The following is a 72,089-nucleotide window of genomic DNA, read 5'->3' as shown; positions in this document are numbered from 1 at the left end:
GCCAGGGGACACCTTCGGTTCACTTATGTTTGTCGTGGCCACGAGATATTAATTCGTGGGAACGTAATATTATGTCGTGGCCACAAGATATTAATTCGTGGGAACGTCATATTAACTCGTGGGAACGTCATATTATGTCGTGGCCACGAGATCATTTTGTGGAGGTAACGACATCCTTATGTCGTGGCCACAAGATGCGATGATGAGGGAACGAGATCCATTTCTCCTGGCCACGACTTCTTATGTTGAGGAAACAACATGCATTTCTCGCCACGAGTTTAACACATAAACAAACCTGCGTGACCATAGTAACCCAGGATTATCAGAGTTTATTCATATTTTATTTTTAATTAAGAAATTATTATATTAATTGTTACAGAAATTAATACAATATTAAATTATTATATTAACAATGGGCGAAGCTGTATATGCCAGTGCTGTCTGTGTGCGATGTAGATATAGACCTATTTTAAAAAGTTTATCATGAATAAATATTACATAAAGTACATCAAATAAAATAGTCCTACAGGAAACATTTTATCCCACAGTCTTGTCCATTAACTGATCCTCCTCTTTCCGTAATATTTTTATTATTCGTTTATATTCGTTATTTTCCCCTTCATTTCGATCTCCTTAACGTTATGAATGTAGGTTCTATGACTGGGATTTTTACAGTTCAAAGGCTGAATTTAACATTATATACTGTATTTTATTTAGTCTAATTAATAGACAAATATAGTGTTTCAGTGAAGAGTGAATTATTCACGTAGTTTCATTTGGAAATCATATATCGTCACACCATAAAATAGGCCTACATGACATTCCTTCTATTAACTGATCGTCTTTTTTCCGTATTTGTATTATTATTATCGTCATCATTATTATAATTATTATTAATTATTATAATTAGCCTATTATTGTAGGCCTATATATTTTTTTATTTTCGTTTATATTCGTTTTCCCCCTTCATTTTCATCTCTTTACTTAACGTATATGGAAATAATACTGTAAATGCTTGACATGCTATGACTGATTTTGACTGGAATGTAGTTTAAAGGTTGGATTAAACATATTTTTATTTTGTTTCATCTAATAGACTAGACTATATAATACTGTTCACTGACGAATGAATCATTCACGTAGTGAAACGAATATAAATGAAAATAAAAATATAATAATAATAATAATAATAATAATAATAATGACGATAATAATAATAATACTAATACGGAAAAAAGACGATCAGTTAATAGAAGGAATGTCATGTAGGCCTATTTTACGGTGTGACGATAAATGATTTCCAAATGAAACTATGTGAATAATTCACTCTCACTGAAACACTATATTTGTCTATTAATTAGACTAAATAAAATACAATATATGTTCAATTCAGCCTTTGAACTGCATTCCAGTAAAAATCCCAGGTATATATACAGCAAACACAGCAAACACAGAACGTTCCCCTAACGTTAGTTTTTGGTTCCCGTTTGGTTATTTTATTTGGGAACCAAATAGTAACGTTAGGGGAACGTTCTTTTTAGGTTATTTTTAAAATAACCTTAAAATAACGTTCCCAGAACGTTGCATGGTGGTTGTTTTTAAATAACCTAAAAGTAACCTACAGAGAACGTTTCCTAATGGTTATTTTTGGGTTACTTTGTTGCAACCTTAAAATAACGTTCCCAGAACGTTGCAGGGTGGTTGTTTTTTAAATAACCTAAAAGTAACCTACAGAGAACGTTCCCCAATGGTTATTATTGGGTTACTTTGTTGCAACCTTAAAATAACGTTCCCAGAACGTTGCAGGGTGGTTGTTTTTTAAATAACCTAAAAGTAACCTACAGAGAACGTTGCCCAATGGTTATTTTTGGGTTACTTTGTTGCAAACTTAAAATAACGTTCCCAGAACGTTGCAGGGTGGTTGTTTTTTAAATAACCTAAAAGTAACCTACAGAGAACGTTCCCCAATGGTTATTTTTGGGTTACTTTGTTGCAACCTTAAAATAATGTTCCCAGAACGTTGCAGGGTGGTTGTTTTTTAAATAACCTAAAAGTAACCTACAGAGAACGTTCCCCAATGGTTATTATTGTGTTACTTTGTTGCAACCTTAAAATAACGTTCCCAGAACGTTGCAGGGTGGTTGTTTTTTAAATAACCTAAAAGTAACCTACAGAGAACGTTGCCCAATGGTTATTTTTGGGTTACTTTGTTGCAACCTTAAAATAACGTTCCCAGAACGTTGCAGGGTGGTTGTTTTTTAAATAACCTAAAAGTAACCTACAGAGAACGTTGCCCAATGGTTATTTTTGGGTTACTTTGTTGCAACCTTAAAATAACATTCCCAGAACGTTGTAGGGTGGTTGTTTTTTAAATAACCTAAAAGTAACCTACAGAGAACGTTCCCCAATGGTTATTTTTGGGTTACTTTGTTGCAACCTTAAAATAACGTTCCCAGAACGTTGCAGGGTGGTTGTTTTTTTAAATAACCTAAAAGTAACCTACAGAGAACGTTCCCCAATGGTTATTATTGGGTTTCTTTGTTGAAACCTTAAAATAACTTTGCAGGGTGTTTGTTTTAAAAGTAAATGGGGACCTAATACTGTATTAGAGTACAGGCAGTTTCAAGATACTATGATAACATAAAAATCAAAAAGCATTGCCACATGAATTAAGTGTCGCAAGTTTCACAATGAGCATTTATACCTCAGAGAGTAGATCTGCATTTTAGCCTGAATGTGATAATAATAATGATAATAAAGTATTAAGGACACATTTTAATGTCTTAACTTCTGAAAGCATAGTCAATATAGTCATAAATCAAGAAACGTTCAAAAGACCGGTAGGAGGGGGGAGGTTGACTTTATTTAAAATATAACAGTTTCTACATAATACCAGTCTCAAATAAAGAATATAAAGAGCTTTAATAAACAATCCATGACATTTGCAATGGACAAGGTGCAGACAGTGCATGGCAGACACTGGTTATGGACTGCACTTAACGAAACTTTGTTGCGAGATGGGTGTGGGAATGATGATGGGCTACAGGTAGATCTGTGCATCTTGGGATGAACCATCTACCAGGGAATCTGGTGGAGAAAAGAAGTGGAATGTTAGAGCAGTTTATAAGGAACAGCACAGAGCAACCAACCAAAGCTGCCCTGTGTATGTATGGGACTAAGAACGTTGTTCAGATTTATTCATTACTATTAGGCTTTCACAGCAATACTGCTAAATGGCAATTATTTCTACCAAATTACCAAACATGGACCTTTAAGGTATAGTTCTCCCAAAAACTTTATTCAAAAATATATTGTGACAATCATTAATCGGATTTTAGTGACATAGCTGTGTATTATCTAGTACAAACGTTGTTGACAGTATTGTGTGCATGTAGCTACATTGTACATGGTGTTCACTGCCCAACATTATATTATTGCTTATGTCTACAGTTACCAGTATATTTCTATATTACTATTATAGTTATTTCCTTATAAACTCTCCTAACATTCCACTTCTTTTCTCCAGTTGCAGTTGCCAGAAGTAAAAAGCTAGAGATATGCTATAAAATCAACCACTCCACATCCCTTGACTTCATTGTCAGTTTTCATCTAAAATTATGTTCCCTGAATGTTTGAGTTAGAATAGAACTTGTAAGAGTGCAATTATAGGTATGGCTGCATGCTTTTGAAGAAAAATGTAACATGCGATAACTCAACTAATTAAATAATGCAATAGTCAAAACACAGTACAGTACTATGCTTAAAGGGGTTAAGAACTGCCTTTGTATTTTATTTTGTACTGTTCTCTGAGGTCCACTTAAAATGTTATTAAGATTTTTACATCAAAAACATCATAATTTATAAAATAGTTTAATTAAAGGAAAATTATTTTCCGTATCAGTTAGAGGAAAAAATTATGGAATCATTCAATGTTGAAGAAAAAAATTATGGAATCAGCTTGTAATTTGTATTTCTGAAACAAATATCTAAACATATCTAAACTGATAATTAGTCAACAGTTAAAAGAGAGTACTTACAGACCTTAACGAGCTGTTGAACTCGTTACTAATTATAAGGAAACGTCCCCAACAAGAAAGCTGTCAGTTAAAATGATGGAAAGGATTATAAATCTTCAAGATGGAAATTCATTATAAAATGTGGCAAAAGAAGTTGGATCTAAGTTTTCTAAAATTTGGTGTAAATATAAACAAAATGGAAAGATTATAAAATAAATAAAAATACATGTAGGCAGATCAAGGGAAACATCAAAGCATCAAGCAAGAAAACTCAAAGCAATTTGCCTTTAAAATAGAAACTGCACAACGAAACAAATGAAGAAAAAATGGGCAGAAAAGGGAGTTGATGTGCGTGACATATCTGTTAGAAACTGGCTAAATGAAATGAGGTTTACACAGAGAAATGGCAAATGAAAACCAGCATTAACACATAAAAGAAAACAAAATTAAATTGGGCTAAAGAGAAAAAGTCATGGAGTGTGGATGATTGGATGAAAGTGATATTCAGTGATTCTCTATATTGCACAAGGCTTAGGGAATAACTTTCTAAATAATTTGTGCATGCTTTGATGTCTTTAGATCGGTTTGTTACAGCTGTATTCCATACATTTAAATTTCTAAATTATAAAACATAAAAAATGAATATTCTGCATATATTTTTTATTAAGAATTGGTGGTCTAGGATTAAATGTTATCTCTATTGCTAATTTAACATGATATGCGCCGCGGTTGATTGCAAAACGCGGAGCTACAACATACAACTATTCAAAATTAGTTCACTTTTAAACATGTTACAATTTATGCGTTTCCACAGTAAAGAGACTGGAGTTCAGCCTCTTTGGTTCAGTCAGTGCGACTGTCTCTTCTTCATCTATTGTCTTGTCTTATATTGGCGACTCGGTTGCGTACATCGCCACCTATAGGATTGATTAAGTACATTTCATAAAGAGGGACTCAAACTGGGAGGAAAAGAAATAAGTAAAACAAATATCACCGTTATATTTTTGGTAACACTCGAATGATCATTGCTTTGAATATAATATAGTAAAACACAAAGACCGCACTACATTAGAAAACTCAATTTTTTTAACGCTAAGTTAACGCAATGTATCATTATGTAAATGTACATACTTAAAAAATAAAAATAAAATAAAAAATAAAATTTTCTCTCATTAAGTAAATCCTTACTTGCTTGCCAAGCCCGCGAAGCCGGGCAGCGGGCATATATAAACAGGGGTCTGTGCCCACCGCGCGCACAGCCTGACTCCCCTTTGAGTGGACTTCACCAGCAGTGCGTGTTTTTAGGTAAATTACTTTTTTTACTTAACTAATTTAGTTTAATTACTTTTTACAAGTATAGGACGACTATAAAAGTAAATGACATTTAAAACTATGAAGAAAGAAAGTTATAAATGTAATTATAATAAGTTAATTACAAATTGTTCGAGGTTTGTTTTTCTGAGGGAACTTTTGTTTTTCTGAGGGAAATAACCACTAAAATAAATAGCGGCCGTTTTCATCCGTAAAACCCATTAAAGTAGACTGTCTTTTCTGGTAAATGTGTGGTACATTTACCGGAAAAGACACACAGAAAACGACTTTCCGTCATCAGGGCCGTTAAACCATAGATATATATATCTATGCGTTGGTTAGACCGTTAAATGCCGTTACAGCTGTGTGTGACGTCATTGCTAATAGAGCCAATCCGCTCCGTTTGAGAGACGCTCTTTCTTGTCACAGATATCTGTCATGTTAACGTTACTTAAAAAGTGACAAATTATACAATTATTCATAGTAATATCTTAATTATTCATATTTGTATGGAAAATGGTAGTGCGTTGTCGGTTTGGATGCGAGTGCATGTGTCTCTCCCTCTCTCTCTCTCAGGTGCGCGCCTTTACATCTGTTTAGATTAAAACTCTATAATGAAATCGGTCATCCCTCTTTTTGTAACAACAATAATTATAATAGAACATAATAATAACTACTACTATTGTTGTTGTGATTGTTATTCTCAATAATTAAAATGCATCTGGCTTATTTGTGAGGTAATGTCTCAAATACTTTTTTTCTGCATTCTTCTTCTCATCTTGCATTATCAATGATATTACACATATTTATCAGAGCCTTTAAAAACTTTGGGAATTTATAGCCTACCATAAAAATAATTATTCTCTTCTCTCTTTTTTTCAGTGTCGATTGCCGTCTGATTGTTGTAAGTGAAAATAGTAGCAGTGAACCTACACCTCTGATTTGCCAGATTCATTACAACATACCATTTCATCAATAATCACTGATAGAACTGAAAACATTTTAATTTGTACAGACACATCTCACCCATATTTGTTTTTCTTTTTTTATCTTATGCATGTGTCTACAGCAGTTACATTTACCACAAAGGCTCTTTTAAGAGCCATATCTCGAGAGCGTCTTTGGCTTTGTAAGTATATATTTTGACTGACCACTCAGGGTTTAGATCAAAGCAACATCATGCACTATGATAGTAACGTCTTAATGAAGACATTAAAGGGATAATTCAAATAAATACATAAATAATTATAAAATCTAGAAACAAACACATACACACACACACACTTCCAAAAGGACATACATCACTTTCCATCACAATGCTGCAAACTCCAAAACACTGACTGTCCAGTATAAAATAAGACAGCCTTGGTGAGCAGCTGTAGCACTATTGAAGGGAGATAATATTGGAAACACTGTAATATTAAATTTACTTTGCTGCTAAAAATTAAATAAATCAACTGATAAATTAAAACTTCTATAATTACTTTGGTACTAAGTTTTTTTTCTTCACACAGCTGGCAGTGAAACCATTAAATAACTTTAAAAAAAAATGTTAAGTGAAAACAGAGGCACATGTTTGGAATGACATTGGGGAAAGTTAACAAAAAATACCTGGTGCACAGTCTCCATCATCTAGTAGTGCATGTACCAGCAAAAGCAATTAATTTTGGAAGTCTTAATGCTTGTAGTGCGTCAAGCAACCTTTAAGGTCAGGAAAGGTTTTGAGGCTAGTAAAAAAGATGAATCAATGAGTCTTGCTTCCCAATGGACATTAGAAAAGAAGATGGGGAAACATGTTTACAATCTCACACATTAAAGTAATGAAACTTTTTGTGAGAAATGTTTATCTTCAGGTAATATAATATATGTTTCTTCATTTGCACTCTATCTCTCTTGTGTCTCAACAGCAGCTCTATTCACCCCAAAGGCTCTTTTCAGAGCCCAGACACACTGTGTGTTTGGCTTTGTAAGTATAGTTTATACTAATCTAACACCTCACCAGTATCTGGGTTTACATTATTTGAAACCATGCCATCCACTAAAGCACTGAAAGGGTACTCTTCTAAACTAAATAAAAGAATAAATCTTCCTTCATCTCCGATTTGCCATGTTCATATCATACAGATTAGTCAATCACAAGCATCACATTTATATAAATGCATTAAAGGATTAGTTGACTTCCAGAACAAAAATGTACAGGTTTACTCACCCCCTTGTCATCAAAGATGTCAATGTCTTTTTTTCTTTAGTCGTAAAGAAATTATGTTTTTGAGGAAAACATTTCAGGAATTTGTATGCATGCGCATCACAGATCTAGAAAGATGAGCATGTGTGGTTAGAACAAATATAAATATAAATTTAAGAAAATGACTGATTGTTAGGATTGTGAACTAATCCTTTAAAATCGAGCCCATATTAGAATAGCATACAATATTTACTAAGGACTGTACTGTAATGGTCTGTAATGTCAGCATTTGTGAGTAATACATTGTCATTTCTTTTGTTTTATTTTGTTTATTAGACTTTGCGACATCCACAGCTTGTGCAACATCCACAACTTTTGCATTTTGGACTGCCTCCAACAAACTGTCCCTGTCATCTTTTATTTGAAAGTGAGTAGTATTCTTTAGCTACATTCAAAGGTTTTCTCAAAAAAATATATATATAGTTTTTAATTTTCTGACAAGCAATTTCTGATCTCATCACACTCACAAAGACAATCACTGACCACCCCCAGCCAACTGCCAAAAACTTCAAAAGTCACTTCTGACATTAAAATCGACATAATCCAGACCACAAACTAAAATAAACAAAAGCAGCACTTGAAATTGTGAAATATATATATATATATTGTTGAAAGTTTGCTGTTAACATTTCAATAAAACATTTCAAATAGTCAGTTTTTTTACTATAACATCAATAATAATAGTAATAACAATAATCAATTTATACTGTGGATCTGTCTATAATCTTGAATCTGTTTGGCTGGATTGCCAATAAAACTTGCTTGTCTATGAAATAAAAGAAAAAAAAAAGAAAACCTGGGAGAGATAGAATGATAGCCTTTACAGATAGATAATTACATGGATACAGTACAAAATAGTTTTTTTATATAATATCTGATTATATTGATTAGATGTCATTTTCAAGATGTTCTTCGCTTATTACAAGAGCTTTTCACCTAGCGATAAGCACTGTTATTCAACAAAATTGACGTTGGGTTGTGGGATAGTCTTACAGATCCTAAACTAGGATGATTTTTTTATGGGCGAAGCCTATCTGGTGGCAGAAAACTCATTACTTTTGAGTTAAATCAAGTTATAAAGTCCGCATTAGGAGATATGAACTTGCATTTGTGAGAAAAAAGAGATAAAATACATGTTATGTAAAAATTTTAATAGTAATAGGTTTAAATAATAAGTCATGCTGTAACTATAGGGTTAATACAATACATCTCCTATGAACAGCATATGTGAATATTATTAAAGGCACATTTTTTTTTCTCTTATTCCATGGATTTTACATGTTTACCTCAACTTGTGACCAGTGTTTTTCTGCAACCACTATGCACGCACAGCTGCAAGTGACGTAACTGTGACGTCTACTTTAAATCAGTCTACAGTAGTCAACATTTGAAGTGGATCAAAACCTTTCATGAAAGTTGTCCTCAAACCAAAACAATACCCGTTCTTGTCTTAGGACAACTTTGATGAACTTTTTTTGATCCACTTCAAATTTTGACTACTGTATGTCTATGCATGTATGTACAGTTGCATCTCAATAAATTAGAATGTCATGGGAAAGTTCATTTATTTCAGTAATTGAACTCAAATTGTGAAACTCCTGTATTAAATAAATTCAGTGCACACAGACTGAAGTAGTTTAAGGGCACTTTCACACTAGCACGTTTGGTACGCACCCGGGTTCGTTTGACGTCATACTAGCCATACTATTTAAATTCCTGATTGGATGGCTGCCGAATTCAAATATTACACAGATTACTTTAAAAGTGCCTTTCCTACCATTCTGGGCCCTGAATGTGGAAGTTACGTTGCTCCCAATGGGGACAGAAAGCTCTCAGATTTCATAAAAAAAATATCCTTTGTTATAAAAAAAATATTCTATCCTAAAAAATATTCCTTTGTTCTCCAAAGAGAAACAAAGGTCTTACAAGTGTGGAACAACATGAGGGTCAGTAATTAATTTTATACTACAGGGCCATTGAATGCTTGAATCTGATTGGCTGACAAACATTCTAGAGGTGTGCATTATTTTCAGGGAAACGCACGGCGAACGTAGTTCCAGCCCCCTTGTCATTCAAGATGTTCATGTCTTTCTTTCTTCAGTCATTAAGAAATTATGTTTCTTGATGAAAACATTCCAAGATTTCTTTCCATATAATGGAAAAGTATGGTACCCCCAAGTTTGAACTTCCAAACTGCAGTTTAAATGCAGCTAAAATTGACAAATTGACAATTTATATACTTTTTAACCTGAAATGTTCGTCTTGTCTCATCTCTGCGATGCGCATGTGTAGTCTGTCTGATCTGGGACAATAGAGTTAGGATATGTTGAAAAACTCCCATCTCGCTTTCGTCTTCAACTTCAAAATCGTCCTACAACGGGAGGGAGAGAGATATTAAGTGCATGAATTACCTCTCTCAAGTCTGTGTGTCTCTCAAAGGTGACTGGCAGCATCGTCTCTACTAACAGTTAAACTTTAAGTCCATTTTCTTCAAGACCATGCTGTTGCCGCGCTTGTGAGAAATTTCATATCGTTTTTAAGTTCTTAATCATCAGAACAGCGCTAACAACATTAGCGCATACTAACTGTATGTGTGTGCATCTGTAAGAGAGAGAGAATGGGAGGAATAGAGTATGTGCTTTCCGTACATAATAAAACGTGATATTGTGGCAAAAACATGTAAATAATCTGTTGTTTTTATCCTATTGTTTACTGTATTTATTTGTTTGGCCAGTGTCATTGTGGGTTTTGATAATTTTGCAGTTTTGGGCTGTAAGAACCTTTGAAATAACTGAAATTATGTGGCGAAGAAAAATGGACATGTACTGCGGTCAAGAGCTGCTTGAAACCATGTTCGCTGTGTACGTTACTTTGAAAATAATTGCACACCTTAGGCATAGACCCAATTTTGAAGGCATAAAATGTAAACCCCTGTGCAACACTTTAATATCAGTGTACTTACATGATAACTCCTCAGGAACTGTCTACTTAATATAAAGTGTAAAATGGTCCAGCCTGGTCTCATTGTTTATATGTTGGTATTTCAACGTTTAAAACGTACAAATAAATAAAACATGTAAGTACACTGATATTAAAGTGTTGCACAGAGGTTTACATTTTATATATTATTTAGTAAGTTGTGACCATTTTACACTTTATATTAAATTTTAGTGCAAATTTGAAATTAAAATAAAACAAATTTTAAAAAAGCTAAACTATAAAAACCTTGCTGTCATCTCCATTTTTTTAATTCACGAGAAAGTGCACTATCCAAACTTAAATTATTATAATTCATGAACACTTTTGAATACAGACCTAAGGTTGGTCTGTTTTTAAAGAAGGTCTTAAATTTACTGTAAAGAAAATGTATTTTACTTTTATTTTATGAATAATACTATGCATTTTTCTTTTATTTTATATAAAATAAATATTTGTAAAAAATTGTTACAAATACAAAAATTGCTATAAAATTAAAGCTACAGTATATGTCTACATAAATTTTGTTCCAAATTTGAAGTTGATATAAAAGAATTGAGGTTCACATGCTATTTTGTTTAGGCGTTATACCAAAACAAGCCACCAGGAGCCACCCAAATTGCATTAAACTTTTTTTTATGCATTTCGGTAACAAATCTAATAACCACCAAATATGGAATCATGAGATCAGGACCTTTCTAACAATATGTATTTTGTCAAGATTATAAAAAGTTTTGACACCACCACTAAAGGGGAGGAGACAACTAAACGGTTTGAAGCACCATTTCTATGGTAACGCAATGTCCAATTTTAAAATGGTTACGATTTTAAGCGATTTAAAACATGTGATAGGAAAAATAAATAAAGCATGGTATCTATAGAAATACAGATGTTAACCCTTAAGAACAGTTATAGATTAATTTATGACAAGAGTCTTTGACGGGACGTTCTAAAACGCTTAACGTGAAAAACGCTTAACGTGGCTTAACATACGTAAAAAAAAAACGACCAGGAAACCCTAAATTTGTGTCAAACCTTACTTGGAACAAACACTAACTACTATCAAAACTACGAATCCTTATTCCACAGATAAAGTAAAGAATATCAAGTTAAGCATTTTTCTCCCCCATAGAAGCCCATTAAAAGGAAACAGCTTAACGTGGTTTAATTTTCCCTTAACAACGACCAGGGAAGACCAAACTTATATAAAAAATTACTTACTTAAATACTTTCTGCTGTTAAAAGAACGAGCTCTTATTCAGCATATAAAGTAAGCGTTTTTTTATGGACTTCTATGGGGGCCGATTACTTTATATGCTGAATAAGAGCTCGTTCTTTTGACAGCAGAAAGTATTTAAGTAAGTAATTTTTAATATAAGTTTGGTCTTCCATGGTCGCTGTTGAGGTAAGTTAAACCACGTAAGCTGTTTCCTTATAATGGGCTTCTATGGGGGAGAAAAAGCTTAACGTGATATTCTTCACTTTATCTGTGGAATAAGGGCTCGTTCATTTGATAGTAGTTAGTGTTTGTTCCAAGTAAGGTTTGACACAAATTTAGGGTTTCCTGGTCGTTTTTTACGTACGTTAAGCGTTTTTCACGTTAAGCGTTTCAGAACGTCCCTCTTTGACAAATGTACATCATAACAGGAGTTCTGACCTTTGTTAAAAAAAAAAGTCTTTATTGCTTAAAGACTTTTTGTGACAAAGGTCAGAACTCCTGTTATGATGTAGATTTGTCAGAGACTCTTGGTGCACTCTTGTCATAAATTAATCTATTGCTGTTCTTACACAATTTGTAACCAAAAAGACTTAGACCTTTCCAATGATATATAGTTTGTCATGATTACATAAGGATTTAATTGTAATATAGCCTAAAGTAGTGTAGCCTAAGTAAACTAAGGCGTCCCGTATTCGGGACGGCGACAGTTAAGGGTTAAACATCTATATTTCTATAGATACCATTATGGAGTTAGAATTGTTGCTTAATTCCAAATAAATACATTATGATCCACAAATAAATATAAAGCGGTTGACAAAAACCAAGCATTAGGCATGGGCCGGTATAAGATTCTGACGGTATGATAACCTTGGATAAAAATATCACGGTTTCACGGTATTACGGTATTGTAATCACTGCTCTACAATGTTACATTTAAATGTCTGGGTAAAAAAAAAAAAACCTTTTTTTCCCCAAACGGATTACAGTATATTTTATTTTAGGAAACATATAGAACATTTTGTAACATGGAACAGAAGGCAAAATAATTAAAATAAATAATTGAATCTTCTTAATTAAATTAAATTGCAGTCACTTGTGTTAAAGGTGCCCCGTGTAATATTTAAGATGATCTCTAGACAGTGGTGCAATAACTATGTTTTCAGGGGTGCATAAAGACCTTAATTAACCATTATGTTTTTATTAACATAGAATCAGCTTGCGAAAAAAACACTGACACAATGATGAACAAGTAATATTCACAATAACATAGTTTTATTGAATGATAAAGTTAATTGAATAAATATTGAATAATTCCTTAAATTACATTTTAAAAGAAATCTCACTATTCGTTGCTGTCAAAAAAAGGTGAGATTTAAATCCTGTATCGGCTTCCGTAGTTCTGTAAAGGGAGGGGTGAGCGGTACTCTGTTGCAATTCACAATCTCGCCGCTAGATGCCACAAAACCTACACACTGCACCTTTAACGTGACAGAAGGCTTAAAAGCAAAGACGTGATTTCACTTTAACTTAATTGTTGTGCTAAAGTTCACAGAAACGTAAAATTAGTACATATAGTCTGCTATTCCCCACTCTGTGTTGTGGGGATTCACCTCCTTTGGCCGTCCTGAACTTATATTACTGCTGAATCTCACTGACTGTGGATCACGTGCACAAACACAGACACCCGCCTGAGCACTAACCGGTGGAGGAGGGGCTGCATTGTTTTCTCTGCAGGGACGCAGACACACAACCTAGTAGGGAGTCCTGCGCTTTCACTTTGACACAGAAAATGCGCATATCGTAGGAACGGTATAACTTTTTTTGTTTCCGGTTTTGAAACCGTGACTTTTTCAAACCGCGGTAAACCTTGAAACCGGTTATCATCCCATGCCTACCAAGCATAATCACAAAATAAATAAAATGAGATCCACAAATAAATCTTAGAATTCCACAAACATGAATTATATTCACAAGTAAAAAAAATTGAATTGCAAATAAAAAACATATTCACAAATATTTTTTTTATTATACAAACACAACTTTGCCCTGCATTTATATTTGAATCGCATACTGTGCATTTGCAGATCGCTGCCTGTATTTGTGGATTGCTCTCTGTGCATTTGTAGATCGCTGCGTGTATTTGTGAATTTTGAAACACTTCAAGCGTCAAGACGCAAACTAATCCTCAAATGGATGGACTCCACCCACTTTCTAACGTGGGGCTGAGCAATGAACGTTCTCGCTCCAACCAATCACGTTTTTATGGTGACCGTAAGGTCACTTATGTTTGTAGTGGCCACGACATTTAAACTCGTGAGAACATGATATTATGTCTTGGCCAAAAAGATATTAATTCGTGGGAACCTCATATGTAACATGTTATATATTATATGTATTATACGTATTATATTTTATTAGTCATATTCGTTATTTTCCCCTTCATTTCGATCTCTTTACCTAATGTTTTAAATGTAGGTTCTATGACTGGGATATTTACTGGAATGCAGTTCAAAGGTTGAATTTAATATATATTGTATTTTATTTAGTCTAATTAATAGATAAATATAGTGTTTCAGTGAAGAGTGAATTATTCACGTAGTTTCATTTGGATCGTTTATCGTCACAGTAAAATAGGCCTACATTCCTTCTATTAACTGATCCTCTTTTTTCCGTATTTGTATTATTATTATCGTCATCCTTATTATAATTATTACTATTATTATTAGCCTATTATTATGTATATATTTTTATATTTTTGTTTATATTCGTTTCCCCCTTAATTTTGATCTATTAACGTTCTATATGGAAATGATACTGTAAATGAGTTTTACTGGAATGTAGTTTAAAGGTTGAATTGAACATATATTTTATTTAGTTTTTTTTCTTCTAATAAATAGACTAGATTATATAATACTATACTGTTTCACTGAGGAATTAATCATTCACGTATAGTTTCATTTGTAAATGAAAACATGCTCATTTATGGTAACACACGGGCATAAACAATCATAAGTCATATAGCATATTTCATGCATTTTACAGTATAATTTCCATATAGAACGTTAAGAGATCAAAATTAAGGGGGGAAACGAATATAAACGAAAATAAAAATATATACAATAATAATAGGCTAATAATAAGTAATAATTATAATAATGATGACGATAATAATAATACAAATACGGAAAAAAGACGCAATTAATAGAAGGAATGTAGACCTATTTTACTGTGTGACTGTGTAAATGATTTCCAAATGAAACTACATGAATAATTCACTCTTCACTGAAACACTATATTTGTCTGTTAATATGACTAAATAAAATACAATATATGTTAAATCCAACCTTTGAACTGCATTCCAGTAAATATCCCAGTCATAGAACCTACATTCAGAACGTTAAGTAAAGAGATCGAAATGAAGGGGAAAATAACGACGTATAACATATAACATAATATCACGTTCCCACGAATTAAATGTAATGGCCAAGACAAACATAAGTGAACCGAAGGTGTCCCCTTACGGTCACCGTAAAAACGTGATTGGTTGGAGCGAGAACGTGCAACGATTGGTCAGCCCCACGTGGCCGGTATCTGATTGGCTTAAATTGAAAGTGGGTGGAGTCCATCCATTTGTAGATTAGTTTGCGTCTTGACATTGAAGCTTGAAATGTTTCAAAATTCACAAACACGCGCAGCGATCTACAAATGCACAGAGAGCAATCCACAAATACGCGCAGCGATCTACAAATGCACAGAGAGCAATCCACAAATATGCGCAGCGATCTACAAATACACAGTACGCGATTCACATATAAATGCCGGGCAAAGTTGTGTTTGTATAATAAAAAAAAATATTTTTGAGTATGTTTTTTATTTGCAATTCAATTTTTTTTACTTGTGAATAATTCGTTTTTGTGGACCTCATTTTATTTATTTTGTGATTATGCTTGGTTTTAGTCAACCGCTTTACATTTATTTGTAGATCATAATGTATTTGTTTGGAATTAAGCAACAATTCTAACTCCATACACCATGCCTTATTTGTAATGCGTGTACAGAATTTGGTATTTTAACACCTGGCTTAGTATTAAGCCATGTTAGGAGTTTTTCAAGTTAAGCGTTAAATGTCCCAGCCCAGGAAACAGCGCTGTTTCTGTAAAAAGTAGTTGGATTCACACACACTGACAACTAACGATAAATTTGAGCCCCACAAACAGTACAACGTTATGAATAAAATAAGAACGTAGTAAAATTACTTACCTGTCTCAGTCTTTCAGCGCTTCAAAAAGCAACCACGAGCTGTCCCATGTCAAAAACTAACGTTCGTCTGTTGACGAGATCTTCTTCTTTAGATATTGGTGAAAGTACATAGTTTATACCGCCACCTAATGGAATATTTTTTATAAACAGCAAAATCAAATTATAAACCTTACTGTAAAATATATGTAATTAAGAAAGCTCTATTTATTTTTATGAAAGAAACTGGGTTATTTAAAACATGTCATTTATTTATTTGTTTGTTTGTTTGTTTGGTTGGTTGATTGGTTGTTTTTTATTTGTTTAAATAAAAATCTCCGGCCCACACTCTAGATATGCGGATATGCACCTTAATGGTTAGTCCCTTAATCTTCGCCATTAAAAATAGAAGAAGAAGAAGCAGCAACTATGCACAAATCTTTCCAATTCACAGCCCAATATAAATATATTCAGATGAACTGTACCTGCTGCAGGAAATGCCAACAAGTGGCAAAAACGGTTCCTTTTTAATCACTTTAAACATGTAATGAAGCTACCTGAATCTGTCAACAACAACAAAAAGAAAAAAAACTGTACAAAAAAAAGAAAGAGGAAAAAAGAAAAGACAAAACAAAACAAAAAACACTTTGCCAAACTTTGCCCTTAATCCTTTCATTCACAATTTTTTTTAAACAATTCCATATTGAGATGACTGCAGCTTTTGTGTTTATTCACAAAACTTTTCTAAAATAATCCTTGCTTGAAAAGAAAAGAAAAACGAATAAATACTTGTTCTGTTACTATTTTAGATACATAAATTACAATTTAACCCTCTGGGGTCTGAGGGTGTTTTGGGGCCCTGATGAAGTTTTGACATAGCCTGACATTTGTGCTTTTTTCAGTATCTTGAAAACATATTAATGGCTAAAGTCTGATTACATTGTAATGAGCACAAATTGGTCTACAATATTTAAGCAACATGAATGTACATTTTTGTATTTTTGAGAAAACAATGTGTATGCGTGTTTAGTGAAAAAAAATCACTGAAATACGGCTATGAAAACACATACAGAACATTTGTTCACAAGACTTTTGAGAACTGGATGTTGAATTTAAATTACACGTGACACAAACAATGAAGACCTCTTTTCAAATTAACATTATTTTAACAGTTATTTTCTTCTTGCAATCAATATTGCTAAATATTTCCAAAAACACATTTTACATTAAATTAAATATTTTGGATTTAGAATGGACTCAAAATCCAGGAGACAAAAGTACACAAGGCAGTGGAAATGTGCCCGGAGGTCACTGACTGAAAGGATTGTTGAAGAAACACCTCAAAATTGTCAAAATCAGGTCAATGTGGATGAAGGAAATGACAATGAAAGGGACATATGGAGTGCAGAGACTGAAGAAAACTGCAGTTTAGGAAATGAGAGTGAGGATGATGGGGTCAGTGAGGAAAGCTGCAGTTTAGGACATGAGAGTGAGGATGATGGGGTCAGTGAGGAAAACTGCAGTTTAGGACATGAGAGTGAGGATGATGGGGTCAGTGAGGAAAACTGCAGCTCAGGGCTTGAGGATGTGGAACAAAAGCATTCAGCCTCACTTACAACATTTTTGCAAGATTGGGCTACAAAACACCTTGTTAAACACAATGCTATTGATGACCTTTTGAAGGGACTTAGACAAAATGGACATCCAGAGCTGCCATCAACAGCAAGAACCTTGCTGCAAACTCCTAGACATATAAAAACGGTGATGAAATCAGGGATGGAGTGTGTTTATTTTAACCTAAAAAGGAGTCTTAGAGAGCAGTTGCAGCACTATCCGAAGGATGTAATTGATGGAATAACAATGCTTGAGTTATCATTAAATATAGATGGGATGCCTATTTTCAAAAGCAACAAGGCAAATCTATGGCCCATTCTCTGTGCCATTCACCTAACACCCATCCGAGTCTTTCCAGTGGCATTGACCCTTGGTCCGTCTAAACCAACAGATTTGGATTTTGTTGAGGAAGTGATAAAGGAAATTCAGGATCTCCTAGACAATGGATTTGAAGGAAAACAAATTCAAATGAGATGTGTTGTCTGTGATGCACCTGCGAGAGCAATGGTCAAAAAGATTAAACAATTCTCAGGGTACTATGGATGCGATAAATGCGATCAGAAGGGTGTGTGGGTTTCTGGGCGAGTAACATTCCCAGACACAGACAACCTCACTCTACGCACAAATGACACATACCGTGCTGAAATGGCAAGAAGGCAGATTGATGATGACATTTCAGTGTCCCCATTTTTGAGGCTGCCTTTGGACATGATCAACCAGTTTCCAATAGATTATATGCATCAAGCCTGCCTGGGGGTCACGAAAAAACTGATCACAGAGTGGATGAGAGGACAACGGAATTTGCGAATGTCAGCTGGACAAATTAATGAAGTGAACCAAAGGCTGCTGGCACTCAGAAAGGACATTCCGAGCTGTTTTGCAAGAAAGCCTAGGAGTCTGGATGACATAGATAGGTGGAAGGCAACAGAGCTGCGCCAGTTTGCAGTGTACACTGGCAAGATTGTACTTAAAGGAATTCTGGCCGACCACCTGTACGATCATTTTATGACATTCAGTGTTGCCTTGGGTCTTCTTCTTAAACCAAACTCAGCAGCAGACCACAACTGCTACAGCAGAAAGCTGATGACATACTTCGTAGAAAAAACAAAAGAACTGTATGGCGACCACTTCATGGTTTACAACATTCATTCCATGGTACATCTACCAACAGAGGCGATCAATTTCGGCTGTCTTGATGCTTGCAGCGCTTTCCCTTTTGAAAACTTTCTGGGAAAGCTTAAGAGACTTGTAAGGTCAGGAAAGAAGCCACTTGTTCAAGTGGCTAAACGTCTGATGGAGAAGTCCAATTTTCCACAGACTCCATCTGTGGTGACGACAAAGTTCAAAATCACGAGGCCAAACAATGCTTTCATTCTCAAGGATGGGAGGTGTTGCATGGCCATCGAAGAGAGGAAAGAGATGGATGAGTCAGGCTCCCCAATGCTTTTGTGCAAGATTTTCGAGAAATCTCAAGCACTTTTTAAAGACCCATGTGACTCACGAATGATCGGCTGCTTTAAAGTGCAGGCAAGACAATCCACAATTAAACTAATCCCAGAATGGCAGCTAACAAGAACTGCCATAATGATTGAAGAAAACCAGGATTTTTTTTTCCTGGCCATCTTGCATACACTTTGACTCCTTTCAATTTTCCTCCTCCCTCCTCCTCCTCTTCCCCTTCCTCGCCCTTTCCCTTCCCCTGCCTTCCCTCATTCCCTTTTCCTCATCCATCCTCCATCTTCCCCTTCCCCCTTTCCCTCTTCCTCCCCCTCCTTTCCTTTCATTAACCCCCCATTCACTTCCCTCTCCCTCCCCCCCTTTTCTGTTTCCTCCTCCCTGTCCCTCCTCCTTTCCTTTCTTTTTTTACTTTCTGTTTCCCTCCTCCTTCCTTTCCCTTCCCTTCCCTTCCCCCTACTCCCTTTTCCTCATCCGCCCTCCTTCCCCTACCCCTCCCTTTCCCTGTCCCTCCTCCTTTCCTTTCCTTTCCTTTCTTTTTTACTTTCTGTTTCCCTCCTCCTTCCCCTTCCCTTCCCCCAGTCCCTTTTCCTCATCCGCCCTCCTTCTCCTTTCCTTCCCCTTCCCCTACCCCTCCCTCTCCCTGTCCCTCCTCCTCCCTTTCCTTTTCTTTCCTTTCCGTTTCCCTCCTCCTTCCCCTTTCCTTTCCCCCCACTCCCTTTTCCTCTTCCGCTCTCCTTCTCCTTTCCTTTCCTTCCCCTCCTCCTCCTCCCTTTCCACTTTCCTTTCCTTTGCCTATCCCTCCTCTTCCCTTTCTGTTTCCCTCCTCCCCTTCCCTTTTCCTTTCATTAACCCCCCATTCACGTCCCTCTCCCTCCCCCCTTTTCTGTTTCCTCCTCCCTGTCCCTCCTCCTTTCCTTTCCTTTCTTTTTTTACTTTCTGTTTCCCTCTTCCTTCCTTTCCCTTCCCCCTACTCCCTTTTCCTCATCCGCCCTCCTTCCCCTACCCCTCCCTTTCCCTGTCCCTCCTCCTTTCCTTTCCTTTCCTTTCCTTTCCTTTCCTTTCCTTACTTTTTACTTTCTGTTTCCCTCCTCCTTCCCCTTCCCTTCCCCCTAGTCCCTTTTCCTCATCCGCCCTCCTTCTCCTTTCCTTCCCCTTCCCCTACCCCTCCCTCTCCCTTTCCCTGTCCCTCCTCCTCCCTTTCCTTTTCTTTCCTTTCCTTTCCGTTTCCCTCCTCCTTCCCCTTTCCTTTCCCCCCACTCCCTTTTCCTCTTCCGCTCTCCTTCTCCTTTCCTTTCCCTCCTCCTCCTCCCTTTCCACTTTCCTTTCCTTTGCCTATCCCTCCTCTTCCCTTTCTGTTTCCCTCCTCCCCTTCCCTTTTCCTTTCATTAACCCCCCATTCACTTCCCTCCCCCCCCCCTTTTCTGTTTCCTCCTCCCTGTCCCTCCTCCTTTCCTTTCCTTTCTTTTTTTCCTTTCTGTTTCCCTCCTCCTTCCTTTCCCTTCCCCCTACTCCCTTTTCCTCATCCGCCCTCCTTCCCCTACTCCTCCCTTTCCCTGTCCCTCCTCCTTTCCTTTCCTTTCCTTTCCTTTCCTTTCCTTTCCTTACTTTTTTACTTTCTGTTTCCCTCCTCCTTCCCCTTCCCTTCCCCCTAGTCCCTTTTCCTCATCCGCCCCTCCTTCTCCTTTCCTTCCCCTTCCCCTACCCCTCCCTCTCCCTTTCCCTGTCCCTCCTCCTCCCTTTTCTTTTCTTTCCTTTCCTTTCCGTTTCCCTCCTCCTTCCCCTTTCCTTTCCCCCCACTCCCTTTTCCTCTTCCGCTCTCCTTCTCCTTTCCTTTCCTTCCCTTTCCCTCCTCCTCCTCCCTTTCCACTTTCCTTTCCTTTGCCTATCCCTCCTCTTCCCTTTCTGTTTCCCTCCTCCCCTTCCCTTTTCCTTTCCTTTCATTTCCTTTTGTTTCCTTTCCTTTCCTTTAGTTTCCCTTTCCTTTCCTTTCCCTGCCCTTGTTTGATTTAAAACCTAACCCTACAAACAATTCCCATCTGATGACATGGAATTCCTCATGACAAACAGGTAAAAAATTTAGGTAATCATTACAGTTTTTTAAATTTTCTAAAACACTAAACCCTATTCTCTGAATTAAATTCTGAATAGCCTAAATCAATTTGTCAAATAAATCAGTCTTTCTGCAAAACCTTAAACCAGTTCAGGCAGTTTAGACACTGTTTACAGATCTCATGCACTCTTTTTGCTAAACTCACTAAGACGCAATTTGCCCTGTGATGAACTTGTGATGCAAAACCCTAAACACAAGAAAGCAAAAGTTAAGCACAACTACAACACGGCTGTCATTGTTTACACACACTAATTCAAAATTCTTCACATTTGTTTCTAAATATTTAAATATACAAAATGCAAACTAGTTCAAAGACGGGATAGGATTCACAGTTACACTTGTAGGCTACTAGTAGTCTTATCAAAAAAAAAAAAAAAAAAAACATTACAATGTCATTGTGAAACAGAAAAGAAAAAGAAATATGGGCACAAAGGTGAAAATAAAAATTAGAATGTCCACTGTCAGAATTTGTAACTCCTGCATTGTCCTCTGTCTATATAGGCTTTCTAATTGAAGGTTCATGAGATGTACCTTTAGCTATTTCAGAGAACTGCTTTATCATTGGTTGATCAGTATTATCTTCATTAGTGAAATTCAAGATTCACTTGAATAATTCATGGCAAATTTACAAAAGGTCTAATAGAAATGTGTATAATATATGATTGACAGATTATGACAACTAGATCAAAACTTTAGCATTTAGGTTATGACTTATATGATGAGCTAATGACTTGATGAGGGGTAAGACTATTGCACAGAGAACTATATAATACATTTGAGCAACATGACAAGAGCAACTGATAATGTAGGAAACCACAGACAAATGTATATAATCAGGTGTATGAATGTAACAAAGCAATCACAAGTTGATCAGAAGAATGATGTGCACAAGAGACTAGATGATGTGGATGTTGAACAAGTAGTTTTGACAATTTCATTTCTGATTTGAGAAATGCACCAAAGTGACTGAGAAAAACTGTAAGCTGACTTTGGCTCTTTTATCTCCATCGAAGGTTCTGATTGGTGTGTGCTAAATTTTGACTCCTAGTGTTTCCACTTGGGTAATTGTGTGCTAATTGAGCTCAAACTTTGTGTGTGTGTGATATAAAACCATTGTTTTTTTTTTTCTTAATAGATGGAGACAAAGACCTTCGCAGTTGTTGAGTTTGCAAATGATAATTCTGTAGAAATTGTCCCAAGCACTTGGTTAGAGGAAACCATTGATGTATGCCTTTATTCATTCAACTTTGAAGTAACATTAACAGTGTGAAAATACAGTGCAAATGCTAATGCGTTTTATTTTAAATAGGGGATATTCTGTTTCTGGACATACACAAACTCGAGGCAATTGGTTAAAAATAAAGCAATGCCTGACAAGCATAATTGGAGAAGGTTCATGTTAAAAAGAATTTGGTTAAGAACAGGTATAGTGTTACAGCCCGGTTCATACTTTTTTGTGTGTTTAATATTTTACATATTTTAATGTTTTACATATTTTACAGACTCCTATGCCAAGGCCTTCCAGAAGTTACAACTTGTTACCGAGACATCAAATATCGAAACTGAGGATGCAACAAGTACAAAGAGGGCACACAAAAAACCAAAAAGATTTCAGTCTGAAACTGAAATTTCTTCAGATGGTAGGTCAAATAGTTTTTTTTTTCTGTGCGTTTGTTTGTTTATTTGTTTTTTGGTAACACTTTATTTTAAGGTGTCCTTGTTGCACGTTACATGCACTTAGTATTATAATAACAATTGCAATGTATGATTACAAGTAACTATATAAGTCAAACCCTAATCCTAACCCTAACCATAGGTAGTATATGTAGTTACTTAATATTACTCAGTAGTTTAATGTATAATTACACTGTAACAAGGACACCTTAACAAAATTTGGTTTTGTTCTATTTGTATAAGTCAGCCAACTCAACTAACAATGGATTTACATTTCATCTAAAAAATTAGCATGATCCCACAGTTTAGAGCTAACATTATGCTAACTGTATAGACTCACTGTGTAGCCTACTAAAGCACTAAAACATGTGAAATATTTTCAAACTTGTCTATAATTGTTCAGACGCAACAATCAAAAAACCTTGATCTTATGCATTCAACTTTGAAAGGCAAAAAAACAGTTTTTTGAGCTAAAATGTGCTTAGCTCTCATGCCATGTGTCTCTCTTCTTTGGGGGATAGGTAAATTGGATGGCTCTTCAAAAGTATATGGTCACATGACCAATTTCTTCTATGGTTTTCTAGAAACAAGGGGTGGAACTACTTCCCCCCTGGCACAAATCACCCCACTCTCCCCTACTCCTTACTGATAATGCCTTAAGAACAGGCTTCATAAAAAGTGTTACCAAAATGTTTAGTTACCTTGATAAGAATATATTGGTTGAGCATGAAATTTCAGATTGGCTAAACAAAACAATATTTATTGGGATGATTTAATAAGGTATTTTAGGGAACTTAAAACCCCCTTTTTGGTGATTCCTTTTAGATGACTGCAGAGTTACAAAGAAAAAAAAGGTGTCGAAACCAGTTCCACCTAAATGTAAGTTGTTACATAATTCAGACAGACAGTCATATTACATTTTATTTTTACACCTAAATGTATAATCATAAAGGCTCTAAAATTCAAAGTAACCTATACATTTTTTTTTATTTGTTGTATTGTCAGATCAGCCACTCCCCAAAACATATCCTCTTGACAAAGGTTAGAATTAAAACTACTTATTTATTATATAAATATATTAAAACATGTGTTTCAAGATGTAATCCACAATGGATTTAAAGTAATATACCCCCCCCCCCCCCCCCCTCTCTCTCTCTCTCTCTCTCTCTCTTTACAGGCAATCAAGAAAGGCCAAGATCTCCTGATTTGTTCTGTAGGAGAAAGTTTTTAATGCTAACAATCATTTTACGGCTATGTATACATTCAGCTCTTTTAAAAAAATAAATATATTTACAGCAGAAGCATTATTGCCAGAGTCCTCACCGCAAGCTGTTTCAACACCTTGTCAAGGTGTGTAGCAAATTTTACTGTGATTTACTCATAAATGTGTATGTAATACATAAAGTTTGAAATGTACATTTTTTTTTCTGTCACCACAGTGTCAAATCTACTTTTAAGAGAGCCACACACTTTATCAGAAGAAGCAACAAAAAGTAAGCTACCGGCTGTCTGTCACAAACACGCATACACATTTAAGGAACTGATTCCATAATGTTCAATTTCTCCTTAGACTACCGCACAAAAGTCTTGCAGAGATTGCAAGAACTCTGTGAGAACCAGCAGGACATTCTCACACTTCAGAGAAGAATACTGGCTGCTGTGTCTGTGCCTGTGATAGAGACAGAAGAGGAAATTCTAGAAAATGGCCCCTGTCAAACTGTGGAGGAGCTAAAACAGTTTGATACAACAATGGAAAATAAAGAGACCAGAACAAAGATGGTAATAAATACAGCAATTTACATATACATAAAATGTTGATTTTCATGTACATGTAAAATGCTCACTCAAATATACAGTAGCATATTAATTTTCAACAGTAGAACATTGTGAGTTACTTAAACAGATAGTTCACCCAAAAGTGAACGTTCTTGTTTTTTACTCACTCATTTTGTTGTTGTTGTTGTTGTTGTTGAACATGAAGGAAGATATTTTGAAAAATGCTGGCAAACCAAATTACTGGTTCCCACTGACTTTAATAGTATAGAATAAAAAATACTATGGAATTCAATGGGCACAAAAAAACAGTTTGGTTACCAGTGCATTAGTGGTGTGGGGTAAGGGCATCATGTAATGCAAAAACACATTTATCTGTATTAATAACATGCCAAATAAAAAAAAAAAAAAAAAAAAAAAAAATATTATATTAAATTTTATAATAAATAATATTTTTTTTATGGTGCAAAATGTTTATGTTTGTTTTAGGTTAACTATCTACGCTCCATTGGGGGAACAAATCCTGGGGCAACAGTGCGTAAAATGTTGCGTAAGGTAGCCACCAATGAAGTCCTCAGTGCCTACAGCCGGAGAGGGAAGAAAACAAAATTGGCCTTCCAGGACCTTCGGATTTGCTCTCTTGTTATAGGAAAGTTTTAATCCATAATCCTTTAACTGATTGTCAGTTAATGCAATTTTTGCATATTATATTTTAAATTAACAGTTTAACAAATTTGTATTTAAATTGTTATAATGTTAAATTTATACTTCTAAAAACCCTCACATTTAACTGTGTGTGTGTGTGTGTGTGTGTGTGTGTGTGTGTGTGTGTGTGTGTGTGCATTGAGTGCATATTTAAGGTGATGATACACAGGGCAACTTTTTTGGGGCAATGTTGCTGTCAATGGGTAACTTGGTGAGACACAGGGCCCACGACCATGATCTAAATAACCAGATAGAAATTTGTCACCTGCTTCGAATGTTATCAAGCGGGTGAATTTGTTGCCCATTCTAAGTGAAAAAGTACCCAAGCAACATTCCTCAAAAATTTGCCCCATGTATCATCAGCATCACAATGCTGAGATTATTTGTTGTTTTATCAGAGATTATTTCAATTTATTTCTAGGAGCAACACAGAGGAATTTTAAATCACTGAAATCGATAGAAGTGGAGGATCTAATCTCGCTGGCACTGAAATTCGCTCCACACAGGACTTTAAAATGGTAAGCATATTGTATTAAAATGTGTTTTTAAAATGAGTATTAACTATGTTAATGGAACTGATGTAAAAGTATTATTTTACAATAATACTGTGTGTAATATATATATATATATATATATATATATATATATATATATATATACACACACACACACACACACACACTGCTCTCCAAATGTTTGGAAACACCCTAGAAAAGTGACATGTATATATTGCCATTATTATGTAATTTAAATTAAAATGATTAAAAAGAAAGCTTATTTATTCAGCTTTCAATTGTTGTATAAATCTCAAAGTTTTAATTATTAACACTTTTTATTATTATTACTTTAACTATCTTTAAGCATTTGTGAAATAGTTATATAAAACAATATTACCAGAAAAGTATTAACGTCTTATACTGTATGAATTTGGCATTATATATTTTCTTATTATTTCTTCATTTCTTATCTAACTGGCTTAAAAGATTTCTTATCCCATCTAGTGGGAAACCTTAGTATTACAGTCTTCAACTGTCAGTATTATATTTATTTTTTGTGTATTATAACTTGCACATTGAAAAATGCTTTTCTTTTTCATTGTTTTTCTCTCTTCCTTTTTTTTACTCATCAAGGCCAATAAACAAGAATATTTAAATGTTCATGTGATTTGATCAGTCTGAAGTCCATAATTATGGAAAAATTATATTATTATTTATTTTATATTTACAGATGACTGTGGTGAAGATGGAAGATGGAAGAGAGTTTTAGGTGCAGATCTACAATTCTACAAAAACATCTATTAGAATCAGTTACTATCAAAGTTTTTCAAAGTAGCTGTTTTTTTACTTAATTCGTTATTGTTATAACAATCATACACTTTTGTGCATACATTGAATGAATGATTAAAAGGATTGTAAAATGAAATTTTAATAGTAGCTGTTTTTAAAGTAATTAATTTGTATTTTTGTACTATTCTTGCACTTGTTTGCATGTAAATGTTTTAAATGTGCATAATTTATAATTACTAAGAAATGTGTTTAAAAGTAATCTTGAATGAAATTATAATTTATAGTAGCTATTTTAAGTAGTTAATTTATTTGATATTGTTCTTGCACCATTTTGGCCTGTGTTGAATGCTCATTCAGAATGTTACTCATATCCTATTAAACAATTAATCAATAAAGACATTCATTTTAGGCTGATTATTTATCTACACTTGCTGTTTTGATTTAAGTTGTAGGAATTTGTAGGAATGAAAATAATAATTTGAGGTTAGGGGAACGTTAAAACAACGTTAAGGGAACGTTAGAATGACATTCTACAAACCAAAAACTAACGTTCTGGGAACGTTATATTAACGTTAGGGGAACGTTAGAGTAACATTCTACAAACCAAAAACTAACGTTCTGGGAACGTTATTCTAACGTTTGGGGTACATTAGAATAACATTCCACAAACCAAAAACTAACGTTCTGGGAACGTTAGAATAACATTCTACAGACCAAAAACTAACGTTCTGGGAACGTTAGAAAAACCTTCTACAAACCAAAAACTAACGTTCTGGGAACGTTAGATTAATGTTATAGGAAGGTTAGAATAACGTTCTACAAACCAAAAACTAACGTTCTGGGAACGTTAGAATAACATTCTACAAACCAAAAACTAACGTTCTGGGAACGTTAGATTAATGTTAGAGGAACATTAGAATAACGTTCTACAAACCAAAAACTAACGTTCTGGGAACGTTAAGAAAACTTTCCTGACTAACCAAAAACAAACCATAAAATGTAACGTTCTGAGAACCAAAAACTAACGTTCTGGGAACCAAAAACTAACGTTCTGGGAACGTTCTGGGAACCAAAAATTGTTACCTGGGTAGAACCTACATTCAGAACGTTGTTAAGAGATCGAAATGAATGGGAAAATAACGAATATAAACTAATAATAGCCTACAAATATTACAGAAAGAGGAGATAATGGATAAGACTGGGATGCATAAAATGTCTACATCGCGCACAGACAGCATCAGCATTCGCATATACAGCTTCGCCCATTGTTAATATAATAATTTAATATTGTAACAATTTCTGTAACAATTAATATAATAATTTCTTAATTAAAAATAAAATATGAATAAACCTATCTCTGATAGGCTAATCCTGGGTTACTATGGTCACGCAGGTTTGTTTAAGTATTAAACTCGTGGCCTCGACAAATGCATGTTGTTTCCTCAACATAAGAAGTCGTGGCCACGAGAAATGGATCTCGTTTCCTCATCATCGCATCTTGTGGCCACGACATAAGGATGTCGTTACCTCGACAAAATGATCTCGTGGCCACGACATAATATGACGTTCCCACGAGTTAATATGACGTTCCCACGAATTAATATCTTGTGGCCACGACATAATATCACGTTCCCACGAATTAATATCTCGTGGCCACGACAAACATAAGTGAACCGAAGGTGTCCCCTGGCGGGCACCGTACATTCCATAGCAAAAACAAACATTGTTCCAACCAATCAGCGTCAGGGGTTTGGTGTTGTGGACTTTCGCTCCACCTCCCTCACATCCCTGCACCAGTAGGAAAGTCCACAACACGAACCCCCTGACGGTGATTGGTTGGAACACGGTTTGTTTATCTGTGGAATAGTTAACAGCGCCGATTGTTTTTTTGGCATATCTCGGACCCTAGGCTGACCAGAGAGACGCGGTTTTTTCACAGACAATTTATGGGGCAGGCAGCGAGCGGATCGTGATGAAAGGTCAGCTGAATTTGACACTTTATGTTTTAGGCTAGAAATCGCTGATACAACCTTTAATGGGTTCACTGAGTGATTTTGTTCTTCTGATTTTTACACGTGTCATCTGAATACACGTGTGTTTGTGGTGAAATGAGTACATTAGTGTACGTTTGAAGTGCGTAGTGAAGTGGAATTGGGGTAGGTTGGTTATTTCTCCTTGCCATCTGATGTGTTACTTTTGATTTGTCTAATTTGTTTATTTTTTTGTTTTGATTCGGAAGCCATATTAACCCCTTGTGTCCTAAATTGTGTCTGTGTGTTTAGCTTTTATCCCAGTAATAATAAAATATTGTATCTTTTTTTCTATATTCACGTCTCTGCTCTATTCTTGTGGGAACAGACCTGAGTGTCTTTGACCATTATTTCCCTGGGAGAGATTCCCAGGGTGGAGTAGTCGATGTTATAATTATAATTGAGTCCAGAATAACGAAATTCACTCCTTACGGTGCTACATCTGGCAATAAGGGTGTTGGGGGAATCACTTTTTTCTCTCTTTTTCACCAAACCGCAGTTTTTGCAAGTTCCCGCAATTTCATCGCATAAAATTGCATAAATATCCCGCATATTCAATCGCATTTTTTAAGAAAACGTGCCGCATAATCAAGGATTTTTGCCCGCAACAATCACAAAAAAACGCCGCGTTTTTCTGGAGGGACTGAAATTTATAGGGAAGCATAACACAGGTTTATGAGATGCTTGTTTGATAGAAGAGACTGTAGAATGTTTTGAAAAAATGTAAAGCATATGAAAAAGAAAGGAGGATTCTTAAGGAAGAATTACAAGCGGTGAGTGCCAGGAATTCACTATAATCAGTTTATTAAATGATGGTCCAAATTCAAGAAAACAAATAAATGTAATCACAAGATTTACTGTATTAAGAATAGTGGATTATATTATAGGATATAGGAGAATTTAGATTCATTCATTATCTTCACACTCCATCACAGGGTGATGGTATGCACCTTCGAAGTTGGTTTGCAACCCACCATAAAACCAAAAGAAGATGAAGAAGAAGAAGAAAGAATCTACAATCCGGTTTATCTATTGAATTGCGTAAAAAGATGATAAGATAAGAAATGTGTGTGATTTATATAGCTTGCAAGCAAGAAAGCACAATAACCTAAAAATAACCTTTTTTTTTGTTTGTTTGTTTGTTTTTTTGGTTAGCCATTGAAGTTTTCTTAATGTTCCCAGAAAGTTAGTTTTTGGCTCCAAGAAAGTTATTGTAATGTTCCCATAATGTTATTATAACGTTCCCAGAATGTCAGTTTTTGATTCCCAGAACTTTGTTTTGTTAAGGTTTGTTTTTGGTTAGCCAGGAAAGTTTTCTTAACGTTTCCAGAACGTTAGTTTTTGTTGTTGTTGTTGAACATTCCCCGAACATTAGTTTTTGGTTCCCAGAAAGTTGTTTTGTTAAGATTTGTTATTGGTTAGACAGGAAAGTTTTCTTAATGGAAACAAAACAATTAGTTTTTATAAATTTAATCTAACGTTCCCCTCATGTTATTCTAACATTCCCAGAACATTAGTTTTGGTTCCCAAAAAAATGTTAAGGGAACGTTAGAAAACATACTTGGTTACTCTCGTAACTTCGGTTCCCTCAGATACGGGAACGAGTACTGCGTCTGAAAGACGCTATGGGAAAAGCTCCTTTTTCTCCGAGACTGAAGCATATTCAATAACGCAGTGTAACTGCACGGCCACGTGCAGTGAGTAAAATACTAACCAATGGCTCGGCAGCGGAGCTGCACGAGCGTATGGCGACGCTTCGCGCCAGATTCCGCTAAATGGGACGGAGTAACTGGCTATATAAGCCTGTGTTTCGCCATAGGATCTCAGGTTACTTCGACTGAAGTGACGACTGAGTCGTGCAGCTACATAGCATGGCTAGCAATGCAGTACTCGTTCCCGTATCTGAGGGAACCGAGGTTACGAGAGTAACCGAGTACGTTCCCTTACAATACTTCACTCATACTGCGTCTGAAAGACGCTATGGGGAACCAGTTCAATCCCGCCGTGCTATGATAGAGGAACGACTAATCATGGCCCTAGCATCTGAGGGCTAGTATGGACCATCTTGCTCAATCAGGCTAAGCTAATAAGCATCCGTTCCAGAAAAATAGTACAGTTTGGAACTCACACAGAGGGCCAAGACATACCACATACTAATTATGCACTGGTCACAGTTATCCATTCATGCAGAAAGGACCCGAGCCTGCAAGGCCGGGACATCTAGATAATAAAATCTAGCAAATGTGGACGGCGAGGCCTAGCCGGCCACCGCACAAATTTCTGCAATAGAAACACCACTGGACCACGCCCAGGATGAGGAAATGCCTCTAGTCGAATGGGCTCTCACTCCCATGCAGGCCCAAGGACGAGTAAGCCAACATGATGGCTTCCACTATCCATCTGGATAACCTGTGTTTCGTGACCGAACACCTTTTGTTGCGGCCCCCGAAACATACAAACAGTTGTTCAGACTGCCTGAAAGCAGCTGAACGCTCTACATAACTCCTCAATGGCCTGACAGGACAGAGGAGATTACAGTCTTGGTCTTGATCCGATGGAGGAAGTGCCAAGAAGTAATAATCTGGTCTCTGAACGGAGTCGATAGACTTTTAGGCACATAACCATGTCTTGGCTTCATGACAATTTTAGAGTCTTTGGGCCCGAACTCCAGGCATATCGGGTTAACAGAAAGAATCTGCAGGTCACACTTACGTTTTACTGATGCCAATGCTAATGGGCTCTATGCACGGAGCCGCGTGACGTATTTCCGGAAGAATTTCAGACTGCACACCTTTTTCCGGTCCTGCTGAAGCTAGCCTGTGTTCTTCCTTTGTGTTTGGCAATTGTTACAACTACTTCAGTTATCTTGTTTTTCATTGTGTTTAACTTTAAATTGTATACACGTGTGTGTGTGTGTGTGTGTGTGTGTGTGTGTGTGTGTGTGTGTGTACAAGTTGACATCCAAGAGGACTAAGTTTTCCTTCCAAAAGAGAGAGGACAGCACAGCTAGCTACCACTGCTGTATACCACAATGCACAGCATCATCAAGGTGTAATTCTTTTTTAAGTTTTCACACCTTTCCGAAAGATGGTGAGTTACAGAAGAAGTGGGTAATTAATATAGGACGAGACTGCTTCAAGATCACAGTTCATACAAGAGTCTGCAGTCGTCATTTTTCACCTGCTGATCGGATCGAGCGCACTACACCAGGCGGACGATCCTAATTCGGCATTGTAAATAGATTGATACAGTTCTATGTTGTTTGTGTCATTTTTTGTAGTAAAAAGAACTGTCATCATAATCATTTGTAAATAGTAATTTTCATAATCAAACATCTTGTGTATAGTTATGTAAAAAAAATCTAACAACATGAATACATTTGTAAATCATCATCTTATGTGTTTTAAGTTATTGAGTAAGCAATTAGTCTTGTAAAACTATATTTTAAAAATAACATTCACATATTATCTTTTTAGGTCACCTCTTTATTTATTTGTTAAAACAAAGTCACATCTGTCACGATCAGGCAGGAACACACGAACAACGATGTAATAAAAAGACGTACATTTAATAAATCCAATGGGAAACAGGCAGACACAGGAACACGGAGTGGTAACATCCATCAAACATCAGGGGATAACATCAAAGACCGACAAGAACCAAAGCAAAGACACAAACTTATAAAGACACAATGATTGGGATACACAGGTGAGGGAAATTAAGCAGGAACCAACATACACAGAGCAGCGGGGGAGATGGGAGAAACCAACTAAATTGTCCAGGGGTGTGACATTACCTCCCCCTCCCAGAAGGCACGTCCTCGTGCCGACAAACAGAAAAAAAGGAAACAGTACAAAGTCTGTGGAGGGGGCTTTGGTGGAGGACGGACTCCCGGGAGGAGGGCACAAGATGGAGTCCAGGGTGGTGATGGAGGGAGGAGCCAAGGAGGTGACAGGAGGGGGCTGGAGCAGGAGGAGCCAAGTGAGACCCAGAACTCATCCATGATGGAATGCCACGGTGGAGCCGATGGAGGGAGGAGCCATGGTGGAGGAAGGGCTGACGACTCCAAGGGGCCGACCGACGGAGGTGGAGCAGGTGGTGGGAGAGCCCGAGGCGGAGACGGAAAGCCGAAGATCTGGGGTGACACCGCGGATCCGGAGGGCCAAGGCGGAACCCAAGGCTCTGGCAACCAAGGCGGAGATGGAGATCCGGAGGTCCGCGGCGGAGCCTGAGCAACAGAGGGCCGAGGCTGTGCCCGCGGGAGGGAGGAGGTCCACCGAGCCGGTGGGACGGAGCGATGAGGCACAACCGGAGGAGTATAGTCCAGAGGTGAAGGTGGGGCGACGACTGACCAGGGCGGAGCCGGAGGGATGATGGAGCCCTGTGGAGCTGGTGGACCGACGGGCGACGGCGGAGACGAGGGAGCAGAGAGCTGGGGTGGAGCCGCAGGGTCGGAGGGCTGAGGCGGAGTCCAGGACTCTGAGGCTGGAGGCGATGGTGAGGGATCCTCTAGCCATGACACCGATGGAGACTGGCAGACCCGCGGCGAACCCACCGCACAGATGGTGGGCTGAGGGTGAGCAAGGGGACAGACAGCAGACAACAGGGATTCAGGAAGGCTGGGCGGAACCAGCGGAGATTCGGGACTAGGCAGAAGAGGGAGGGTGGGTGGGAAGTCCAGGCAGCTAGGTATTTCCTTGACACAGTCAATTACATCCCCAAAATCTTGTTCCAGCTCACCCTCAGTGATGGTGCAGTGGGCGGGGCTCTCTACCGCCCCTTCTTGCTCGACGCAGCACTCCACCGTCGCAGATGTAGTGGCCGGCTCTCGCACCTGGTCGGATGATATGACCCCATCGGCGCTCTATACTGCTGTCGCTCTGGGCTCGGGCTTCCCGTCTACGATGGGCTCATAATCCGCGGGTCGGGGTGGCTGGCTGGGCTCTGGGTCTGGAGTGACACTGGCGAGATTCTCCTTGGAACAGGCGGAAAACGAGGATCGGTTTCTCGCCAGTGTCCACTCCACAAACGAGGCAAAATCGGCTCGAGGGCCGTCCTCGGACAACGGCGCTCTGCATGACGCGTTTAGACTCGCGTCATAGAACGCACAGAGCGCGTCGTCCGGGTAGCTGGTGGTGTTAGCTACTAGCTGGAACATTAATGTGTAGCCCTCGAGCGGTAATTCCCCCTGCTTCAGCCGTAGGAGGAGGAATTCTGGGCGGAGTAGGGGATCCATAAAAACACACGACGGAAGCAAAAAGACTGGAAAAAACGAACGGGAAACAAAACGGAGGTGAACACGCAAAATAACTGTTTTGGTCGGTCTTTCTGTCACGATCAGGCAGGAACACACGAACAACGACGTAATAAAAAGACGTACATTTAATAAATCCAATGGGAAACAGGCAGACACAGGAACACGGAGTGGTAACATCCATCAAACATCAGGGGATAACATCAAAGACCGACAAGAACCAAAGCAAAGACACAAACTTATAAAGACACAATGATTGAATTACACAGGTGAGGGAAATTAAGCAGGAACCAACATACACAGAGCAGCGGGGGAGATGGGAGAAACCAACTAAATTGTCCAGGGGTGTGACAACATCAGTATTTCAATGTATATAGACCGACAGACATGGTCACACAGGTGCAGGAGCTCCGTACCAGCACAACTGGCACAGAATCTCGCAGTGTCACCTAAAGTGCAAAAAGGAAAGATGTTAATAGGTTTAAAAGGTAAAAGTATATGCAGCCTTTTAATGTAGAACAGATACGATAGAAGATAGCTGATAGCTGAGTAGGATAGCTAGGATTTAGCTGTGATATGAAAACTCTGTCTTTGAATTTAAATATAGTACTAAAGGAACATCAAAAACACTATGCTGGATCCAATCAAGGTCTCCTGTTTTTTAAACAAGGTGTTATAACAAAGTTATGGTACCTTCAACAGATCTGGCTACAACCGAGTCATACTCAGCTACCCTGTAACAGCATTACCACTGTTTCAGCTAAAAATTCTTATTGTATTTTGAGGTTGGCTCCCATGCAAGTAATATTTCAGAACTGTGCAAACAACTTAATGTGTGGATTTTGCATACATCTATAAAATGCATCTGAATTATCAGGCAAAAGTAGTAGTTTGCAGTAGAAGCACATGCATTGTATATATGAATTTAGATACATTAATTTGACATATGATGCAATGTTATTTGAAAGGACTTGTTGGCTGTTTAAACCGACCACTAATAATTACAGATGTAAGAGGAAACGTAAAATTTAAATCCCTTTTCCATCTTATTCTGTGGGGTAGAGTTGAACAAAGAGACAATTCACCTTACATCAATGATTGTTACTTTTGGTAACTGTGTTGTCCTTTAAGAAATTTAACTTTCAAATAGTTTCCTTTAATATTTTTGGTACATTTTTCTCAAATGGAAATGTGAAGTTTATAATTACTTTTCCTTTATCTGTAAACATATTATTTGTTTTATGTGATGACATCACTTCCTGTTTAGTCACTTCCTGTGTGCTCCCAGTTCTGCATGAAGACAATGACACAGTCATAGTGTGCTCTAACAATCCATTGCATCCACTAAAAATCATCATAGAGGCAATGTCGTAAGTTCATTGATTTGTCATTAGACATGTTAAAGAGCATATATTAGTAATTATTTTGTTAAAAAATACGATGTTTAATAAGTTGCTAAAACAGTTGTTTACCATTGTGTACAAGTTTTCAGTGATGCTAACAGTCATTGTAATCACTACTTAAAGGAGAACAGTAGTTCATGTTATAGACATATACACTAATACAATGTAAGACACAGACACTGAATATTGCTGTATTGTTTTATTACAGTTTTCACCGCAAATGTTAATGAGGAAGAGTGACAGTAAATGATCAACCTTACTACGACTCTGTCTTCATTGGCTACGGTTTATCTTGGTGTTTAGTCAGAGTTCAACACTCTGCACGAGAACATTATAGTGAAAAGACATTATTTGATGAAAAGGTGGTTAAAATGGCTACAAGCAGCAAGTCATCTGTGTGCAGTACAAAGAGTGGCTAGTCATCTGCATCATCGACGAGTGCAGCCCGTGCCCGGGCCAGAGCTGAAGCGGCCAAAGTGAGAGCATCATATGCCAGCCAAGAGGCTAAACTGAAAATGGAAAAGGCCACAAGAGAAGCTCAAAATCAGCTGGAAACAGTAAGAATAGACACAGAGTTGGAAGTGTTGACACTACACCGGGAAGCTGATGCAGCTGCTGTGGAGGCACAAGTGCTGGAAGATGCTGAATTAGCAATGCATGCCGCAGTTGAAAGAGGAGGATCTGAATCAGAGAAAGTTAAAATTGAACGTACCAGTGAATATGTCAATTCTCAAATCAACCTTCAGAATCATTCTCCTTCGCCACTCTTATCAGCTTTGCCCGTTGCTCCTCCATTTCATGCCGGCTCACATAACAGCTTCATAACATGGAGTCCAGCTGTGAAAGACATTAAACACGCAGAGCCTACCAAAAACAAGCCAAAGTCTGAGAAAGCAGATAGTATGCACTTACCTGCAACATACCTCTCTGATCCGTCTGAAGGTGTGATTAGGTCTGAAGTTGGGAGTACCAGCCCCATCATGAATACACCTGCTAAGCCTTACATCGCTCCATACATTCCTCTAGCTAGCACGCCACCTCAGGCAGAGCCTTTGGCACAGTATTTAGCCCGGCGAGACCTCGTTAATTCAGGACTGTACCAGTTTGATGATAAGCCTGAAAATTATCGGTCATGGTATTCCTCATTCACCAGTGCAGCTCGTGAAGTTCACCTCACGGCAACCCAGGAATTAGACCTCATGACGAAATGGCTGGGAAAGGAATCTGGCGAAATGGTGAAACGGATCCGCTCAGTGCACGTCAGCAACCCCACTCTGGCTTTACATAAAGCATGGGAAAGACTACGCGAGTGCTATGCTGCACCAGAAATCATAGAAAGGTCACTGTTTCAACGATTGGACAATTTTCCTAGGTTTTCAGCTAAAGATCACAATAAATTACGTGAACTGGGGGATTTGCTCATGGAAATCCAGGGAGCTAAAGAGGATGGTTATCTCACAGGTCTGTCATACCTTGACACTTCACGTGGAATTGCACCAATTATAGATAAGCTTCCATATGGACTCCAGGACAAGTGGGTGACTTCTGGGTCATGCTACAAAGAAGGGAATTATGGTCGCTTTCCTCCCTTTGAGTATTTCTGTAACTTTGTGTGCTATGAAGCAAAGAAACGAAATGATCCAAGCTTTATGTATCAAAGCAGTGTTACAACTGCAAAACCAGACAGATCCATCGTGAAGAGTTTCCAAACCAACAAACCCATCTCAGTTCACAAAACAGATGGGTGTGCAACCAGTGATGATCCTAACAAAATCTGTCCATTACACAATAAACCACACCCCTTGAAAAAATGCAGAACATTCAGAAACAAACCCCTCGATGTCAGAAAGGCATTCCTCAAGGAGAAAGGAATATGTTTTAAATGCTGTTCTTCGATTTCTCACCTCGCCAAGGAATGTAAGTTCTCCGTGAAATGCTCCGAATGTGGTAGCAACTATCATGATGTGGCCATGCACCCTGGCCCATCACCACAAGCAGTCAAGGCTCCTTCACCATCACAAGAGGATGGCGGGGAGGGAGAAGATAATTCTAATAACGCTGTAGTCAATACAAGCTGTACAGAAGTTTGTGGTCCAAGTCAGTGGGGCCGCTCATGCTCAAAAATCTGCCTTGTAAATCTGTACCCAGAGGGTTCCAAGGACATGGCCATCAAAGCCTACGTAATTTTGGACGACCAGAGCAATCGTTCATTAGCCAGACCTGAATTCTTCGAGCTGTTTAATGTAGAGAGTGAACAATTCTCATATCATCTTAGAACTTGCTCTGGCATCATAGAAACATCTGGCAAGAAAGCAGAAGGATTCCAGATTGAGTCCCTGGATGGAAAGGTTCTCATCTCCCTTCCACCACTCATTGAGTGTCACGAGATCATGAACAATCGCTCTGAGATTCCAACACCAAGTGCAGTTCTTTACCAGCCTCATCTCCGACACATTGCCAAGCACATTCCAGAATTGGAACCGGAAGCAGAAATACTTTTGCTACTTGGAAGAGATGTGATTAGGGCACACAAGATCAGGCAGCAGATCAATGGACCAAATAATGCCCCCTTTGCCCAACGATTGGACTTGGGCTGGGTAGTAATAGGAGAAGTGTGCCTAGGTAATGTGCATAGGCCAACGGTCAACACATTCAAGACCAATGTGCTGGAAAGTGGCCGGTATTCAATTTTTCAACCCTGTACGAGCTTTATGCAGGTCAAGGAGATGCAGCAAAGTGGTAACACATCTTCCAAAGCAACCGAGAAGACGCTTGGACAGACAGTGTTCAGCAGAACTGAGCATGACAACAAACCTGCTCCATCTGTGGAAGACACAGTTTTCCTGAAAATAATGGACACAAACGTCTACAGAAATGATGCTAACAGCTGGGTAGCTCCTCTACCGTTCAGAGAACCACGCCAGCGATTACCAAATAATAAGGACTTAGTTATTCATCGATTTACATGCCTGCAACGAACCTTGAAGAGAAAACCTGAGATGCACCAACAGTATGTGGCATTTATGGAAAAGATCTTTAACAACGGACATGCTGAAGTGGCACCACCACTGAGCAAAGAGGATGAATGCTGGTATCTTCCTACATTTGGGGTTTACCATCCTCAAAAACCCAATCAGATCAGGGTGGTCTTTGATTCCAGTGCTCGTTGCTTGGACATCTCTCTCAATGATGTGCTCCCAGAGGTGGGTAGAGTACCCAAAATCTGTACTCAAGTAAAAGTACAAGTACTTATGGAAATATTTACTCAAGTATGAGTAAAAGTAACAATCTTAATAGTTACTTGAGTAAGAGTAAAAAAGTATCCGATGGAAAAAGTACTCAAGTAGCTAGTTACTAGTTACTTCTGATCTGATTGATATGAAGTGAAAACCCTGAATTTCAAACTGTTTTGAAAGCTTCCGCACACCTCTATATACCTCTCTCTCTCTCTCTCTCTCTCTCTCTCTCTCTCTCTCTCTCTCTATATATATATATATATATATATATATATATATATATATATATATATATATAGGGTTCGCAAAATTTCTGGTTGCCCTTCGGGCAGGTACTCTTCAGATTTTGGTAGCCCGAAAATTAATTTAACTAGCCCAAATAAAAAAAGACCTTTTTTAAATATAGAAAAGCAGATAGGAGTCTAATCAAATAAGTTTTTAATACACAAATATAAACAAATATCAAGGAAGTAATTTTATTTCATTATTTTTATTTCATTTAGTGTATCTACAGAATTTTTAAATATTAATTTAAAGCAATTCATAACCATTTTTAAGATCTGCAAAAGTAAAATAAACAGTAGGGGATTGGACAATGTAAAGTAGAATATTAAGCCATAAAATGGCATGATTTAAAATTCAGATACAGTTTCACACAAAAACAAAATATGTTACACTATGGCATTTCATCCTTTATAACATTAAAAGGGATAAATTGAGTATATAATTTATTATTTATTTGAAACATAAATATTACTGTACTTATTTAGATTTTTAGAAGGCACCTTAACTTTTTACATTTACAACTCTGTGTTTGCTGCATAAAAACATGGGTCGATAATTGCAATCATTTGACCATAAACAGCTGAAAAAAAGAAAAAAAAAATTATTGGAAATGAAAAATTAACTCTCTGTCACCAGAGGGCGCTTTAGGAGCGCTGAAATATTACGGTTTCCATAGTAACAGCTGAATACAAAGCAGCATTAACGCAGTTTTATCAGACATGAAATGAAAATTCGAACAACATGTTTCTGAGGACAGTAACGGAGGAACGCCATCAAATGTAGCGAAGTAAAAGTAATATTTTTTACTATAAATGTACTTGAGTAAGAGTAAAAGTACCTATCTTTAAATATACTCTAAAAGTACTAGTTACGCCAAAAATTTACTCAAGTAAATGTAACGAAGTAAATGTAATTCGTTACTACCCACCTCTGTGTGCTCCTCACAGGTCCCGACCTCAATAACTCCCTTGTTGGCGTCCTGCTACGATTTCGGAAAGAGAGGGTTGCTATCCTAGCGGACATTCAGCAGATGTTCCATTGTTTCTTGGTGCGTGAGGACCATCGCAACTTCCTTCGATTCCTATGGCACAAGGACAATGATGTCAACAAGGAAATAATTGAGTATCGAATGAAGGTCCATGTCTTCGGCAATCGGCCATCTCCTGCCGTGGCCATTTATGGGTTGCGAAGAGCCATCAGAGAACGTGCACAGGAGTATGGTGCTGATACCGTCAAGTTTGTGGAAAGATGTTTCTATGTTGATGATGGTTTGGTATCAGTTCCATCTGAAGCTGAGGCAATCGATCTGCTTCAACGTACACAGGCCTCACTAGCTGAGTCAAACCTCCGTTTGCACAAGTTTGCTTCGAACTCTAAGACAGTCGTAGAAGCTTTTCCGCTAGAAGACTGTGCTTCAGTAATTAAGGACCTAGATCTGAGTGGAGAAACTTCACCCACGCAAAGGAGTTTAGGGCTGCTATGGGAGATCACGACCGACACCTTCACTTACTCTGCATCGACCATTACCAAGCCATTTACCCGTCGTGGAGTCCTCTCCACTGTCAACAGTGTTTTTGATCCTCTGGGTCTTGTGGCACCTGTCACGATCCAGGGAAGAGCCCTTCTTAGAGAACTTACCTCTGAACAGTCAGACTGGGACACATTGCTCCCTAAGGACAAACTAAGCAAATGGGAAGCCTGGAGAGATTCTCTCCAAGACCTAGAACAGCTGCATGTTCCACGTACATACACAACAACCTCACTAACTGAAGCAGTGCACACAGAATTGTGTGTATTCTCAGATGCATCGACTAAGGCCATAGGTGCTGTAGCATATCTGAAAGCACTTCAGAAAGATGGGCAAGTCGAAGTAGGATTTGTTATGGGAAAGGCAAAACTGGCACCCCTCTCCGAACCTACAATCCCACGACTTGAGCTGTGCGCTACGGTCTTAGCAGTAGAGATGGCAGATCTCATTAAGGATGAGCTAGATCTTGAGCTAAATGACATAAAGTTCTTTACAGACAGCAAAGTGGTGCTTGGCTACATTTATAATGAGTCAAAACGATTCTATGTGTATGTTCACAATAGAGTCCAACGCATCCATCAGTCCTCAAGACCGGAGCAGTGGCACTACGTACGTACAGAAGAAAACCCTGCAGATCATGCGTCGCGATCTTTACCTGCTTCCTGTCTGGCTCAGACTTCTTGGTTCACCGGCCCCTCATTCCTGCGTCAGCCACTTGCAGAAGAAACACAAATAACTGAGACGTTTCAGCTAATTGAACCTGAAAGTGACTCGGAAATCCGACCACAAATACAAACATGTGCGACTAACCTTGAAGAACCAGAGCTTACCTCTAATCGATTCCAACGGTTCTCTACCTTCACCTCCCTAGTAAGAGGAGTAGCATTTCTAGTTCACATGGCAAAATCCTTCAAGCACACAAACCAAAGCAGCAAATGCAAAGGTTGGCACAGATGTGACTTACCTCGTACTCCAGAAGAAATTGACCAAGCGAGGAACGTTATCCTTAAAGCAACACAAAGGGATGCATTTGCAAAAGAAATGTCAGCCTTCCAGGCTAACCAAGCTGTATCCAAAACTAGCTGCTTGCGAAAACTAAGTCCGATCATGGAGGACAATTTCATTTGCGTTGGAGGACGACTTAAGTATTCTGAAGTTACAACTGCGGAAAAAAACCCAATAATTCTTCCCAAAGATAGCCACGTATCCCTACTGCTCATTCGACATCACCATGAGCAAGTGAAACATCAAGGCCGTCACTTGACAGAAGGAGCAATCAGGGCAGCAGGACTGTGGATCTTGGGAGGGAAGTCACTAATTAATTCAGTACTCCACAAATGCATAACCTGTCGCAAGCTGCGTGGAAAGCTTGAAGAACAATACATGGCGGACTTGCCACCTGAACGTCTCAAAGTCTGCCCTCCCTTTACATATGTGGGGCTCGATGTATTCGGTCCCTGGTCTGTTACAAGCCGACGCACCAGAGGAGGACAGGCGGAGAGCAAGAGGTGGGCCATTATGTTCTGCTGTATGAGTTCGAGAGCTGTGCACATTGAGATCATTGAGTCTATGGACACGTCAAGTTGCATAAACGCTCTCAGGCGCTTCTTTGCTCTCAGAGGCTCTGCGAAACAGCTTCGTTCCGATTGCGGTACCAATTTTATCGGAGCATGCAAGGAGCTTGGTATGGACAAAACAGTGCAAAGGTATCTCAGTGAGCAAGGATGCAGCTGGGAATTCAACCCACCACACAGTTCTCACATGGGAGGCTCGTGGGAGCGTCTGATCGGCATTGCCAGAAGAATCCTGGATTCAATGTTTCTGCAGCTGAAAACTCGCTTAACCCATGAGGTCCTTTGCACACTAATGGCAGAAGTGACTGCTATCATAAATGCACGACCACTCCTACCTGTATCTGCAGATCCGGAACAACCGTTCATACTTTCACCATCAGTGCTCCTTACACAGAAGACAGGAGTTCCGCCTCCTCCCGGAGACTTCTCGGACAGAGACCTGTACACAAAGCAATGGAGACAAGTTCAGGCCCTTGCAAACCAGTTCTGGACTCGCTGGAGCCGCGAATACTTACCTTGCTTGCAACACAGACAAAAGTGGACAGTACCTCGCAGAAACCTTCAAGTAGGAGATCTAGTTCTGCTTAGGGATAAGCAGATAGCCCGCAACTGTTGGCCCATGGCCAGAATCTCTGCCGTATACCCTGGAAAAGATGGGCATGTAAGAAAGGTTGAGGTCACAACAACTGACCAAGGCAATATCAAAACCTTTCTAAGGCCAATTGCAGAAGTTGTTCTTCTTCTTCCCAAAGACTGATCTAGAGACTAGGTTTAGCACACTGCACAAAGTTCATAGTGACCTCACATAGGTCAGGCGGGGAGTGTGTTGTCCTTTAAGAAATTTAACTTTCAAATAGTTTCCTTTAATATTTTTGGTACATTTTTCTCAAATGGAAATGTGAAGTTTATAATTACTTTTGCTTTATCTGTAAACATATTATTTGTTTTATGTGATGACATCACTTCCTGTTTAGTCACTTCCTGTGTGCTCCCAGTTCTGCATGAAGACAATGACACAGTCATAGTGTGCTCTAACAATCCATTGCATCCACTAAAAATCATCATAGAGGCAATGTCGTAAGTTCATTGATTTGTCATTAGACATGTTAAAGAGCATATATTAGTAATTATTTTGTTAAAAAATACGATGTTTAATAAGTTGCTAAAACAGTTGTTTACCATTGTGTACAAGTTTTCAGTGATGCTAACAGTCATTGTAATCACTACTTAAAGGAGAACAGTAGTTCATGTTATAGACATATACACTAATACAATGTAAGACACAGACACTGAATATTGCTGTATTGTTTTATTACAGTTTTCACCGCAAATGTTAATGAGGAAGAGTGACAGTAAATGATCAACCTTACTACGACTCTGTCTTCATTGGCTACGGTTTATCTTGGTGTTTAGTCAGAGTTCAACACTCTGCACGAGAACATTATAGTAACTCTAGTAAGCACCGGGTGAACTCCAACCTCTCAGCCATTTCACTCAGCTTCGTCGATGACTCCAACAACCGGAAGTAGGACTGCGGTCTGATGTGGAATGCGGAAGTGGAGCATGCATATAGCCTATCCCAGGTGAAAAAAAAATATACTTAAATGCAATTAAAATACACTTAAATACCCGCAAATACATTTTTAGTACATTGTTTTTTTGTGTGTTAAATAAAAGTTTGATGGTTATACACTATAAATTTACTAAATAAAAGTATGTTTATACTTCAGTAGAACTTTAGTACACTTGACAAAAGTATACTAAATACCAGTAATACTTAAATAATTTTTTAGTGTACTACAATAAAGTACACTACAGAAAAAACATCCAAAAGAGTTTTATTAGTGTGTTTTTCAAAAGTGTGCTTTAAATGCTTTAAACATTAGTTGATTTTTAGTACACTGTTTACATACTAATCTTGAGTTTAAAATAAGTTAATATATAAAAAATCTATTAGTAATGTATTGTAGTAGAAGTACATTTTCCCAAAAGTTGTACTTAAGTACACTTAATGTGAATGCATTATTATCACTAACACTTAAATTGATTTTGAGTGTGGTAATTTTAAGTTTACATTAAATTGATTTTATTAAAAATCTATTAGTAATGTACTGTAGTAGAAGTACATTTTCCCAAAAGTTGTACTTAAGTACACTTAATGTGAATGCATTATTATCACTAACACTTAAATTGATTTTGAGTGTGGTAATTTTAAGTTTACATTAAATTGATTTTATTAAAAATCTATTAGTAATGTATTGTAGTAGAAGTACATTTTCCCAAAAGTTGTACTTAAGTACACTTAATATGAATGCATTATTAGCACTAACACTTAAACTGATTTTGAGTGTGGTAATTCTCCCAGGTTAAAAAAAAGTGCACTAAAATACACTTTATTTAAGTATACTTAGTACACTTTTCAGTAATGTACTAAAAGTGCTCTATTTTCGCACACTAATTTTGTACTTATTGTACTAAAAAATAGTATTAAAAGTATATGTTAAGATAAACTTAATACCATCTAAGTGTACTCAACTGTGCTATTTTGAGACACCATGAAATTGAACTAAAATGTGCTTTTAACATACTATATCTGTATTTAAAAAAATATATTTAGTTACAACTAGAAATACACTTGAACCCTACTTTTGAACATTTATAAATATATTTATGACTAATTTAAAGTATAGCAATAATATATTAAAAGAATATACAAAGTGTGAAAAAAGTGTGCTAAAATACAATTTAAGTACACTTAGTGCACTTCCCTAATGTACTTAAAGTGCTCTATTTTCGGCCACTAATTTTGTACTCTATATACTAAAAGTTATTCTTAAGTATATGTTAAGATAAACTTAAGATCATCTAAGTGTACTCAACTGTGCTATTTTGAGACACCATGAAGATGAACTAAAATGGGCTTTTAACATACTATCTCAGCATTTCCAAAAAATGTATTTTGTTACCACTTCTAATAGGATTAAAACATATTTCATAAACCTTTAAATATACTAATTATACATAAAAAATAAACTTACTGATTATTTAAAATACATGAATGATATATAACAAATGTATACAAAGCGTATTTATAATGTATTGCCCAGATATTTTTATTACAAAAAAATACACTTGTTGATTATTTAAAATACATGAATAATATATAATAAATGTATACAAAGCATATTTATAATGTATTGCCCACATATGTTTAATAATAAAAAATACACTTCTTAATTATTTAAAATACATGAATAATATATGATAAATGTATACAAAGTGTATGTCACGCCCTTGGACTGTTTGTCTTGGTTTTTCCCAGTGTTTCCCCCATTGGACTGTCTGTTTGGTTTCTCCCATGCCCTTTTTTGGTCTTCCTGCTCATTAGTGTGATCCCCTCCACCTGTTGTTGTAATTATCTCCCCTTTATAAGTTTGTTTGATTTCCTTGTTTCTTTGTCCGGCTACAAGCGTTACACCTATGTTCCTTCGTTGTGTGCGCGTCTTCTCCCGCCATTCCTGTCTATTGTTACTCTGCCTGAGGATTTATTGAAGACTTTTTATTGAAGACGTTATTTTTTGCTTTCCTACACATTTCGTGACAACGTATTTATAATGTATTGCCCATACATTTTTATTCATTATAATACACTTATTAATTAATTAAAATATATCAATTATATATAATAAATTTATTCAAAGCGTAATTATAATGTCTTGCCCACATATTTTTATTAATAAAAAATACATTATAAATACGCTATGTATACATTTATTAAGTTGGCTTGGGAAAGCCAACTTACTGAAATCCTATTTAAACTTATTATGTTGGCTTGGAGAGCCAACATACTGTTATGCTATTTAAACTTATTATTATGTTGGCTTGGAGAAGCCAACATATTGTTATGCTATTTAAACTTATTATTATTCAACCTTCTTCTGAGACTAATTTTCTATACGCTACTCCTCCTAGGGCTTTAAGGCTACAAGCCCCAAACTCGGCGGAGCCCTGGGCCCTGGTCACGAAAGTGTTGCTATATCTTTTTGGAATGATCAGACTTACAGTTGATTTAATATTAATTTTTTTACATGAAAAATTTCTATAGGATTTCAATGGGCTGAGAAAAAATGCGCCATCTAGAGGCGCAATACCTCTCCACTGAAGAGGCGGGACTCAAACCTCTTACTTACAGTCACTCTGAAATCGGTGGAAATACAAATAAATACCGCCTTTAAAATTTAAATATTGCAGCGATTTAATTGTAAATACCCATTAGAACACATCAACAGCTACATTCAGCTGTGAGCTGTTTTGTGTAAAAGTTCAACCGCTGTCTTTAGAGAGTGTGTTACAGATGAGCTTCACATCTCCGTCTGAGAATTATACATGACTGCACGTCTTTTAAAAGCATTTAAATAAAAACACTCCAGCGATTGTACACAATAAATATAGAATAATATTTTAAAGAACTACATTAGCTGCAAATGAGCTGTTCAACAGGTTTCACTAACGAACATGTTACCGAGCTGTGACTTACTTTCACTTTGACTTCGGTGGAAAATGCATATAAATAACGCCTTTAAAATTACAATATTCCAGCCATTTAATTGTAAATACCCATTAGAACACATCAAGGCCTGAATTCAGCTGTTTGAGCGAATTTATTCAAAACCCTAAGCATTTCCTTCACCGCATACAGGTTGCCTTCAACGAGTAAGTTATACATGGAGACGAAAGACATAATTTGCACGGATTTGACCGCCTTTAAAATTACAATATTGCAGCGATTTAATTCAGTCCACCCATTAGAAAATATGAACAGCTAAATGCAGTTGTTTGTGAGTATTTTGTTTTCATACAGAGAGCGCTGTGTTCAGCAGTGTAGACATGAGCTCCGAGATGTCCGACTGACAATTATACATGACTGCACGTCTTTTAAAGGCATTTAAATACAAACAATCCAGCGATTGCACACAATAAATATAGAATAATATTTTAAAGAGCTGCATTGGGTGTAAATGAGCTATTTCAAACGTTTCACTAACGAACATCAGATGTATGGCTGCATTATCAGTCTGTCAACAAATACATCATTTGCACGTCTTTTAAAGGCATTTAAATAAAAACACTCAAGCGATTGCACACAATAAATATAGAAGAATATTTTAAAGACCTACATTGGGTGCAAATGACGTTTTTCATAGGCTTAACTAACATGAGATGCACGGCTGCATTTATGTGTCTGTTAACAAAGACATCATTTGCACGTCTTTTAAAGGTATTTTAATACAAACACTCCAGCGATTCAACACAATAATAGTACAGTCATATAATAAAAAGGTTAAATGCTTGCTTATTTCTGCTTTTCGCCTCAACCGCACAGCAACGCGTCGTGGCTTTGAAGCAGGCGCTGCACGAATCTTGTATGGCAAGCAGTTTTAACCTAAAATACATTAATCCACTATGGCAAGCTGTTTTAGCCTAAAATATACTAAGCATTACTTATCATAATCGCATTTTTACTAGCAACAATTCAATTACAGAGCTCTAAGTGTTCTGGGCTGGCCCTTTTGCCCGAAGGCTGCCCGGTTTGCTTCTCCAAGCCAACATTTAAAGTTTGTCATCGAACTTTAGCTTCTAGTTATTATTATTATGTTGGCTTGGAGAAGCCAACATATTGTTATGCTATTTAAACTTATTATTATTATTATGTTGGCTTGGAGAGCCAACATACTGTTATGCTATTTAAACTTATTATTATTATTATTCTTATGACCTACAGAAATTTCTGACAGCTACTCCTCCGAGGCCTTTGAAGCCACAAGGCCCAAACTTGGCAGAGACCTGGGCCCTTGTCCCGAAAGAGTTGCTATATCTATTTGGACTGATCAGATGTACAGTTGATTTAATATTAATTTTTGAATATGACAAATTTCCCAATGAATTACATGGGCTGAGAAAAAATGCGCCCTCTAACAGTAATACCTCTCGACTGAAGAGGCGGGACTCAAACCTCTTACTTACCCAGACAGCACACATACGTCGGGCCGATGTCGGCCCGTAAGCAGAACGTCGGCCTCATAAACTCTAAGATCTAAAAAGGATCGGCCAGGCGTAGGCGGGTGTAATTTGGTCAGTGCTCTACTTTGCCAGCTCATCAAAGGTCGGCTCTGAGTCGGCTCACGACAGAAGGCCGATGCCGCGTTTTTCTGTTTGAACTTGTACGGTTACTCGTCTCTTAGCAACCCACCAGAGAGATGGCGACTCCCCCGGCGACATCCGTGGCTTTCAGGTAAGTTTTCACTTGAGTTTAATTGGAAAAAAATATATTATTTTGTTAATTTTGTGACACTTTATAACTAGTAAGGCGCTTGGTGCACTGTAGTACAGGTAAAAGACTTTGCGTGAGCCCTACTTGAGACTTTGGCTCGTTTCCAAATAAGGTTAACTTGTTTAGCTAACGCTAATGGATTTTATTCTACTGTGTTTCCAGCTGTTTCTCTGAGGGGACGAGCTAACGTTAGACACTGAGCAGCAAAAAGCTTAGTTCAGAGTTTGTTTTTAGTTTTTATTTCAGTAGTGTTACACTACTTTGTCCTAACTAACGTTTTTCGTCGTGTTTTTCACTCTGTTACAGGCTGCCAGAAAGTCTCCGTCTCTACGGTGAGCCAGCTATTGTTGTGGTTCCTTTTTAAACTAATAGTCTGTTGGATAATGATTGAATGAGACTAGATTGATAATGTAATGTTTCAATTCTAGATGTTTAACGTTACTTTTGTAAATACTGCGTGACTTTGACGTATTTTAATTTGTTGAATGTCTAAGTTTACACTGGAGAGGTTGCCACGGAAACGGGGCTGCAGCAAGACACCTGACACAAAACTCCGTCTCTAGCTGCTGTTGTCACTGCTTTTAGGTAGGTTTAGTGCTTAAAATCGCACAATTAATACATAAAACTGTTCCTTACTTGTAATTGACGCGTTTCTGTTGAATATTTACTTTGTAGAAATGGTTTAATGTCTTCGAAAAAGTCTGTTAGCATCTCACAGATGAAGTATGCTAACTCTAGAGATTGAGGTCTTGTTTATGAAACTTTTGGCTTTTTTGCTGACAATTTGTCTATGGGTTATTGGAAGTAGTCTCATTTATTGAACCTAAATGGCTGCCAAGTTCAAATGCATCTTGATCTTGTACGGTAAACACATACTGACAAAATGTTCTTTCAGGGGGACAGAAATAAAGCCTCCACAACAGAAGGGAAGCTCCAAGGTTTCAAAATGTTTTAAGAGAGCTGCTGACAGAAGCAGGAAATACAGGTGAACCGAAGAAGCTCATAAAAATAACTTTAAGCATTTTTCACAATATATTTATCCTATATAACCATGTGTCTGTTAATGTCTTTGACAATATTAAATATTTAATTATTATAGTAATTTTAAGAAGCTTTTCACAGCCAAATGTAACTCTACTTAAAACCAAAAACATATTCTGTTATCTAATAGTATTTTTTTTTTTTTTCGCATTTTACCTGTACTTTAACTTGTTTCCTTCTAATAAACCACCAACTGCATACTAAATATTGTGGTCTCTGTGACAAATGTTTTGTTCCTAGATTCTTCCATGATGATGGCCTGTGGCAGATCAGCAGACTCAGAGTGAACCTTCTTCTCCAAAGTGCTGTAAACCATTGTCTAGTAAGTAAAATATCAAACATACACTACTGTTTCGTATGTTTTGGTATGGTAAAGTCTCTTCTGCCCACCACAATTGTGTGTATTTGATAAATAATACAGTTAAACAGTAATATTGTGAAATTAATACAATTTAAAATGATTGTTTTCTATTTTAATATAGTTAGAGAAGTAATTTATTTATGTGATGCAAAGCTACATTTTCAGTATCTTTACTCCAGTCTTTAGGGTCACATGATCATTCAGAAATCATTAATCATGTGTTTGACTTAATGCAGGAGGATATTTTGATGAATAAAAAAAGTTTCTTTTTTAATTTACAGCATTTGTTTGAAACATAAATGTTTCCTTTAACTTTTGATAACTGATAATGATAAGACATTGATAATTAGAAATTAAAAATATTTTTTGAGCAGCAAATCAGCATATTAGAATGATTTCTGAAGGATCATGTCACACTGAAGACTGGAGTAATGATGCTGAAAATGCAGCTTTGATAAAAAGAAATTTAATTTCACAATATATTCACAAAAATCTGTTGTTAAAGGGATGGTTCGGAGTAGAATTGACTTCATTGCTATGCACTCCGAAGCCCATCTAAATACCCCATCCGAAGTTTTTTTTTTTTTTTTTACCTTAGTCAAACATTTATGGAGATATTAGAGTTTTTCGAATTGCTTGTTACAGGAGTGAATGGTACATGTGACGTATCTCGTAAATTGCACCACTAAACATGCAAGTAATCTTACCAAACTTGTACAGTAGTGTAAATAGGTTATGTACTCACAAAACGCTGCATCGGAACATTTGTAAGTCCACCATGAGTGTTTTAAAAACACGTTTTAGCGGATCCCTACTAGTCTCAAAAACTACAAATGGCGACACGTCGACGTCACTTCCCTGGTTTGAAAAAAGCACGTAAAAGTCCTCCTACAAGTTGACATGCACACAGATGTAGTAGGTGGACTTTAATGAGCTTTTTTCAAACCAGGGAAGTGATGTCGACTTGTAGTTTCTGAGACTAGTAGTTCTCGGGTAAAACGTGTTTTTAAAACACTCATGGTGGACTTACAAATGTTCTGATGCAGCGTTTTGTGAGTACATAACCTATTTACACTACTGTACAAGTTTGGTAAGATTACTTGCACGTTTAGTGGTGCAATTTACGAGATACATTACATGTACCATTCACTCCTGTAACAAGCAGTTTGAAAAACTCTAATATCTCCATAAATGTTCGACTAAGGTAAAAAAAACTCCGGATGGGGTATTTAGATGGGCTTCGGAGTGCATAGCAACGAAGTCAATTCTACTCCGAACCATCCCTTTAAATTGTAATAATATTTTACAATATTATTGTTTTTACTTCATTTTTGATCAAATAAATGCAGCCTTGGTGAGCAGAAGCGACTTATTTCAAAGACGTAAACTTTTGAAAGGTAGTGCACATTACAGTTATAATGTACCTCCCACTTACAGGGCTAGTTCACCTAAAAATGAAAATTCTGTCATTAATTACTCATGCCCATGTTGTCCCAAACCCGTAAGACCTCCGTTCATCTTCTGAACACAAATTAAAATATTTTTGATAAAATCCAAGAGCTTTCTGACCCTGCATAGACAGTGAGGGTAACTACCACAGTCAAGACAGAGAAGGGTAGTAATGACATTGTTAAAATTGTCCATGTGACATCTGTGGTTTAACTGTAATTTTATGAAACTATGAGAGTAATTTTGTGCACAAAAGAAACTAAATTTGTATTCTTGTAGCATCATAAAATGAAGGTTGAATCGCTGACGTCACATGGACTATTTTAATAATGCTTTTACTACCCTTCTGTGTCTTGGCCGTGGTAAGGCCCTTGCTGTCTATGCAGGGTCAGAAAGCTCTCATATTTCATCCAAAACATCCTAATTTGTGATTTGAAGATGAACAAAGGTCTAACAGTTTTAGAATGACATGAGAGTGAGGAATTAATGACAGAATTCTCATTTTACTAACCCTTAAAATGATACTGTGGCATATGTAGTCCATTCTGTAGAGACTGTGTCTGTTCCCTGAATACTGAGGGCATATAATATTTTTACCTTTGCTTCTACAAAAATCATTATTGTGATTAAACCAGATCACAATAAGCACAAATACAGGCATTAATACTTGGCCTGTAATGAGGTTACAAAACTCTGATAATAAAAAATTGATAATAGTGAGGATATACCAAAATCCACTAAAGTATAAGTTGCAACATTTTTGTATTTAATTCTTTAACTTTAAAACAGTCTTTCTGATAATGTCCATGGGTCAGGTACAATCTTTTTGTTTAAATTAATTTAAAATACACATTTTTAGCTAAGCATTCATATAGCATTGCACTACAGTTATATGTAATTTAAATAAATCATCTTTGGTCTGAAATAATATGAACAGCTGCTATACTAATCTTTCTCCTTTTGCTTTCCTGTTTCTTTCTCTGGATGTCCATCCCAAGGTTACCAGAGGTTACGCCAGTTCAAGATCAGATCCAGCCTTACTTGTGAAGACTTCAGAAGACGGCAACACTCAAGTCTTCAGATGATGCCAGCTGTACATGGACATACAAAGCTGTGAAATATTATCCTTATATTGCCTTTAAGGGTATCAATTTTCAACCCGCTTTGTATTATTGCAGTGTTTCTAATATCTGTAAATGAGTTATGTGTACCTATAAATCCCTTTTTACTTATACTGTAAGCAACACTCTGCAGGATGACTCATAATGAAATGATGAGTTTTGACAAAAACACTTTTTGCATCAACAAAATGACAAAATACTGTGTTTTGCGTCATGCAGTAGAGTTTTGCTGACAAATAAACAGGGTATCTCTGAGAAAGAATAAACAACTTTTATATATATTAACAACTTTGTAACATACAAAGTGGATTAAAAATTGTTGAACTTACCCTTTAATAATGTTAAAGGATTGTGTTTAACTGAACACTTCACTAGATACTTTAGTAAGGTTTTATTAGAAAAGATTTTAAAATTTGTATCATATAACTTAAAACATTTTAACTGCTTGTTTGCTTGGTTTTTATTTTGTTGTAATATTGTACATCGGTTTTTGCCATGAAGATAGATTAGATTCTGATGTGGCAATAAAAATAGATAATTACCTTTATCTTTGAGATGCTGTCATATGGACATTTCTTTGTTGCTAAAATATCTTTCCCAGTAAGTCTCAATCACCTCTGGCTGATTAAAGTTTTTTTTTTTTTTTTTTTACATTGTAACCTTGGAAAAATGGATTTTCTGTAAACCTACTTTGAAATGATAAGTATTATGAAATGTGTATATAATTATAGAGCAGTTAACCATTGTTTTTCAGTAGCAAAACTGTAGCAACTATAAGTATAGTAAACAAGTTTTTATTTTTAGTTCATAAGGTTTTGATGCCATGGTTCTACTATAGTTGAATTGTAGTAATACTACAGTAAAACTGTGGTAAGCATGACTGTAGTAACCATAGTTTTTAAAAATCATAATAAATGTGGTTGCTATGGTTTTACTGCAAATACTGTAGTAATGGTTAGTTTTGTACTTACTGTGGTTTTAATGCAACAGTCATTGTTAAACGGTTATTGTAGAAAAAATATTGATTTAGTTTTTACTATGGTTTTACTGCAAATGCTGTGGTTAATCTTTGAAAGAGTGAATGATTCTCATTTGTATGTCACTTTTGATACAAATATATCTGATAAATGTAAATGTATTTGTATGTTTAATGTCTACCTTGAAAATGATAATAAGCAACCGTTATTGAGAGTGGTGTCGTGTGTATTGTTTTATTATAAACCAGCGGCTCCTGCCGCGGGTGGTACGTTAGAATAGGAATGAGAGAAACGCCGGTGAACCGCGCCCACGCAGAGCAGCGGGGATTTAAAGCTGCATCGGCCGAATGTCGGCCGGACAGCATTTGCGATTAAATGCCGACATCGCGGCGACGTCTTGCCGATTAGCAAACGATCTCGGAGCGACATCGCGCCGATGGAATTTTGTAAGTCGGGACGACGTCGGCCCAACGTATGTGTGCTATCTGGGTACAGTCACTCTGAAATCGGTGGAAATACAAATAAATATTGCCTTAAAATTTTCATTATTACAGCGATTTAACTCTAAATACCCATTAGAACATATCAACAGCTAAATTCAGTGGTTTGTGAGTAGTTCTTGTAAAAGAAAAGCTCGCACCCTTCAGCGCTTATACAAGCCGTCAGCACTAGGCTACTCTCTCTCTACATGTGCTCACAAACAACATAAATTGCACGAATTAGAACGCCTTTAAAATAAATATATTTCAGCGATTTGTTTGTAAATACCCATTAGAACACATCAACAAATCAGCCTTTTCTGATCTGTTTTATTTCAAAGTTAAAGCACTGTCTTCAGCAAATGTGTTATACAGACGAGCTTTCACGCTGACTTACTTTCACTTTGACTTCGGTGGAAAATGCATATAAATAACGCCTTTAAAATTACAATATTCCAGCCTTTTAATTGTAAATACCCATTTGAACACATCAAGACCTGAATTCAGCTGTTTGAGCGAATTTATTCAAAACCCTAAGCATTTCCTTCACTGTATACAGGTTGCCTTCAACGAGTATACATGGAGACGAACGACATAATTTGTACGAATTTGACCGCCTTTAAAATTACAATATTGCAGCGATTTAATTCAGTCCACCCATTAGAGAATATCAACAGCTAAATAAAGTTGTTTGTGAGCATTTTTTTCATACAGAGAGCGCTAGCTGTGTTCAGCAGTAGACATGAGCTCCGAGATGTCCGTCTGAGAATTATACATGACTGCACGTCTTTTGAAGGCATTTAAATAAAAACACTCCAGCGAATGCACACAATAAATATAGAAGAATATTTTAAAGACCTACATTGAATGCAAATGACCTGTTTCAAAGGTTTTTAATAACGAACATGAGATGTAGCCTACGGCTGCATATCCGTCTGTGTCAACAAATAATTCATTTGCACGTCTTTTAAAGGTAATCAAATAAAAAAATTCCAGCGATTGCACACAATAAATATAGAACAATATTTTAAAGAGCTGCATTGAGTGCAAATGAGCTGTTTCATAGATTTAACTTACTAACATTGGATGCATTGCTCAGTTCTTCGTCTGCATCATCAAAGACATCATGTGCACGTCTTTTAAAGGTATTTAATTACAAACATTCCAGCGATTAAACACAATAAATATAGAAGAATATTTTAAAGAGCTACATTGGGTGTAAATGAGCTATTTCAAACGTTTCACTAACGAACATCAGATGTATGGCTTTATTATCAGTCCGTCAACAAATACATCATTTGCACGTCTTTTAAAGGCATTTAAATAAAAACACTCCAGCGATTGCACACAATAAATATAGAAGAATGTTTTAAAGACCTACATTGGGTGCAAATGACGTTTTTCATAGGCTTAACCACTGATCTATATAGAGAACTGGATTGCTCATGACGTCATAAAAGTGAAGCCTCCGCGCCGCCATCTTAGTATTCCCTAGTGTGCGTACACGTTCTATTGAATTAATAGGGAATTGTATGATTTTAACGAGAAAAAAATTGCCTAACGACACACCGTTTTTATATCCGATGCCTTCCTCCACGGAAATAGGATGTCGCCGGTCTTGGTTAACAGCAGGTGGCAGTAATGCATTATTTTAGTTTGTGCTCCGCCCTTTAAATGAAGAAAGTAGAAGAAGAAGCTCTTGCTACAGGTACGGAATGTCCTTCGATTAACCTTGACAAGTGATGGATATTATCACTTGGATTGCCTTCTTCTAGTGTTCATTCTGAATAGATTTGTGATAATTGTGAAGTATGAGTACAACTTTATTCACATTGTGTACGTTAGTTATTTGTCGTTTTTTGGCTACATTGAATACCAATTGCTAGCTAGCTAGTTTTTATTTTAAGATAATAATGAATAATCACAACGAATAACGTTAACTACTTTACTGTTTTTGTTTTTGTTTTGCAAAAAAGAGAGATTGGCCTTCGTCGAAGGGCTTCACAGTTAAGAAAGAAAGTGACAAACTGTTGCATGAGGAAATTGATGCTATGAATTGCTGTATTATAATGTAAATACTAATATAAAACGGCATAGCTTGATATATACTGTGTTAACCTGTTTGTTTGTTTGAAAACTACTACACATTTGTTTTGACTTCTAAAACGTAATTTAAGATAAATATTTAAAGAATTAACCAATGTACAATATACAATTAAAAAGAGAGAGCCATGGTCAATGTAAAAAAATCAAAGGTTTAATTATTTTATTGAGTAATTTATTAAATATTGAATTTTATATATTATATAGATCAGTGGGCTTAACTAACATGAGATGCACGGCTGCATTTATGTGTCTGTTAACAAAGACATCATTTGCACGTCTTTTAAAGGTATTTTAATACAAACACTCCAGCGAATCAACTTAATAATAGTACAATAATATAATAAAAAGGTTAAATGCTTGCTTATTTCTGCTTTTCGCCTCAACCGCACAGCAACGCGTCGTGGGTTCCAAGCACGCGCTGCAAACTTGTTGTATGGCAAGCCGTTTTAACGTAAAATCCACACACGATCCTCTATGTTTTAGCCTAAAATATACTAAGCATTTCTTGTCGTACTGCCATTTTTACTAGCAACATGGGAAAAAATTATCGAGATTACATTTTTGCCATATCGCCTCAACCGCAGGGCAACGCGTCGTGGCTTTGAAGCAGGCGCTGCACGAATCTTGTATGGCAAGCAGTTTTAACCTAAAATACACATATTAATCCACTATGGCAAGCTGTTTTAGCCTAAAATATACTAAGCATTACTTATCGTAATAGCATTTTTACTAGCAACAATTCAATTACAGAGCTCTAAGTGTTCTGGGCTGGCCCTTTTGCCCGAAGGCTGCCCAATTTGGCTCTCCAAGCCAACATTTAAAGTTTGTCATCGAACTTTAGCTTCTAGTTATTATTCTTATGAGCTACAGAAATTTCTGACAGCTACTCCTCCGAGGCCTTTGAAGCCACAAGGCCCAAACTTGGCAGAGACCTGGGCCCTTGTCCCGAAAGAGTTGCTATATCTATTTGGACTGATCAGATGTACAGTTGATTTATTATTAATTTTTGAATATGACAAATTTCCCAATGAATTACATGGGCTGAGAAAAAATGCGCCCTCTAACAGTAATACCTCTCGACTAAAGAGGCGGGACTCAAACCTCTTACTTACAGTCACTCTGAAATCGGTGGAAATACAAATAAATACCGCCTTAAAAATGTAAATATTACAGCGATTTAACTCTAAAAACCCATTAGAACATATCAACAGCTAAGTTCAGTGGTTTGTGAGTAGTTCTTGTAAAAGAATAGCTCGCACCCTTCAGCGAGTATACAAGCCGCCAGCACGAACTCTCTCCGTATGTGCTCATAAACAACATAACTTGCACGAATTAGAACGCCTTTAAAATTAATATATTTCAGCGATTTATTTGTAAATACCCATTAGAACACATCAACAAATCAGCCTTTTGTGATCTGTTTTATTTCAAAGTTAAAGCACTGTCTTCAGCAAATGTGTGTTATACAGACGAGCTTTCACGGCTCTGAGCTAACTTACCCGACTGAGAATTAAACATGACTACACGTCTTTTAAAAGCATTTAAATAAAAACACTCCAGCGATCCAACACAATCAATATACAAGAATATTTTAAAGAACTACATTAGCTGCAAATGAGCTTTTCAATACGTTTCACTAACGAACATGTTACCGAGCTGTGACTTACTTTCACTTTGAATTTGGTTGAAAATGCATATAAATAATGCCTTTAAAATTACAATATTCCAGCCATTTAATTGTAAATACCCATTAGAACACATCAAGACCTGAATTCAGCTGTTTGAGCGAATTTATTGAAAACCCTAAGCATTTCCTTCACCGCATACAGATTGCTTTCAACGAGTATACATGGAGACGAACGACATAATTTGCACGAATTAGAACGCCTTTAAAATTACAATATTGCAGCGATTTAATTCAGTCCACCCATTAGAAAATATCAACAGCTAAATGCAGTTGTTTGTGAGCATTTTGTTTTCAGAGAGCGCTGCGTTCAGCAGTGTGTTTAGACATGAGCTCCGAGATGTCCGTCTGAGAATTATACATGACTGCACGTCTTTTAAAGGCATTTAAATAAAAACACTCCAGCTATTCAACACAATAAATATAGAAGAATATTTTTAAAGACCTGCATTGGGTGCAAATTACGTTTTTCATAGGCTTAACTTTAACATGAGATGCAAGGCTGCATTTATGTGTCTGTTAACAAAGACATCATTTGCACGTCTTTTAAAGGTATTTTAATACAAACACTCCAGCGATTCAACACAATAATAGTTCAGTCATATAATAAAAAGTTTAAATGCTTGCTTATTTCTGCTTTTCGAGTCAACCGCACGGCAACGCGACGCGGCTTTGAAGCAGGCGCTCATCACTTATTCCAGTATGGCAAGCCGTTTTAACCTAAAATACACATATTAATCCACTATGGTGTTCTGGGCTGGCCCTTTTGCCCGAAGGCTGCCCAATTTGGCTCTCCAAGCCAACATTTAAAGTTTGTCATCGAACTTTAGCTTCTAGTTATTATATGTTATTATTCTTATGGTACACGAATTTACAAACGCTACTCCTCCTAGGGCTTGAATGCCACAAGCCCCAAACTTGGCAGATACCTGGGTCCTGCTCTGAAGTTAGTTGCTATATCTTTTTAGACTGATCAGACTTACAGTTGATTTATTATTAATTTTTGAATATGACACATTTCCCAATGAATTACATGGGCTGAGAAAAAATGCGCCCTCTAACAGTAATACCTCTCGACTGAAGAGGCGGGACTCAAACCTCTCACTTACAGTCACTCTGAAATCGGTGGAAATACAAATAAATATCGCCTTAAAAATTTAATTATTACAGCGATTTAACTCTAAATACCCATTAGAACATATCAACAGTTAAATTCAGTGGTTTTATAGTTCTTGTAAAAGAAAAGCTCGCACCCTTCAGCGCTTATACAAGCCGTCAGCACTAGGCTACTCTCTCTGTGCATGTGCTCACAAACAACATAAATTGCTCGAATTAGAACGCCTTTAAAATAAATATATTTCAGCGATTTGTTTGTAAATACTCATTAGAACACATCAACAAATCAGCCTTTTGTGATCTGTTTTATTTCAAAGTTAAAGCACTGTCTTCAGCAAATGTGTTACACAGACGAGCTTTCACGGCTCGGAGCTAACTTACCCGACTGAGAATAATACATGACTGAACGTCTTTTAAAAGCATTTAAATAAAAACACTCCAGCGATCCAACACAATAAATATACAAGAATATTTTAAAGAACTACATTAGCTGCAAATGAGCTATTCAATAGGTTTCACTAACGATCATGTTACCGAGCTGTGACCTATACTTTCACTTTGACTTCGGTGGAAAATGCATATAAATAACGCCTTTAAAATTACAATATTCCAGCCATTTAATTGTAAATACCCATTAGAACACATCAAGACCTGAATTCAGCTGTTTGAGTGAATTTATTGAAACCCCTAAGCATTTCCTTCACCGCATACAGGTTGCTTTCAACGAGTTTACATGGAGACGAACGACATAATTTGCACGAATTAGAACGCCTTTAAAATTACAATATTGCAGCGATTTAATTCAGTCCACCCATTAGAAAATATCAACAGCTAAATGCAGTTGTTTGTGAGCATTTTGTTTTCATACAGAGAGCGCTGCGTTCAGCTGTGTGTTAGACATGAGCTCCGAGATGTCCGACTGACAATTATACATGACTGCACGTCTTTTAAAGGCATTTAAATACAAACACTCCAGCGATTGCACACAATAAATATAGAAGAATATTTTAAAGACCTACATTGGGTGCAAATGACTTTTTTCATAGGCTTAACTAACTAACATTGGATGCACTGCTCAGTCTTCCTCTGCATCATCAAACACATCATTTGCACGTCTTTTAAAGGTATTTAAATACAAACACTCCAGCGATTAAACACAATAATAGTAGAGTAATATATTACACAGCTTAAATGCTTGCTTATTTCTGCTTTTAGGCTCAACCGCACAGCAACGCGTCGTGGGTTCCAAGCACGCGCTGCAAACTTGTTGTATGGCAAGCCGTTTTAACGTAAAATCCACACACGATCCTCTATGTTTTAGCCTAAAATATACTAAGCATTTCTTGTCGTACTGCCATTTTTACTAGCAACAATTCAATCAGAGAGCTCTAAGTGTTCTGGGCTGGCCCTTTTGCCCCAAGGCTGCCCAATTTGGCTCTCCAAGCCAACATTTAAAGTTTGTCATCGAACTTTAGCTTCTAGTTATTATTATTATTATATTTTATTATTCTTATGACCTAAAGAAATTTCTGACAGCTACTCCTCCGAGGCCTTTGAAGCCACAAGGCCCAAACTTGGCAGAGACCTGGGCCCTTGTCCCGAAAGAGTTGCTATATCTATTTGGACTGATCAGATGTACAGTTGATTTATTATTAATTTTTGAATATGACAAATTTCCCAATGAATTACATGGGCTGAGAAAAAATGCGCCCTCTAACAGTAATACCTCTCGACTGAAGAGGCGGGATTCAAACCTCTTACTTACAGTCACTCTGAAAACGGTGGAAATACAAATAAATACCGCCTTAAAAATTTAAATATTACAGCGATTTAACTCTAAATACCCATTAGAACATATCAACAGCTAAATTCAGTGGTTTGTGAGTAGTTCTTGTAAAAGAAAAGTTCGCACCCTTCAGCGCTTATACAAGCCGTCGGCATGTACTCTCTCTGTATGTGCTCATAAACAACATAATTTGCACGAATTAGAACGCCTTTAAAATTAATATATTTCAGCGATTTATTTGTAAATACCCATTAGAACACATCAACAAATCAGCCTTTTGTGATCTGTTTTATTTCAAAGTTAAAGCACTGTCTTCAGCAAATGTGTTATACAGACGAGCTTTCACGGGTCGGAGCTAATTTACTCGACTGAGAATTATGACTGCACGTCTTTTAAAAGCATTTAAATAAAAACACTCTAGCGATCCAACACAATAAATATAGAAGAATATTTTAAAGAACAACATTAGCTGCAAATGAGCTATTCAGTAGGTTTCACTAACGAACATGTTACCGAGCTGTGACCTATACTTTCACTTTGACTTCGGTGGAAAATGCAAATAAATAACGCCTTTAAAATTACAATATTCCAGCCATTTAATTGTAAATACCCATTAGAACACATCAAGACCTGAATTCAGCTGTTTGAGCGAATTTATTGAAACCCCTAAGCATTTCCTTCACCGCATACAGGTTGCCTTCAACGAGTATACATGGAGACGAACGACATAATTTGCACGAATTTGACCGCCTTTAAAATTACAATATTGCAGCGATTTAATTCAGTCCACCCATTAGAAAATATCAACAGCTAAATGCAGTTGTTTGTGAGCTTTTTTTTTTTTTTTCATACAGAGAGCGATGTGTTCAGCAGTGTGTTAAGACATGAGCTCCGAGATGTCCGACTGACAATTATACATGACTGCACGTCTTTTAAAGGCATTTAAATACAAACACTCCAGCGATTGCAGACAATAAATATAGAAGAATATTTTAAAGACCTACATTGAGTGCAAATGACTTTTTTCACTGGCTTAACTAACTAACATTGAATGCACTGCTCAGTCTTCATCTGCATCAAAGACATAATTTGCACGTCTTTTAAAGGTATTTAAATACAAACACTCCAGCGATTAAACACAATAATAGTAAAGTAATATATTACACAGCTTAAATGCTTGCTTATTTCTGCTTTTAGGCTCAACCGCACAGCAACGCTTTCAAGCACGCGCTGCATACTTGTTGTATGGCAAGCCGTTTTAACCTAAAATACACATAAATCCTCTATGGCAAGCTGTTTAGCCTAAAATATACTAAGCATTACTTATCGTAATAGCATTTTTACTAGCAACAATTCAATCAGAGAGCTCTAAGTGTTCTGGGCTGGCCCTTTTGCCCGAAGGCTGCCCGGTTTGCTTCTCCAAGCCAACATTTAAAGTTTGTCATCGGTTATACAAGCCGTCAGCACTAGGCTACTCTCTCTCTACATGTGCTCACAAACAACATAAATTGCACGAATTAGAACGCCTTTAAAATAAATATATTTCAGCGATTTGTTTGTAAATACCCATTAGAACACATCAACAAATCAGCCTTTTGTGATCTGTTTTATTTCAAAGTTAAAGCACTGTCTTCAGCAAATGTGTTATACAGACGAGCTTTCACGGATCGGAGCTAACTTACCCGACTGAGAATTAAACATGACTGCACGTCTTTTAAAAGCATTTAAATAAAAACACTCCAGTGATCCAACACAATAAATATACAAGAATATTTTAAAGAACTACATTAGCTGCAAATGTTCAATAGGTTTCACTAACGAGCATGTTACCGAGCTGTGACTTACTTTCACTTTGATTTCGGTGGAAAATGCATATAAATAACGCCTTTAAAATTACAATACTCCAGCCATTTAATTGTAAATACCCATTAAAACACATCAAGACCTGAATTCAGCTGTTTGAGCGAATTTATTGAAACCCCTAAGCATTTCCTTCACCGCGTACAGATTGCTTTCAAAGAGTTTACATGGAGACGAACGACATAATTTGCACGAATTAGAACGCCTTTAAAATTACAATATTGCAGCGATTTAATTCATTCCACCCATTAGAAAATATCAACAGCTAAATGCAGTTGTTTGTGAGCATTTTGTTTTCATACAGAGATCGCTGTGTACAGCAGTGTGTTAGACATGAGCTCCGAGATGTCCGACTGACAATTATACATGACTGCACGTCTTTTAAAGGCATTTAAATAAAAACACTCCAGCGAATCAACACAATAAATATAGAAGAATATTTTAAAGACCTACATTGGGTGCAAATGACTTTTTTCATAGGCTTAACAAACTAACATGAGATGCTGCATTTATGTGTCTGTTAACAAAGACATCATTTGCACGTCTTTTAAAGGTATTTTAATACAAACACTCCAGCGATTCAACACAATAATAGTACAGTCATATAATAAAAAGTTTAAATGCTTGCTTATTTCTGCTTTTCGGCTCAACCGCACGGCAACGCGACGCGGCTTTGAAGCAGGCGCTCATCACATATTCCAGTATGGCAAGCCGTTTTAACCTAAAATACACATTAATCCACTATGGCAAGCTGTTTTAGCCTAAAATATACTAAGCATTACTTATAGCATTTTTACTAGCAACAATTCAATTACAGAGCTCTAAGTGTTCTGGGCTGGCCCTTTTGCCCGAAGGCTGCCCAATTCGGCTCTCCAAGCCAACATTTAAAGTTTGTCATCGAACTTTAGCTTCTAGTTATGTTGGCTTGGAGAGCCAACATACTGTTATGCTATTTAAACTTATTATTATTATTATTCTTATGACCTACAGAAATTTCTGACAGCTACTCCTCCGAGGCCTTTGAAGCCACAAGGCCCAAACTTGGCAGAGACCTGGGCCCTTGTCCCGAAAGAGTTGCTATATCTATTTGGACTGATCAGATGTACAGTTGATTTATTATTAATTTTTGAATATGACAAATTTCCCAATGAAATACATGGGCTGAGAAAAAATGCGCCCTCTAACAGTAATACCTCTCGACTGAACAGGCGGGACTCAAACCTCTTACTTACAGTCACTCTGAAATCGGTGGAAATACAAATAAATACCGCCTTAAAAATTTTAATATTACAGCGATTTAACTCTAAATACCGATTAGAACATATCAACAGCTAAATTCAGTGGTTTGTGAGTAGTTCTTGTAAAAGAAAAGCTCGCACCCTTCAGCGCTTATACAAGCCGTCGGCATGTACTCTCTCTGTATGTGCTCATTAACAACATAATTTGCACGAATTAGAACGCCTTTAAAATTAATATATTTCAGTGATTTATTTGTAAATACCCATTAGAACACATCAACGGCTACATTCAGCTGTGAGCTGTTTTGTGTAAAAGTTAAACCGCTGTCTTTACAGATTGTCTTACAGATGAGCTTCACATCTCCGTCTGAGAATTATACATGACTGCACGTCTTTTAAAAGCATTTAAATAAAAACACTCCAGCGATCCAACACAATAAATATACAAGAATATTTTAAAGAACTACATTAGCTGCAAATGAGCTTTTCAATACGTTTCAGTAACGAACATGTTACCGAGCTTTGACTTACTTTCACTTTGAACTCGGTGGAAAATGCATATAAATAATGCCTTTAAAATTACAATATTCCAGCCATTTAATTGTAAATACCCATTAGAACACATCAAGACCTGAATTCAGCTGTTTGAGCGAATTTATTGAAAACCCTAAGCATTTCCTTCACCGCATATGGTTGCCTTCAACGAGTATACATGGAGACGAACGACATAATTTGCACGAATTTGACCGCCTTTAAAATTACAATATTGCAGCGATTTAATTCAGTCCACCCATTAGAAAATATCAACAGCTAAATGCAGTTGTTTGTGAGCATTTTGTTTTCACCCAGAGAGCGATGTATTCAGCAGTGTGTTAGACATGAGCTCCGAGATGTCCGTCTGAGAATTATACATGACTGCACGTCTTTTAAAGGCATTTAAATACAAACACTCCAGCGATTGCACACAATAAATATATAAGAATATTTTAAAGACCTACATTGAGTGCAAATGACTTTTTTCACAGGCTTAACTAACTAACATTGAATGCACTGCTCAGTCTTCATCTGCATCAAAGACATCATTTGCACGTCTTTTAAAGGTATTTAAATACAAACACTCCAGCGATTAAACACAATTATAGTAGAGTAATATATTACACAGCTTAAATGCTTGCTTATTAATGCTCTTAGGCTCAACCGCACAGCAACGCTTTCAAGCACGCGCTGCACACTTGTTGTATGGCAAGCTGTTTTAACCTAAAATACACATAAATCCTCTATGGCAAGCTGTTTAGCCTAAAATATACTAAGCATTTCTTATCGTAATAGCATTTTTACTAGCAACAATTCAATCAGAGAGCTCTAAGTGTTCTGGGCTGGCCCTTTTGCCCGAAGGCTGCCCAATTTGGCTCTCCAAGCCAACATTTAAAGTTTGTCATCGAACTTTAGCTTCTAGTTATTATTCTTCTTCTTCTTCTTCTTCTTATTTTTTTTACCGAAAAATATTTAGACACCTACTCCTCCTAGACCGTTCAAGCTACATACTCCAAACTCGGGTCAGATCTTCATACTGTTCAGACTTAGATTGCTATATCTTTTCAGACTGGTTTGAGTTATGGTTTTCTTAAAAATTAATATTAAAAATCATAAAAAGGTCCCATAGACTTTCATTGAGCAAACGTCCATGTCTGTTTGAACTATGTTTAATGTAAACTGCTAGAAGCCATTGATACTCAATTAAGCTTTAAGCTATCTATCTATCTATCTATCTATCTATCTATCTATCTATCTATCTATCTATCTATCTATCTATCTATCTTCAAACCTTATCTATCTATCTATCTATCTATCTATCTATCTATCTTCAAACCTTATCTATCTATCTATCTATCTATCTATCTATCTATCTTCAAACCTTATCTATCTATCTATCTACCTATCTATCTTCAAACCTTATCTATCTATCTATCTATCTATCTATCTATCTATCTATCTATCTATCTATCTATCTATCTATCTATCTATCTTCAAACCTTATCTATCTATCTATCTATCTATCTATCTATCTATCTATCTTCAAACCTTATCTATCTATCTATCTATCTATCTATCTATCTATCTATCTATCTATCTATCTATCTATCTATCTATCTATCTTCAAACCTTATCTATCTATCTATCTATCTATCTATCTATCTATCTATCTATCTATCTATCTATCTATCTATCTATCTTCAAACCTTATCTATCTATCTTTCTTCAAACCTTATCTATCTATCTATCTATCTATCTATCTATCTATCTATCTATCTATCTATCTATCTATCTATCTATCTATCTATCTTCAAACCTTATCTATCTATCTTTCTTCAAACCTTATCTATCTATCTATCTATCTATCTATCTATCTATCTATCTATCTATCTATCTGCTAAAATCATGCTAGCGACTTCCTAGTCGTGCTAAAATCATGCTAGCAACTTGCTAGTCATGCTAAAATAATGCTAGCGACTTGCTAGTAATGTTAAAATCATGCTAGCGACTTGCTAGTCATGCTAAATTCATGCTAGCGACTTGCTAGTCATGCTAAATTCATGCTAGCGACTTGCTAGTCATTGCTAAATAATGCTAAAATCATGCTAGCGACTTGTTAGTCATGCTAAATTCATGCTAGCGAATTGCTAGTCATGGTAAATAATGCTAAAATCATGCTAGCGACTTGCTAGTAGTGCTAAAATCATGCTAGCGACTTGCTAGTCTTGCTAAAATAATGCTAGCGACTTGCTAGTCTTGCTAAAATCATGCTAGCGACTTGCTAGTCATGCTAAAATCATGCTAACGACTTGCTAGTCTTGCTAAAATCATGCTAGCGACTTGCTAGTCTTGCTAAAATCATGCTAGCGACTTGCTAGTTTTGGTAAAATTATGCTAGCGACTTGCTAGTTTTGGTAAAATCATGCTAGCGACTTGCTAGTCATGCTAAAATCATGCTAGCGACTTGCTAGTCATGCTAAATAATGCTAAAATCATGCTAGCGACTTGCTAGTAATGTTAAAATCATGCTAGCGACTTGCTAGTCATGCTAAATTCATGCTAGCGACTTGCTAGTCATGTTAAATTCATGCTGGCGACTTGCTAGTCATTGCTAAATAATGCTAAAATCATGCTAGCGACTTGTTAGTCATGCTAAATTCATGCTAGCGAATTGCTAGTCATGCTAAAATCATGCTAGCGACTTGCTAGTCGTGCTAAAATCATGCTAGCGACTTGCTAGTCATGCTAAAAATCATGCTAACGACTTGCTAGTCTTGATAAAATCATGCTAGCGACTTGCTAGTCTTGCTAAAATCATGCTAGCGACTTGCTAGTCGTGCTAAAATCATGCTAGCGACTTGCTAGTCATGCTAAAAATCATGCTAACGACTTGCTAGTCTTGATAAAATCATGCTAGCGACTTGCTAGTCTTGCTAAAATCATGCTACCGACTTGCTAGTCATGCTAAAATCATGCTAACGACTTGCTAGTCTTGCTAAAATCATGCTAGCGACTTGCTAGTCTTGCTAAAATCATGCTAGCGACTTGCTAGTCATGTTAAAATAATGCTAAAATCATGCTAGCAACTTGCTAGTCATGCTAAAATAATGCTAAAATCATGCTAGCGACTTGCTAGTCGTGCTAAAATCATGCTAGCGACATGGTAGTTGTGCTAAAATCATGCTAGCGACTTGCTAGTCGTGCTAAAATCATGCTAGCGACTTGCTAGTCGTGCTAAAATCATGCTAGCGACTTGCTAGTCATACTACAATCATGCTAACGACTTGCTAGTCTTGGTAAAATCATGCTAGTGACTTGCTAGTCTTGCTAAAATTATGCTAGTGACTTGCTAGTTTTGCTAAAATCATGCTAGCGACTTGCTAGTCAAGGTAAAATAATGCTAGCGACTTGCTAGTCATGTTAAAATAATGCTAAAATCATGCTAGCAACTTGCTAGTCATGTTAAAATAATGCTAAAATCATGCTAGCGACTTGCTAGTCATGCTAAAATCATGCTAGCGACTTGCTAGTCGTGCTAAAATCATGCTAGCGACTTGCTAGTCATGCTAAAAATCATGCTAGCGACTTGCTAGTCTTGCTAAAACCATGCTAGTCATGCTAAAATCATGCTAGCGACTTGTTAGTCGTGCTAAAAACATGCTAGCGACTTGTTAGTAATGTTAAAATCATGCTAGCGACTTGCTAGTAATGCTAAAATCATGCTAGCGACTTGCTAGTCATACTACAATAATGCTAGCGACTTGCTAGTTTTGCTAAAATCATGCTAGCGACTTGCTAGTCATGCTAGAATCATGCTAGCGACTCGCTAGTCATGCTAAAAAAATGCTAAAATCATGCTAGCGACTTGCTAGTCATGGTACAATAATGCTAAAATCACGCTAGCGACTTGCTAGTCATGCTAAAATCATGCTAGCGACTTGCTAGTCGTGCTAAAATCATGTTAGCGACTTGGTAGTCGTGCTAAAAATCATGCTAGCGACTTGCTAGTCATACTACAATCATGCTAACGACTTGCTAGTCTTGCTAAAACCATGCTAGCGACTTGCTAGTAATGCTAAAATCATGCTAGGGATTTGCTAGTCATGCTAGAATAATGCTAGCAACTTGCTAGTCATGCTAAAATAATGATAGCGACTTGCTAGTCATGCTATAATAATGCTAAAATCATGCTAGCGACTTGCTAGTCGTGCTAAAATCATGCTTGCGACTTGCTAGTCATGGTAAAATCATGTTAGCGACTTGCTAGTAATGCTAAAATCATGCTAGCGACTTGCTAGTAATGCTAAAAATCATACTAGCGACTTGCTAGTCATGTTATAATCATGCTAGCGACTTGCTAGTCATTCTAAAATCATGCTAGCAAATTGCTAGTCATGCTAAAATCATGCTAGCGACTTGCTAGTCTTGTTAAAACCATGCTAGCGACTTGCTAGTCATGCTATAATCATGCTTGTGACTTGCTAGTCCTGCTAGAATCATGCTAACGACTTGTTAGTCATGTTATAATCATGCTAGGGACTTGCTAGTCATGCTAAAATCATGTTAGCGACTTGCTAATCATGGTAAATCATGCTAGCGACTTGCTAGTCATGCTAAAATCATGCTAGCAACTAGCTAATCATGCTACCACCCTGGGTACCCTAGTAACCTCATATCTATCTATTCACATTCAAACTATATCTTGTAACTATTTATATCTATAAATCTTTCTATTTTCAAACTATTTATATCTATCTAGCCTATCTATCTTCAAACTTTATCAATCAAACTAAAACTATTTCAAACTGAAAACCTTTAAACTTTCTTTAAACTAAAAGCTTTTAAAACTACTTAAAACTTACTGGCTAGGCTTTCTCAAGCCAACTTAAAGTTTGCTAACAAACTTTTTATCTAGTTATATATTATTCATGTATTTTAAATAATCATCAAGTGTATTTTTTATTAATAAAAATATTTGGGCAATACATTATAAATACGCTTTGTATACATTTGTCATATATTATTCATGTATTTTAAATAATCAACAAATGTATTTTTTATTAATGAATATATGTGGCCAATACATTATAAATACGCTTTGTATACATTTTTTATATATAATTCATGTATTTTAAATAATTAATAAGTGTATTTTTTATTAATAAAAAACATGTGGGCAATACATTATAAATACGCCTTGTATACATTTGTTATATATTATTATTGTATTTTAAATAATCAGTAAGTTTATTTTTTATGTATAATTAGTATATTTAAAGGTTTATGAAATATGTTTCAAATGTATTATAAGTGGTAACAAAATACATTTTTGGAAATGCTGAGATAGTATGTTAAAAGCACGTTTTAGTTCATCTTCATGGTGTCTCAAAATAGCACAGTTGAGTACACTTAGATGATCTTAAGTTTATCTCAAGGAGTACTTAAGAATAACTTTTAGTATATTAAGTACAAAATCAGTGCCCGAAAATAGAGCACTTTAAGTACATTAGGGAAGTGCACTAAGTGTACTTAAATTGTATTTTAGCACACTTTTTTCCCACTTTGTATATTCTTTTAATATATTATTGTTATACTTTAAATTAGTCATAAATATATTTATAAATGTTTAAAAGTAGGGTTCAAGTGTATTTCTAGTTGTAACTAAATATATATTTTTAAATACAGATATAGTATGTTAAAAGCACATTTTAGTTCAATTTCATGGTGTCTCAAAATAGCACAGTTGAGTACACTTAGATGGTATTAAGTTTATCTTAACATATACTTAATAGTATTTTTAGTACAATAAGTACAAAATTAGTGTGCGAAAATAGAGCACTTTTAGTACATTACTGAAAAGTGTACTAAGTATACTTAAAGTGTATTTTAGCACACTTTTTTCACATTTTGAATATTCTTTTAATATATTACTATTATACTTTAAATTAGTCTTAAATATATTTATAAATGTTTAAAAATAGGGTTCAAGTGTATTTCTAGTTTTAACTAAATATATTTTTTAAAATACAGATATAGTATGTTAAAAGCACATTTTAGTTCAATTTCAGGGTGTCTCAAAATAGCACAGTTGAGTACACTTAGATGGTATTAAGTTTATCTTAACATATACTTAATACTATCTTTTAGTACATTAAGTACAAAATTAGTGTGCGAAAATAGAGCACTTTTAGTACATTACTGAAAAGTGTACTAAGTATACTTAAATAAAGTGCATTTTAGTGCACTTTTTTTTACCTGGGATAGCAGGGCAGTCTTAAACGTCAAAGGGCGAAAGTCAACGGACCTAGAGACCTCAACACCGTGGGCAGGTCCCACGAAGGGACTGTGAAGGAGCGAGGTGGATTGAGCCTCCTTGAACCCTTCTTTCCCACAGATTGACCATCCATAAGGTCATGGAATGCCGCTATGGCCGCTACATAGACCCTGAGCGTGAAGGGAGATCGTCCCTATCCAACAGCTCCTGGAGAAAAGACAATATCACTGATATGTCACATAAATTTGGGTCTGCACCGCGGGTGGAGCACCAAGCGGAAAAGACAGACCATTTAAGGCCATAGAGCCGCCTTGTAGACGGTGCTCTAGCCTGAGATATAGTACTCAGATATTCTCTGGGAGGCTTCCAGGCTCCCGTCGAGAAACCATACATGCAGCGCCCACAATTCTGGTTGGGGGTGCCATAGCGTTCTGTTTGCCTGTGTTAAGAGATCTCGTCTCAGTGGAACAGGCCAAGGGGCTGATGAAAGCAGCCGAGGCAGATCTGGGAACCAACGCTGGTTCTGCCAGAATGGAGCCACCAGCAGGACTTTGAGTTTCTGCTCCCTGACTCGCTTGATGACCTGTGGTATCAGAGCGATCGGGGAAAATGCGTATAAGAGGAGGCTGGGCCAGCTGTGGGCCAATGCCTTCGAAAAACTAAATTGAACAATGAGAATTGTCTTCTGAGGCGAAAAGGTCGACTTTGAAGGAGGCCGCGAGCATTCGAATGGCTCGAGCTCGTCGAGGCGCAAGTACTACCCTCATCTGGGCAGACTCAAAACTGCTCCCAGGAACGATATACGTTGGCTGTGAGACAGCGCACTCTTTGCAAAATTGACCCTGGATCCTAGGCACTCCAAGTGGCTGAGGAGCACGGATCTGTGATGAATTAGCTCGTCCTCCGACTGGGCCAGCACGAGCCAGTCGTCGAGGTAGTTGAGGACGCGGATTCCCATTCGTCTCAGAGGGGAAAACGCTGCGTCCATGCACTTCGTAAACATGCAGGGAGCTAGAACCAGTCCGAAATGAAGGACTGTATACTGATAAGCCACCCCCTTGAAGGTGAATCTCAAGAATTGCCTGTGATGGGGGGCAATTTGGATGTGAAAGTATTCATTTTTGACAGAACCAGTTCCCTGGACAAATTTGCGAGAGGATCTGGTTCAGTGTAATCATTCTGAATCGCCATCTCATGAGGGCACAGTTCAGATGTCTGAGGTCGAGGATGGGTCTTAGACCGCCATCCTTTTTGGGAACGAGGAAGTAATGGCTGTAGAAGCCTGACTCGCACTGTGCCGGCTTTTGCCAGCAAAATCCTCACCTCTGCATGCAGAACATCTATGTCCTTGGCGTGAACTAAGGTGGAGACCACGCCACTGGAGCGTGGGGGTATTCAAGTGAACTTAAGTGCATAACCTCGTTTTATTATTTCCAAAACCCATTTTGACACTCCAGGGATGGCTTGCCAGGCCTTGGCCCGTGTGGCGAGGGATTGTATTGATTCAAGCAGCTGATCACTTGCCGTGGGATCGCTGCTTGATAGAAGTGAAAGAGGAATTTTGCTCTCTTTTGTGAATGTTTGTTCTTATTTTCTCTGCTATAACAACGGCAAGTTGTGAGGGCACTGTAAGAAAGAGCCCAGGAGTCACAACATTTTTTACAAACATATAGCCGTCAGCATCCGGAACAAAACGGGGTGCTTGGAGGCTATTAAAGTGCTGTGTGCATTCTTTCATGTCCGCTTGTAGCAGACAAGGAGAGGGGTGGGTTGTCTTCATTGAAAAAACGAGCCGCCAG

Source organism: Garra rufa, chromosome 1, assembly GCF_049309525.1.
Source record: "Garra rufa chromosome 1, GarRuf1.0, whole genome shotgun sequence".
NCBI classification, from domain to species: domain Eukaryota; kingdom Metazoa; phylum Chordata; class Actinopteri; order Cypriniformes; family Cyprinidae; genus Garra; species Garra rufa.
Note: the sequence above shows the minus strand (reverse complement) of the source record.